Source organism: Xenopus laevis, chromosome 3S (genome assembly GCF_017654675.1).
Source record: "Xenopus laevis strain J_2021 chromosome 3S, Xenopus_laevis_v10.1, whole genome shotgun sequence".
In the NCBI taxonomy this organism is placed as follows: domain Eukaryota; kingdom Metazoa; phylum Chordata; class Amphibia; order Anura; family Pipidae; genus Xenopus; species Xenopus laevis.
In genome coordinates this window covers 49,959,506-50,031,594 of record NC_054376.1, presented here as the reverse complement: position 1 = coordinate 50,031,594, position 72,089 = coordinate 49,959,506, and the positions used below count along the sequence as shown (strand labels likewise).

General features: G+C 37.8%; 1 protein-coding gene across 1 annotated transcript; it reads left to right on the top strand.

The window, feature by feature from the left end:
- Positions 1-36,520: 36,520 nt before the first annotated feature.
- fgf7.S (fibroblast growth factor 7 S homeolog) lies at positions 36,521-70,764 on the top strand. Its single transcript, XM_018255409.2, has 4 exons — positions 36,521-36,801; positions 37,321-37,892; positions 67,529-67,632; positions 69,817-70,764. The coding sequence occupies exons 2-4, from the start codon at positions 37,607-37,609 to the stop codon at positions 70,009-70,011; spliced, it is 585 nt and encodes a 194-aa protein (XP_018110898.1). The 5' UTR covers positions 36,521-36,801; positions 37,321-37,606; the 3' UTR covers positions 70,012-70,764.
- Positions 70,765-72,089: the final 1,325 nt, after the last annotated feature.

The following is a 72,089-nucleotide window of genomic DNA, read 5'->3' as shown; positions in this document are numbered from 1 at the left end:
TACTTTTTTAAAGGAAAACTATACCCCCAAAATGAACACTTAAGCAACAGATAGTTCATATCATATTAAGTGGCATATTAAAGAATCTTACCAAACTGGAATATATATTTAAGTAAATCTTGCCCTTTTACATCTCTTGCCTTGAGCCCCCATTTCGTGATGGTCTGTGTGCTGCCTCAGAGATCACCTGACCAGAAATACTTCAACTCTAACTGTAACAGGAAGAAGTGTGGAAGCAAAAGACACAACTCTGTCTGTTAATTGGCTCGTGTGACCTAACATGTATGGTTTGTTTGGTTTGTTTGTGAGTGCAGTGAATCCTACGAGCCCAGGGGGCGGCCCTTATTTTTTAAAATGGCAATTTTCTATTTATGATTACCCAATGGCACATACTACTAGAAAAGTATATTATTATGAAAATGGTTTATTTACATGAAGCAGGGTTTTACACATGAGCTGTTTTATGCAATATCTTTTTATAGAGACCTACATTGTTTGGGGGGTATAGTTTTCCTTTAAAGCAGATTCACAGAGATAACAAGAGGCAGATGGGACACATGCTCGGCAAACTACCATGGGATATGGAGCTCTCACATCTGGGAAGCCCAGATGTTGGCTTGAAGTAAATGGGGTTACCATGGTAACCCATAACATTCTCTTCCAAGTCCTCCAGCAAGAAGCCTGAAAGATTCTTCATCCTGCATCTGCATCATTTTGGCGGCTGCTACCTTTCTCCAAAAATGTCTTATCATACCTAATTAAAAAGGTGAAATAATTAGGTACAGCACTGGTCCATGTGTATACATATTGCTGACTTTCATTTGCCTGGGCATTATCAGTGCCCAATTTAACAGATTTTCTTTCAATAAAACAATATCACCCCAAATACAGTTCATTATACATTTGCTTTAATAAGAGTACCTACTCATGATTTTCAGCCGCAGCTTCTTCCATTCCAATCAGAGGCATGCACCTCCTACAATTTATATAGAAGCCTAATGGTGGCCATAGACGCACAGATCGAGGATTCGTACGATTTTCAGATCGTGTCTGGTGAGTGCCGACTTCTTTCGTCCAGCGGAGATCAGTCGTTTGGTCGATCAGACAGATTTGATTTTGACCCGACCCATCCCGCCGGAGCCCATTACGCAGCGTAATCGGATTGTTCGGCCGTATGGCCGAACGTTCAGATTACCCCCGATATAGCCATTCTCGTTGGCATATCAGAGAATATGGCATATCAGGGAAAGATCTTTGCGTTTATGGCCACCTTAACAGAACACAGCAACCAATTGTTTATCTTTGGGTCTTGTGAATTAATGATGATAAAGGATACTTAAAGAGATAGTAAGCAGATTGGGCCAGTGGCATCTGTTCTGCAGGGTACAAGGCAAGTGTATGTCCCCCATGCTTACCTATAGTCATGCATGCAGTCCCCAAATGTATTAAGTCATGTAAGAAGCTGATGAAATAAAGTTTATTTGTTGGATTGCTAGGTCTCTTTCTGACATTTGGTGTGTAGTTCAATCATAGAGGAAGATCTATTGGTAGAGGTATTACTTCTGTAAACCAAAAAGTGCCAAGTGAGCTTGTTCTTACATTTTACAAAGATACAATAGGGCAGATTAACTAAAGGGCAAAGTGGCTGTCGCTAGTGAAAATTTGCCAAAACGACAATCTGCAGGGGCATCACCAATTTACTAAATGGCGTAGAGGACAATTCGCTAGCTCAGCGCTAACAAAGTTTCACTTTCTTCTGCCAGGAGAATTTTCATTCAGGCAAACAATCGTTACTCCGCAAATTCACAAAGTGCAAACTTTCTAGTACGTTACCCTTTTTGCCAGAGTCGGCTTCACCAGCTTATACCTGGCGAATTTATAAAATGAAGCTACATCAATCATACAAGAATCTTGTGTCAGTCACATCATCTCCTGTATGCCGAAAAGTCATTAAAATACATTTTAATGTGGGCTTATGTTTAAAAGTTATAACTGTTAAATATATTTTTCTGTGGTTTTTTTTAACCATTTGAAGCTCAGTCCACATTTGTTTTAGGGTGGGCTTATGTCTAGGACAAGAGGATCTCTTTCGTATTTATTTGATTGTAACAAAAAAGAGGGTGCCTAAAGCCAAAATGAACACTACAACAGTATATACAATGTCATAGTAGAAGTATAAATAAACAAAATGAAATATGCAGAGGAGGATATACTCACAGTTCGCATCCATAAGAAATTGTTTATTGGGAAACAATGGATAGAGGCCTAACGTATTTTGTGCATAGGCATGAGTAAGTGTCCCAATAGGCACGAAACGCGTTAGGCCTCTATCCATTATGTCCTAATAAACATTTTTGTATTGATAGATTATTTGGAGGAACTCACATTTATTGGTTTTCTTATTTATTTTGATTCATTGTACATTTAGAATAATAAGTGGCCAAAACTTCGCCAGCGTTCGTCTGCCGAGGCGTAACTTCGCATTTTGATAAATAAGCATATGCGCTGCGAATGAACGTCTGACGAAGTTGCGCAAAGAGTGGTGGAGTCTTCCAAGTAGAAAATTCGCCCTTTAGTAAATTTGCCCCCTAAAGTCAGTTCCAATTGCTGCTCCACACTACACATCCTGTGGGGTGTTCAAGACTTAATAAGATGATTATATATTGCAAATTTAAAAATAACGTCTTTTTTCACAGGCTAAGAAACAGGTTTAAAAATACTTCATAGAAAATTTGGTTAAGTATTAAAATGTCAAAGAAGTATTACCACAGTGTAATGCCGTCATCATTCTAAGTGGCCAAAATAAAGATCTCAGAGCACATTTCATCTTTACATTTATGTTACAGCTGCTCTGTGATAAAAAGTTAATATTAAATATTATCTCATCCTTGCATCTCTTGCCAGTGTTCCACATGGCCTTGCAGTTACTTCTAGTTAATTTTTCATATGTTTCAAGGAATAACTAGATGACCAGACACATGGATCAGCTGGGAACTCATTAAATGAAATAGAAATATAAATAAAATTATAATATTATACAATATAAATCTGGTCCACATAACTACATGATTATTATATACATGATAGCTTTTTCATACCTCCCAACTGTCCCATTTTTAGAGGGACAGTCCCTCTTTTGACAGCTCGTTTGTACTGGAAAGCCCCTTTTTTCTCTCAAACTTAATTGGCTTTTGGCAGTTTTACAGTATTAAGCCCCAGGTTGCATCTTCATGCTGCTATTTATGACATTATATTGCTCGCATTCTGGAATAAAGGGTTAAATGCCTGGGTGCTCTCCTTGTCCCGAGACTCCACCTGATGCTTCATTACAAACTGTCAACGTTTCCTTACTGGTTCAAGGTCTTTTTGTTAAAATATAATATGAAAACATAAAATTAAAAAATAAAAGTATATTTGAATAGCTGTTCAATTAGTGATTTGATTGGTCTCATCTCTGTGACAGATCCTCTGTGATCATCCACCGAAAAATGACGTGTCAAATTATGCATAATTCATCTCCCAAGGAAATGATCAATGATATACTTGCTTACTTAATCCTGTATCTCCCACTGGAGCAAAGGGCCTCAACAAATGTGTGCCACTGGTTTCTGTCCTGGGCAATTTTTTCTATCTCAGTCCATGATGTCCCTGCTTTCTTTATTTCCTCTTCCACACTTTGTCTCCAAGTTGTCTTTGGTCCTCCTCTTTTCCTGCTGCCTTGAGGATTCCACTTTAAGGCCTCCTTCTCAATTGATTTATCCTTGCGAAGGGTATTGCCAATCCCTTTCCACTTTCTACATTTGATCTGTAAGTCCACTTGTTGTTCTTAGGTTCTCTCCCACAGCTCTTTATTTGAAATTATATTCGGCCACCAGATGTTTAATATTCTTCGGAGGCAGCGGTTTATAAAAGTTTGGAGGCTTTTTGTTATCTCCACTGTCACCTTCCATGTCTCACATCCATACAGGAGGACAGTCTTCACGTTACTCTGGAATATTCTTAGTTTAGATTTCATGGAAATATCTTTGGATCTCCAAATTTGATACAGTTGAACAAAGGCTGCATTTGCCTTTGCATCAATCAATTATATAGTGTTAACATAATATATGGGAAACTCTGCAATTATCCTCTATGAAAATAGGATAAGAAACATTGATACTCATTATAGTTGGATTGGATACTTTCGCAGTTAATAATGTGGGTGTGTCCAACAGAGGAACTGGACACAAAGTAACATTTAAACGGCATTATACCCTCCAATTGATACCAGATAATGCTTATGTATTTATTTTATCAGAGAGGCGTTTAGCCGTTGTTAAAACAGAGCACATAATATAGGTTTCATTATCTGAACATATTCATAACAATACTTTCATTAATCCTACAGGGCTGAAAGTGTTCGTCAGGAAAATCCATTAACTCTCTTTAATTAATAAAGCTTTCTCCAGATCTCCTCCCCTGATACCTATTGATAGCTTGGAGAGACCCATAGCTTTCAGTCCCCTGCTGGATTGATTATGGCACAGTGAAATGTCGACTGACAGGTGGTAATTCTTTGCCTTAATCCACTCTGAGGCATTCTCAATACTGGAAACATGTTCTAAAATTCGTTTTTTGAAGGGACGGCTGTTCTTGCCGATATATACCTTATTGCAAGGATATGTTAGCAAATATATTATGGCTTCAGTGGTACATGAAAGCCTATATGTGATGAGATGCCGTTTGCCAAACCTATCAATTACAGACCTTTCGTTATGTATGTAGCTGCAAGCTTTCCACTTTCCACATGGATAGATGCCCATTTGCGTTGATTTCTGAATTGGTTTCGCAAAGTGGCTCCTTACCAATCTGTCCCTTAAGTTGGGTGCTCTACGGCAGCAGGTTAAAGGATGAGCACCAAGGGCTGTTGCTAATACAGGGTCAGTCCTCAAAATGTGCCACTGTTTACTGAGCACAGAATTAATTGATTGCCATTGATTACAATACGTGCCAATAAACCGTATAGGTTGATTGTCCTTCGATGGAGAACGTTTAAGGCCTGTGAGTAGAGTATCACGGGGAGTCTTGATAGCTCTGGAGTAAGCTTTGTGGATCACTGTCCGAGAGTATCCCCTTTCAATTAGTCTATTGGTGAGTTCCTGTGATCTGAGCTTAAAGGTGGTTAGATCAGAGCAGTTAAGTCGCAGACACAGAAATTCACCCACTGGGATGCCTCTTTTAGTAGCAATTGGGTGGTGGCTCTCAAAATGTAAAGTCGAATTAGTTGCCGTGGTTTTACGAAATTCTACCAATTGATTGATAATGCAACATCAAGAAAATCAATACTTTCCTTACTGATCGTCTGTGCCAATCTGATATTCAAATTATTGTCATTAAGTGCTACTAGGAACTCTTGTAAGGAGTCCTGAGGCCTGTCCACAGAAATATCAGATCATCGAAGTAACAAAACCACAGGGATATATGCTGGGTATATTGGGATAAAAGATCCCCAAATACCCAGTTTTCCTCCCACCATCCCATAAAAAGGTTAGCATAGGTCAGCGCGAATGCTGCTCCCATTGCCACACCCTTTACTTATAAGTAAAACTTATCATGAAAGACGAAAAAGTTATGATTCAAACAAAACTCAACCAAATCTGACATAAAATCTATAAACTGGCCATCCCAATCGCTCTCTGTTTCCATGAAGTACCTGATCGCTTGTAGCCCATGTTTATGTGATATGGATGAATAGGGATTCCACATCACATGCTGTCCCTGTTCGTATTAGCATGTTCCAGTTTGTACAGTAGGTCCCCTGTGTCTCTAATATATTAGGGAAGATTGATAACAAACTTTCTTAACTTAGAGTCAATAAATTGGGTGATTGCCATTGCCTCAGACAATTGGGTGCCCTGGAGGTTTGGTGAGGTTTTTGTGCACCTTTGGAAGCATGTAAAAGGTAGGTGTCATTGAGATGTCATTAAGGAGCACCCTATATTCACATTCACACAAACAAGTGTTTTTTTTATATTCAATTTTGAAATCTGACATTAGGCTATACATATTGTCAGTTTACCAGCTTCCCCAGTCATGTGACTTGTGCCTGCACTTTAGGATGGAACTACTTTCTGGCAGGCTGTTATTTCTCCTACTTAATGTAACTGAATCATTCTCTGTGGGACTTGGCTTTTACTATTGAGTGCTGTTCTAAGATCTTTCAGGGAGCTGTTATCTTGTGTTAGGGAGCTGTTATCTTGTGTTAGGGAGCTGCTATCTCATTACCTTCCCATTGTTCTGTTGTTAGGCTTTTGTGGGGGGGAGGGTGATATCACTCAAACTTTCAGTACAGCAGTAAAGTGTGAGTGAAGTTTTTCAGAGCACAAGTCACATGACTTGTGGCAGCTGGGAAACTGACAGTATGTCTAGCCCCATGTCAGATTTCAAAATTGAATATAACAAAATGTTTGCTCTTTTGAAAAATGGATTTCAGTGCAGAATTCTGCTGGAGCAGCACTATTAGCTGATGCGTTTTGAAAAAAAACATGTATCCCTATAAACTAGATACTATGTGATTTTCATTTTCCACTGTAAGATTCAGTAATTGCATAGAACATCTATATAATACTTCCTCCCACCTTCTTTTGAAATAATCAACCTGTACTTCAAACATGGGTAGAATTTTAATGCGCAGTCCCCTAGGGATGATATTATTTTCTATATATTTATTATTAGTGGACACAGTTCACCACAACTTAGTTAGTTTGACTTGTTGCTGCTGATATTCCTTCAGTAGCGACTTCCAATCTGCCCCTTATGACTGGGTGTCCCTGCCTGTGTCCACCTGAAAGACATCTGCTGACACTAAAAAACTTTTTTTTTTTAAAAAAAAAAAGATTCTTCATTTGAAGTTACCTATAGGTCATGCTGACTGTTTTTTCCTCAAAGCTTTTTTTCAGAAGTTTTTTTTGCTGTCAGCTTCCCTTTAAGTGGACCATTGTTTGAAGCGTGATTGTAAGTTGAACATGGGGGCTGCCATTATTATTCATGCAATGGAAAAATGTGTGCTAAACCACGAGTTCCTACCAAACATAGGAGTAAATCAATTTTAAAAGAGTGTGAATGTGGGAACACCAACCATCTCGAGAAGCAGTGGTGGTGTACAGGGTCTGAAATATATGATATGAAACAAAAAAGAGCATAGAGGAGCGACCCTTTTGAAACTGCACCAACCCACCTAATTGGTCATATCACTCCACTGGAATGAGAAAAGTAAGACGTAACTTTTTAACCCCCGTTCACACCTCCATGCCGCCAATCTAGTTTCAATTTTTGTCTAAGCCATTAAGGTATTACAACAATAAAGTGCACAACAGTCCTGGGTGCTGTCTACTGTGGCTCCCACACATATTGTTCCCGAAGATGCCACTGCCTATTAACCTTTTAATCTCATATAAGACTACGTTTATTTTAAGTCTCAATAAAAGTTTTCTCATTCCGGTAGAGTGATATGACCAATATGTGGGTTGGTGTAGTTTCAAAAGGGTCGCTCCTCTATGCTCTCATCAAACAGCACACACACAAATACATAGAAGAATTAACCTATCAGCATCTGTGGTTAATTGCCAGAATTACATTATTACATCTATTTCAGTGTTGCCCATTGAAAACATAGCAAATGTAAGATAAGCAGTGCACACAGGGGCGTAACTACCGGGGGAGCAGGGGGTGCAACTGGGCCAAGGCCCGCACCCCCGCAGGGCCCCCCCCGGTAGATCGCGTGTGCTGCAGCCGGCAGGATTCGGCTGCAGCCGCAGAGAAAAATCACACAGACGTGGGTGGGGGCGGACCCGGCTGCCCCCACCTAGTTCCGTTACTGAGTGCACGCATACGTACATGCAATACCTATTACAATAGAGAGTAGGAAATGACAAGCCAACAAACACCAATAACAAAACAATGTATATATTATAGGAAATCTAACGGTATGTACTTTTTTTTTTTACATAAGAGTGCCTCCATGGCTTAAACTGCTTGCAAAGCTAGGAGAGTTGTCAGCTCTTACTTATAACAGTCTGTAGAACAAAATATATGTACAGGTATGGGAACAGAATGCTTTGGACCTCCTGGGGTTTTCCGGATAAGGTGTCTTTCTGTAATTTGGATCACCATATTATAAGTCTACTAAAACATTAAATAAACCAAATGAAGTTGTTTTGCATGCAATAAGAATTCTTTAAATCTTAGTTTGGATCAGGCACAAAGTATTCTTTTATGATTACAGAAAAAAAGAGAATAACTTACATTTTTTAATTGTTGTTTAAAATCTATGGGGGCTTTCTGAATAGTTTCTGGATAACAGATCCTATAACTTTACACTTAATCAGCACATAATTGGTTTCCTTTAACACTCTTATTCCCATTTGTGACTGGCACATCATGGTTTTTTCACCATAGTGGAAAATAATGGCTGGAAATTCGGAATCTGCAGTTCTGGCATTCTTGATAGCACTTAAGGGGGTTACGCCATTTATGTCAGAATAAGGTACAGTACATGCTTGGATTATACTAGCATTCAAAATAAAAATAATGTTCCACTGAACATTGAGTATAATGCTTTCTATTTAAAAACAAATTACGACAGACTTTCGTACCAAAACAAAACACTGCAATTATTTTTTTTACATTTCAGAAATAAATATTAAATATTAGCTTTTTGTCTTGTTACCAAATTCAGTGGTGTTATATGTGTTATAACTGGATACTGAAGTAATCCTTCTTATAGGGAATATCCTTCATAGCAGTTCACCAAAGAAAGCCTGCAACCACCTTATTTTCAAAATCACAAAGGACACATGACATTTGTCAAAATATACATAATATTAAGGGACGTAAATTGTTGTTGTAGGTGTTGTTGTTAAACAGTAGTGGTTATGTCTTCACAATTCCCAAGAAACATGATAATTGAAAACGAAGCACCTAAGAAGAAAACATATATGACAACCATTAAGTACAGGGCTCTGTTGCACCCACAGTACTCAACAACTTGTTTCTGATGACGTGAGGTGCAGAACTCAAATATGCCCCAAATGCTAGTTCTCTGTAACATGCACATGCCTGCATGGTTTTAATAATGAAGCCGTACCATCTTGTGTTGGGAAACCAAGAGACCAATGAAAGCTGTAGAACTGTAATCCTCAGAATGATAGAATTTACATAGCTATAGCAGTATATTTTATTTACATGACATAGGGGCACATTTACTAAGGGTCGAATATCGAGGGTTAATAAACCCTGGAATTCGACCTTCGAAGTAAAATCCAACGAATTCGAATATCAAATTCGATCGATCGAAGGAAAAATCAAACGATTCGAAGGATTTTAATCGATCGATCGTAGGATTTTTCTTCTATCAAAAAAACCTTTGAAAACTGATGGGGAAAGTCCCATGGGCTAACATTGTACCTCGGTAGGTGTAAACTGCCAAAGTTTTTTTTAAAGAGACAGTACTTCGACTATTGAATGGTTGAATAATCGAATGATTTTTAGTTCGAATCGTTCGAATCAAAGTCAAAGTCGTAGTCGAAGTTTGTAGTAGACTATTTGATGGTCGAAGTACCCAAAAAAATACTTCGAAATTCAACTTTTTTTACTTCGAATCCTTCACTCGAGCTTAGTAAATGTGCCCCTAAGAGTTTGAAAAAAAAATCGCTTTTTTATTTTAATATTAAAAAAACTCATATCCACATTTAATAATGCATTTCTTATATACCAGAGGCATGTATCAAGTTGGAATAAAATAATCTTAAAAAAAAGATTAAAGCAAAAGATAGAAAACCATAAGACTTTCTGATGACTAAACATTATTTCTGTTTGGGGAATGTATCAGCATTGCTCACTTGAATGAAACATTGCAAATTTAAACTGCTTGTTGGAGCAGTAATAGAATTCTGTGTATATAAAATCTCTGTAAAATTATTTTTCTTTTGGGCTGACTGAAAATGTCCTGCACTTGGCTTCTGTGGGCAAATATAAACCTTAAAGCAATACTGACACGTGCTTATAAAAATCATAGAAACGTGTCAGTATATAGTAAATACTGCACCCGTAATCATTCCCTGAAAAGCCCCCACCCCGCAAAGCTGCCCCCAGCCCCGCGAACCTGTGTGCTGCAGAACCACTAACACTACTACCAGATCTTCCCGGTTGCTTCAGTGATGCTAGGCTGGGGGTGGAGCTATCCTTCCATAGGCTGAATTCCTGTTTTCATTCGTAATCAGCCTATGGAAGGATCACAGCACCCACAACCCAGCGTAACTGAAACAGCTCAGAAGGTCTTTTAGCAGTGTCGGAGGGTCAGCTGAGTGCAGGTTTGCGGGGCTGGGCACGGCTTTGCAGGGGGCTTTGACAATTACAGATGCAGCATTTACTTAAAGGGCATGTAAAGTCTAAAATAGAATAAGGCTAGAAATGCTGTATTTTGTATGCTAAATATAAACATGAACTTACTGCATCACAAGCCTAATCAAACAAATAATTTATGCTTTCAAAGTTGGTTACAGGGGGTCACCATCTTGTAACTTTGTTAAACATCTTTGCAAGACTAAGACTGTGCACATGCTCAGTGTGGTCTGGGCTGCTTAGGGATCGTCATAAACAAAGCTGCTTGAGTTCTGCATGGCTGGGAAGTTAGGCGGGGGCTCCCCCTGCTGTCCATAAGTATGATTATTTCCCTGCAGAGCAGTTAGGGACCGTCTGACAATTACTATCCACAGCAGTAAATGAAGGGAGAATTTCACTGCATGCAGTCAGGTTTCTTATAAAAATGGTACACATTTTATAATTAAAGTATATTGGAGATAGGTTTCTTTTTCATTAAAGAAAGTAAAAATGGGATTTTATTTTTTTGCCTTTACATGCCCTTTAATACTAACATGTTCCTATGATTTTTATAGGAACATGTCAGTATTGCTTTAATTTTTAGCATTGATTTCACCACTCCTGGGGCTCCACCTGTGTCTTCTCTGTGTGCGTTATATATAATGTGTGCTCATAATATAATATGCAGTAAATGTGTTCATTAACAACGTGACTTTTATTTGTTTATTTTTTATTACAACAGAATTCACTATGACTTCTCCAAACTATGACTTCACCTGTAAATGAACAACCTAGGTGTAATCTACTGTATGTGTTTTCTGACACAGATAATCAGCCTGGGTTTGTCAAGTATTACTATATTAAATCCAGTTTTGAAGCAGATTGTTATGGCTATTCTAATAATGCTTTTGATTCAGGCTTAAAATCATTATACACCAAACATGCTTTGTATAATGCTACACTCTATATACCTCCAACCCGGATCCATATCAGCCATCCTTAACTGCTTAACTAGTCAGGTAGTAACCATGCTCTAGGTGTCTCTGTTTTCACAGCCTGGAAGTGTAGCATCTATGCTTTACGGCTCTCTAAAAGGGATATGGTGATGATTGACTCGCTACATGATAGTGAAGCATAAATTATTCCAAACAACATCATTTAGCAGCCACATTTCTTTAATGGCTGATTACTAGGGATGCACCGAATCCAAGATTCTGCCTTTTTTCAGCAGGATTCAGATTCGGCCGAATCCTTCTGTAAATTAGGGGTGGGGAGGGAAATTGCATGCCTTTTTGTCACAAAACAAGGAAGTATTTTTTTTCCTTTTCCCACCCCTAATTTGCAAATGCAAATTAGGATTCGGATTCGGTTCGGTATTCGGCCGAACCTTTCACAAAGGATTCGGGGGGTTTGGCCGAATCCAAAATAGTGGATTCGGTGCATCCCTACTGATTAGAGTATCCACTGTGGAAACACTACAAACACAGGGGTCTTGTCAAACGGCACTTTAAATGTCAATGCCGTGTGTTCAGCATCTTAGCAGTGAAACTCCAGAGTTCCTTGTGATGAAAATTCCATCCAGTCCATCCAAACGATTGTCTCTTTGAAACCTTAAATACAAAGGGAACCAATGGCTCAGCAAAAAGGAGCAAACGCACGCATCCATGTAAATGTGTCCCACACAGTATTTGAACCCAGGACTCCCAGCCCATAAACCAGTCACCTTACCACAGGGTCTACTCTATAAGGAACTGCCTCCAGATGACCATTACAACCGATTGTCTCTTTGAAACCTCAAACACAAAGAGAACTAATGGCTCAGTAAAGATGGATCTAAAGCACACATTCAGGCATATGGGTCCAACACAGGATTTGAACCCAAACCTCCCAGACCACAAACCCTTACATGCTGCGCCACAGGGTTTTCGCTTTATAAACCTGCCTCCAGATGACCTTTACAACCGAATGACTCTTTGAAACCAATGGCTCAGCAAAAAGGAAAAAAATCAGGCATCTCTGTGAAAGTGTCCCAACCAGGATTTGAACCAAGGACTACCAGTCCATAAACTGGTCACCTAACAACCTGCGCCACAGTGTCTACTCTCCATGGTTCTGCCCTCCTATGACTCATCCATCTAATGGGTCCCATCCTGTCCAATCCAATCGTACCCCCATCCTTCGTCAGTGCCCCATGCGATGGATGGGTACCCCCATCCTTCGTCAGTGCCCCATGCGATGGATGGGTACCCCCATCCTTCGTCAGTGCCCCATGCGATGGATGGGTACCCCCATCCTTCGTCAGTGCCCCATGCGATGGATGGGTACCCCCATCCTTCGTCAGATGGGTCACGGGTCTGAGGGAGAACAGACAATTCTGTGGACCGGCAGAGGAAGTGGACTACCGGAACCTTTTATATCCTTTTTATTGTGCAAGTTCTCCTAACTAACCAAGAGTAGGCGTACTGCCTGTCTCCTCAAACCAAATGAAAAGGTAATACAAACAAAGTTCCAACCTTGGAGGGGTTCCAAAAATCTCTCTGTGCTCACACAGGCTGCTTCCCTGTTTATTTCTGTCTCAGACTGCAGGTCTCTCCACTCTGGCTTGAGCTGCCTTTTTAATTTTTCACCTGAGATGCCTCAGGATAATACAAAAAACCCTGGCTGGATTAACAGTCCCGGAACCACTCTGTTAGGAACCTGGGGCATAAATAAGCTCCTCCTGGACTTTCCCAGGTATCCTAGTGGTGGCCTCACCATATATATATATATTATGATAAGCTCATTGGTTGGGGATCCATTATCCAGAAAGCTCCAAATTACGGAATGACCATGTCCCATAGCCTCAATTTTATCCAAATAATCCAATTTTTTTAAAATGATTTCCTTTTTCTCTGTGATAATCAAACAGTACTTTGTACTTGATCCAAACTATGATTTAATAAATCCTTTTTGGAAGCAAAACCAGCCTATTGGATGGATGTTTACATGATTTCTAGTAGATGACAGTAACCCCCAAAAAATTAAAGTGTTTTAAAGTAACTGTACTATTGCTCTGCACTGGTAAAACTAAGCTATTTGCTTCAGAAGTACTACTATAGTTCATATAAACAAGCTGCTGTGTAGCAATAGTGGTAATTGAAAAAACACTACATGGCACAGGTTAAATAGTGGATAACAGATAACATTATGTTCTGCAGAGCTTATCTGCTGTCTGCTGTGTAACCTGAACCTTTTCTCCTTTGAATGGCTGCCCCATTGCTACACAGCAGCTTATTTATATAAACTATTGTAGTGTTTCTGAAGCAAACACAGCAGCTTTACCAGTGTAGGGCAACACTGCTTTATATTTTTATTGTTTTAAAACACTTTAATTGTTTGGTGTTACTTTTCCTTTAAGGTATGAAGATCCAAATTACAGAATGATCCATTATCTGGAAACCCCCAGGTCCCGAGCATTCTGGATAACAGGTCCTCTACCTGTACACGCAATTATCAATAGTAAGCATAGGATCAGAAGCATAAAGACAGCGACACTGGATATTCAGACAAGAACACAGCTTTATTTTGGCAAACTCTTCCCAACATAAAAGTAACAGTAAAACATTGTATAAGTGTTTCAACAGCATACATTGACAACTCTTCCCCACTCTGGGGCTATCACCATACAGGGCGGCTTCCACACTCTTGGAATATTCTGGACTTTTCACTAAAGTCCTTCTGTCTTTCCCTTCCAAGGACACAGATTTGCCAGCTTCTGGTCTGGCTCATTTCCTGGCTATCCTCAATTACTTTCGAATTTCAGTCACTTGGTCATGACTCCTTCTGCTCCTTGCAGTGGCAGGCAGCACCCCCTGCCCTGGGGTAGCTGGAAGCTGAAACACATACAAAAACAGATTGTAAAAAATATTGACTTGCCTTTGGAAACTATAGTTAAAGAAGACAGTTATCATTTAATGTGATTTTCTGTTTATTTAAATAATATGTGCATACTCTGGGGATTTATTAATACACATTGCTGACCACCAAACACAAAGAATATAGATAATGTTAGGTCATATCACTAGCCAAAAAGCTATGGACACAGGTAGCCAAAATAGCAAATACAGGACCTGATCCAATAGTTCAGGCAGCTCTAATATGTTGAGATCATATGGGTTGCCTGTTTAGCCAATAATCATACAGGCATCAATATGATATCTAGCTGACTGGATTTACCAACATATTTCATCAGATTCTGAGCAATTCTGTGCAGATTCCAACTTCAGTTTATTTACAGGTACAGTGCAATCTTCTATCGTTTTAGTCTCAGGTATTTTCACAGAATTTTCAATGTCACACTCAACTGTAGCTCATTAGACCTCTGACAACTTACTGTTGGCTGGCACTAATATTATAAATGAATGCATTATTATTATTATTATTATTATTATTATTAAAAGTCTATTTTATAGATAGTATAGTATATTGGTTGAATATGTGTGCAGTATATTTATGCTAAAATGCTCCTAAAATGTAAATGAGATCAGTATATAGGTGCCTCTGCTTTGGATGAATGGGAGACTTTTTGATAAATACCTGTAAAACGTAATCATATATGTGTTTTTCGAATATCTAGCTTAAGATTTTCCTGATGCAGTATTGTAGTATCCCCCATTAATGTAGCTTTCTATTCTCTTGTGTTTGTAAGTTGTGTTAAGCTTATATATTTTACAAGGTATCCCCTCCCTAGTATATGGCAGAGTGTCTTTTTGAAGTTGCCAGAACCACATGCAACGTCTACAGTCCATTATAGTTAGGGGTGGGGTATTATCTTTTATCATTCTGTACGTCAGTGGCAGACTTTTGACAAAGCAAACATATTATTTGTTAGTAATATGAGTCTGTGCTTTCAAGTTAGGAAACTTGATGATCCGTAGTTTACTGTCTTTATACAAGTCATAGACAGATGTCAAATGGGCAGCAGGCAGTCATCCAGCTGTAATTGGACTACAACCCCAAGCAGTCTCTTATTGTCTCTGGGCACTGATTCAGCAATAGCTAGAGGACTACATATTCTTGAGCTGGATAGTAGAGTCTGTACCCATACTGATTTTAGTTGGAGGTTCAACCCTTCAACATTAGATGTATAACTGTACACTGTTATAATACATATATAATACAGTTCTGGCACCTTTGTAAGATTTAAAAAAAAAAACAAAAAAAAAACTTTTTGCCTTTACCAATTACCCTAGGACAGTTGCGTTTGATTTGGCCATTGACAGTCAATTACCTTTGGCAGATAAGAATTTTGAGCAATTAGGTGACCAAATTGAATAACAACTTATGAATAAACAAGCAATTGGTAAAATTGTGGATGGTCAGTGGAAGCAAGAAAGCTCACTAAAGGAACAAAGTGAAGAACAAATACAACAGAATTAACATAGTTAACTAAGGGGCACATTTAAAAAAGAGTAAAAATCGTAAAAAAAAGAGTAAAAATCGTTTGTTCGAAGGATTTTAATCGATTGAAGGATTTTTCTTCGATCAAAAAAAGCTTAGAAAACTGATGGGGAAGGTCCCCATAGGCTAACATTGTACCTCGGTAGGTTTAAACTGCAGAAGTATGTAGTCAAAGTATTTTTTAAAGAGACAGTACTTAGACTATAAAATGGTCGAATGATTTTTACTTTGAATCGTTCGAGTCGAAGGTCGTAGTAGCCTATTCGATGGTCGAAGTACCCAAAAAAATACTTTGAAATTCAAAGTTTTTTTCATCCAAATCCTTCACTCGAGCTTAGTAAATGTGCCCCTAAGTGTTTAGCTATAACACTAACCTGAGGGATAGATTCCACAGCTGCAAAGAAATTATGGTAAACAGGATGGTACAAATACAGAAATGCAGAGAAACAAACAGGGAAGAAAATCTGAAAATATTTAAACAAGCAAAGTGGACAGTAATATTATTACTATCCAATTTGTAGCTTTATGTAATCCACCCACTCAGACTGTAAGCTCTACAAGGCAGAGACCTCCTTCCAAATTCCTTATTCATAATGCTTGTCCTCCCCATGTATGCTTTTTTACATTGTATGACTGTACAGTGCTGCGTACCCCTGCAGTGCTTTATAAATAAAGGTATGATACAGTACACACACGGGGGGGGGGGGCAATTTATGATGGCACAAGCCTTTCCGTTTTTAGATACCAAACTTTTTCTGATTTAAGAAAGCCCCTGAAACACTTCATGAATTCCTTAACTCACACGTGGTTTCCTTAATGATTGCTTGTACCAAAAGGCTCAAGCAGTCTTACATCAGCCCTTATGTGCCTGGCCTTTATGAAGTGCTTCTAGGAGATTATGTCTCATTCACATCAGTCCCTAAACCAGTGAAGTCTATAATTGAATCAGATTTCTTCATCACGTTCACACAGCACAAATACACTGAGGCACAGTATTACAAATCATTTATCCTGCATATTTTTGGAGGGTGCGAGGAATTGCACAGACATGGGGTGAATATACTAACTACAGAGAACATGAAACAGAAGCAACAGAACAAATTGCTGTGAAAGACAGAAGCTGGATGTTGGGACAATCCAGTTACTCAAAAATGGCTGGAGGGAAGATGGACATACAGCAAGACCTAATATGCTTACTATCTGTCAGGGGGGTCATTACAGCCAACAGGTTAAACAAATCAATCAGAAAAAATACATAGCTCCAAGATTAAAGATATTCTATTATTCCAACACAGTTTTATTTACACTTCAAAATAATATATTTATATATTTATAAAAAGATGGATCCACATGTTTAAGTTAATTGAACTGATTTCTGTCTACCCCTTTTTTAAGAATTCTAGCTGTCTTTATAGACATGATGAACGGCCCTTTATACTTTAAACATATACGTTTGTTTGCTTATCTCGTTCTATTTTACTGTGCCAACAAATCATGAAACCAACGGCTCCTGCTGCATTTTTACTACTTCAAGCTTGCATGAAGAGCCACAGGGGCAGATTGATCATAATGGGAAATTAGAGCTCACCACAAAAAATTCACTCACTTCCAATTAATTCCTATGGGATTATTTATCAAATGGTAAATTCTGTCACCCATTGATAAATACGCTTCTAAAAATTCCATAGGACTTAATAGAAAGAGGGGGACTGTCACACTTAAATCTCCCAAACTATGTTTAAAATGATTTTGATTGTCTTTATAGAGCTATTCCTTAGTTGCCATTTTTACCATCAAAGTAATTCCAAGGAGAAACCTCTAAATATTCCCAAGGCAGCATGCTTGTTGTCATAGGCGGAGGGTGATTTTGTTTGCTTGGGTCGGCTAAGTTTAATGTTACATCAACAGTTTCTTCACCAGTGATTTTCCATTGGTGGAGAAACAGCTGATTCAGTCGCATATTATAAGCATTAGCAAAAGTTGTAATTCACCTGTCTGAGTACAAAGGCAGGGTTTTTGTCTAAAAATGCCCTACAATCTGAAATCTGAAATCGCATACAGGGGTTGACTATATGACTGTATGAAAAATCGCCGGCGCTAATCACACACGGCGATTAGTTTTCCGAAGTCACCCGAAGTTTCCTCGTGAGGCAACTTCGGACGACTTCGGAAAATGAATCACCACGTGTGATTAGTGCTGGTGATTTTTCTTTTAGCCTGCGCATAGTGAGGGAAAGGGTTTGGGGAGATTGGTCGCCGCAAAGATGAGGCGATTAGTCGCCATGTGTCTAAATCTCCCCAAAACGCCCAGTGTGACCTTACCCTAAGAGAGAGAGATTGCACAAACCAACGCCCATATTTAAAAGCATAGGACCACCATTAGTTTAAAGGGGTGGGCATGGGGTGAAATTACAAAAAAAAAACACATGACGCTATGCCACAGCTTCTGGCTAATGCAATATACAAAATTCAGGGGGTTGTGGAAGCACTCTAAAGGCTAAATTAAAATGTATTTAAGTATAATGGAAGTGCTACTTACAATGCACTCCCCTGGTCCCTAATGATTGGGCTGTTTAACATCATGTTTATCATCTGTTTAACATCTACTTTCACATAAAACAGAAGGGATATGCTAACGGTTTTATTTGTGGGACATCTTATATACAGAAAGTATAATGCAGATATATTTTGGTCCCCTTGCAAAAAACAGTAGTTGCTTTGTAATTGCAGTTTCAAAGTAATACAGTACAATAATAGACGAGGTTGAAAAAAACTTGCATCCAACCATCAGCACAAACTTTGTGTGTAAGTGAAAGTAGCTTAACTGATCTGCTAACTGACCCAGAGGAAGGGGGAAATACATTAAAGGCATGTATGCTGCAGTCTAAGCTGTGATACAAATGAAGGCAGCACTACAGTAAGAAGGAATGGCAAATGGATTATTTGCTAGGATACAAGGCCTTTAACCTTGAAACTCATTAATATCCATTCACAATGGTTCCACAGAACTATTCTGGTAGGTGTTGGCTAAAACTCACATAGGTTTGAAAGTGTGATCTAGTCACAATGGTAGACTACCATTGGCCACTGATGATATTTATTTTTTGTGCTAATAATCCCTTGCAACAAATACTTCCAAAACCTCCTATCCATGACTGGAATCACCAGGTAGGGATTTTTTTTAAAGACACTAGTCAGCAGCACCCTCTGCCCCTCTTCCAGATAAACTTAAAAGACACACTGGTCAGTCAGAGGATTTTCTTTTTTTTTTTTTAGTTGAATTTTTTAGGAAAACAGGTCCGGGGAGGCTTAGCCTCTCCAAGGCTTAATGAAAATCTGCCTATGCTGGTTGTACAAGAGAAAAGGGGAGATTTAGGACACTGGCTCTTTTTTAAACAAGACTGTGCTCTCTTTCACTTTGTATGTTTTGATTGGCATGCAAATAATTAATAAATTATATAAAACCATGAAGATATTATGGATCAAATGAATGTTGGAAAATTGTAAGTCTGTTATGGACCAGAGTGAGTAAAATACTAATAACCTCTGCTAAACAGCTCACCCTGTATCCTTAAGACATGGCATGCATATGGAATAAAATAAATAAGTAGAAAGAAACAGTTCTGAATGACAACCAATGCGTGTATCTGGTATTTTTTTAAACAATTTTTTTTTCTAATTGGCACCACTCAAAAACTAACACAATGGATCTGTTTAGTGTGAAAGTCCTGGAGTTGCATCTGTCCACAGTTCAGAGGTAATGCTTCTTACAACACGCACTACGGGGCCACACAATTCTTTGATCAGCTGAGACATCAGGCCACATAAAAAAGGGGGGTTGTGGGTGAACCCCTAGGGCTAAGTTTAAATGTGTTTAAATACAATGGAAGTGCTACTGATTTGGCTAATTAATCAATGCACATTCCTTGGCCCAGTGTAATTAATTCAGTATACAGTATATGCAAGTGCATGTGTTTACAAAAACAGGGGATTTTAGTTACAAAGTTATGATCATAAAGTTGATACGCCACCATACTACATCAAGGTAAACCCCACACGGTGGTCCTTAACTTATTTACCTCTGGTCATAGTATAAAAGGTCTTGTATCTCTCTGCATAGTAGCATTAGTAAATGCCTCCTGAACCTTGGTTTAAGTCTGAGGGCTAAATCCTCCCCCCACCACTAGCTTGTGGCTTTTAAGAGAGAAAGATTACCCAAACTAATGCTCATTTTATAAAAAACAATGAAATAATGGAAAAACAATAGTGAAGGCAAAGTAAAGTTGTATGTATAGGTGCATGTTTGTGAGTATAGGTAAGAGTGTAGGTGCGAGCAAAAACAAGTAAAGAAGACAAGCCAAATAAAGGTGTGTAATAAGTTTAAACAGGTGCAAAAGTGTTACCTGGTGGCAGGCGCAGCAGATATCACAGTTAAAAACATAGGACCACCATTAGTTAAAAGGGGTAGGTATGGGGGTGAACAAACCACATGAAGCTCAGCCACAGCTTCCGGCTACATTTCAAATAGATATCCACACACAGAGGCAATTGGTAACCTCTTGTCATGTTCAAATGCCTCCCACTCTACTGCGCATGTGCACTGGCCTGGGGCTGCAGAAATTAATGAAGATGTGGAAGAGGATTTTGATGTTGAGCTCCCACAAATATACCTTGGGCCGGTGCCATTTTTAGTAAACAGGAGCACTGGCCTAGGGTATTAGGTAAGTAACTATATCCTTTTTATTAGCGATTACATCCTTTGTTTTGTTGAACTGAACTTTTTTTGTGTTTTCTGTACTTCATAGTCACAATCCTACCACATACTATATGATATCTTTAGGTCACCCTAAGTCTGATCCTTGAACTACTGCTTGTCCACATTTCATCCATCATTTTTCAACTTTCTTCCTCATCATTCATCATTTGTGACAAAGCGGAACAAGATATTATTTATGTCATCTGCTTGATGAACTTACTAATTATGAGTATTGCGGTGTGACCTTGCTTTTTTTAATGCCCTTTGGCAAGCTGGTCTTTTCAGTTTTATAGTTTTTTTTTATTCTAAACATTTTCTAGACGGTACACTCAGTCTGCTTTATCTACATTTATATATTTACTTTACTCCATTTACTTTACTCCATTCTGCAGTGGTAAAATAGAAAAAAGGCTTAGATATGTGGTATAGGCAAATGCTCACCTCAATTCCTCTGCTTAAAAAAAACAACTAGATTTTGGGTATGGACACCATACAGTTATGCAAATATCCTCCATGGATGATGTGGTAGGAAGGAATTTCATCATTTTGTAATAAGGACAATGAAGTAGAGATTTGAGACATTTTCAATCATAATCTTCACACCAACACCATCAATAGCTGGCATCTATAGTATGCTAGTTTATGAAATTAGAGTTTTGATAAAGCATGTGCACTTAATCAACATTTAATCAAAGGGTGTAAAACACTGCTGCCATCAGACAAAAAAAAGCGTTGTCTGTTATTAGTAGGTAATAATAATGTCAACATTCATCACAATGGGTGCGTGGGAAGGGCATGACTTTGTTAACTTTATTGCCCCTTCTAGAAACAAGGCTGAGGACAAGAGGGAGATGACTGGGAGAAGGATAAAAGTTGAAATACAGAATGCAAAACAGTAAAGAGCTACTTATATAACATACAATAAACCATATGGGGGCTTAATTAGTATACACTGCTTGTTTTGCATTTAACAGTGCCGCCATCTTCCCTCCCCTTCCACTTCTTTCCGCTTCCTTCTGTTTCCCCTCTCCTATGGCGCATGTGCCTAGGGCTCCCGGGCTTTTCGGCCCGGCCCTGTTCCTGGTGTTTCAGTGTGGCACACTCTCAAACTGCATATTTTTTAATTATTAATTTATTTTGCTAACATTGTATCAGTTTACAAAAGAAGCCAAATGCCTTGTGGTGTATTAACATTTCTTACAATGAGGACCATTAAAAAAAGTCATGCTCAATGAAAAATTATTTTCTGCCAGTCAAATCAGAATAACTATTACATGTGTTACTAAAGAGATCATAAGACATCAGAGGACATTGCAGTGGCAAACCCTATTTGTTGGATGGTAGGAAAGAGAGGAGATATAAATGTGATACAGCAATATTTCATAGGATTCTTATGTCAAAACTATGCAACAGTGTAAGATGCCAACAGATTTATGTACCTGCTGTGGATTAGGTGTGTATTATATAGTACCCATGCTCACATAATCTAGCCATACCAAGAACAAATGAAACACCTCAATTTATAAACAGAATAAGGTTTCCTTTCTCCCAAAACTGACAAGGAGGTAACTCAGGTATGCCCAGTACCAGCAGTTAAGCACCTAAAGAGCATCATTTTGCACAGCTTAGAGATAGTTATACTAACCTATAGTAAATAAGCCATTGTGTTAGGTTCTGCAGTACATATAGTATTCCTATATGTCTTTTCCTGCAATCGGTTTTATTCCATCCTGATATTTTCTCTGCATTGTTTGCAAATAATCCAACAGGGACATGCCGTGTCTAATCAAAAATACTGCAACCGTTTATTGCGCTTCTTTGCTGCAGTTTAAATAGCACTGAAGTGTAACAATGCTTTCTTATATCTTGATAAAGAAAAGTTGTGATCATGAACTTCAATCAGGCGCAGAAAACTGCTGCAAAAGTTGTGCTGTTTATTAAACACTACATGTTTCTACATGTAGCTCTTTGTCAAGTGTAACAAAATACAGAAACCACACAGAAATTTAACAGATGTACAGATGTACTACTTCCCCTTTAATACTTGATGAACAGCAGATACAATTCAAACAAGGGAAAGTTCCTTTTTTAGGTTGTCCTTGAAATAAAGACTGAAACTTGTTCACCTTGTGTGGTTCTGCTGGACACAATTTGTCTCGTAGCGTCTGTCCTCTCGTGTAACAAAACAATGGGGCTTCGCTACAATAGTGTTTAAGTAATTTGTCTTGTTGTAAAATAACTTGCATGGGAAAATTTGCTAACGAAGTTCATCCTTGTGTTCCTTTTGTGTGCTGGTCTCTGAGAGACTAAATCCCCTCTAGGTATGTCAACCACATCATTAGCCGTTTTGTGTAAGATTTTACTATTATATCCCTTCTCTTTAAACCTTTTAATAAGGGAATCTGCGGCTTTCCATTATTTAGCATCATCGGAAGAAATTCTTCTTGCCCTCAAATATTGTTCCCTAGGGATTGCCGAGATGCATCTGGGGTTATGGAAACTAGAAAAATGTAGTAAGCTGGTGCAGTCTATTGCCTTACGTTACAGTTCTGCTTCAATGCTACCTCCCTCTAACGTGAGTTTCACATCGAGAAAGTTCAATGAGTGGGCTGAAACCTCGGTGGTGAATTTTACAGTGGGATGTTGAATTGCCAGTTGAATTGCATGCATTAATCTGGTCCAACAAACAACCGCTTTAATCAAAAGGGCATGTGCCTCAAAAAGGCATTGATTCTTGGGAAGAAGAAGAAAGGAGCTAGAGAAACATTGTTTTGTTACTTGTTATTTGTTTTTTCTTTTTGAGATCATAGACATTTTAATCAAATTTATTGTTTCTCGAAATTTTTAGATGAACCATTTATATTTCCTAACTTTATGCTACATGTTTACAGATACATGAAGGGTGCAGCGTTGATTCTGCACCTTTCCCTTTTGCCCCAAACACATACCTTCCATCCCCAAATAAAACATACACACACCACTGGTTTGGAAAGAGATGGCCGCAGTTGTTTATTTTAACACAGTAATATGAATTAATAACATGTATAACATGTTAACCTTTTACTAACAGTTTGTATAACAAACCTTTAACCTTTATAACATTATTACATTATTCCCCCACCCGGGGGAAGGGGAATGGGGGGTGGGTTGGCTGTACCCCAACTGTCAAGATAAGTTCCTGTTCCATTTCTCCCAAGCCCTAAACCGGGCTGCCTACATTCCCATGAGGACCCAGGCCTACCTTGCTACTTCCACTCACTTTGAAATACCCCCTTTTAACTTCCCCTGGGGGTCCTTGTAAAGGTACCCTCCGCCAACTGCGACTTAAACCACCCATCTATAGGGAGGGAGGGTGGGATGTTGCGTCCTGCTGCCTCCACGTCCAGGCGTCGAATGGTAAGTGTTACTGCTTCTCCTACAGTAACCATGAGCCCAGGGTCCCTCCAGCCAATCACCGCCTGCAAGGAAAAAAGGGGACGGGCCGGCGCACTCCTACGCACCGTTAAGGCCCTGCTACCCCTATTTGGGTCATGGGGTCCCATCAGAAAATAGTAAATGCCACAGACATCTGCCCACATTATTTTACAAGTTTAAATAACTATTAACATACAAAAATGTATTTTCTTAAGCTCAGAATATTGTGGCTGCGTACATTGAATCATGGATTTAGCACTGAAACTATATCCTTTTAATAAGATTGTAATATGTCTTATCCTTATTTAACGTAGCTAAAGCACTATATTAAGCAATAACACCACTTCAAGTTTTTTTTTGGTAGAATATGTGTTTTATTATTAACGCCTATCTACTTATAATTAGGAAGTAAATTACACAGTTTCCAAGAATAATATTTGGAACAACAGAAGAGACAAAAGACTCCTGACGTTATAGGTAACTGGGAAATGTTCTACAAAATACCCTATTATATAAACAGCAAGACTGGAATTTTGCTTATCAGCTTATTAGTTCATTGCAGAAATTTCTGGCAGACATGTCAAACCTTAGATTAATGCACGACAGTGCAGAACATTACATTTACATATACTACATGAAGAAGCCAGACTGCATAAGAAAAAAGTATACGAAGGCAGAAAATAACACAAATGCTGTGACATTTTCAGATACCCCCTATGATATAAAAACAAGCATCAATCATTTTTTCTACAGTCAATGCATATTCATGGGTGTACCATAACAGTTTTATTACACCCAATCTAACAATAACATTTGAGTGTGGAGAAGCTCGTTAGCCCTTTATGAGCCTTGCTCTTTCCAGTATGCATCTCTGGCACCAGTGCGCTGCTTTGGAAGGCCAAACAAAAGGCCGCTCTGTATTAAAGGAAAACTATACTCCCAAAAATAATTCAGCATTTGAATTTATCCTATTAAGTGGCATATTGAATAATCTTACCAAACTAGTATATATATATATATATTTAAGTTAAATAATGCCATTTTACATCTCTTGCCTTGAACCACCATTTCATGATGGTCTGTGTGCTGCCTCAGAGATCACCTGAACAGAAATACTGCAGCTCTAACTGTAACAGGAAGAAGTGTTGAAGCAAAACACAGAACTCATTCTGTTAATTGGCTCATGTGACCTAACATGTATGGTTTCTTGGTGTTCCCTGTGAATTGTAGTATCCCAGGGGGTGGCCCTTCATTTATTTAAATGTTAATTTTCTATTTAGGATTACACAATGGCACATACTACTAAATAATGTATATTGTTATAAAAATGGTTTATTTACATGAAGCAGGGTTTTACATATGAGATGTTTTAAGCAGTCATTTTCTAAGAAACCTAGATTGTTCGGGGATATGATTTTCCTTTAAATGCATGTGCAATGGAAAACGGGTACATTTCTGTTTAAATTCTGCATTCATGGTAGTACCCAGTATATACATTATATATAATGTATGCCTATAGTAGTGTATCATTTACAGATATAAAATAGGCATTTAAGGGGGTTATATTGTGGTATTAATGCAGGAAAATAAAGAATAAAATCCAAGCACCCATGGAAATTCAATGAAATTTGTGAAACCATAAAAAAACTAAATTTATTTCCAGGAAAGGGTAAAATCCTTGAACATAAATTCATGGTTTGACCATAGTAAATTTGCCAAAAAAGAAAACAATACAAGTTTATATAACTAGCATTTTACTGGCCATCAAGTCCTGCAAAAACAAATAATGAAGCAAATTTAACATTGATTCTGATTCATTATCCTTTTCTGCCACAACATGGCAACATGGAACAGTGAATCATAACCGATTAGTGTTAATTCTACTCCACTGTTTGTTTTTACAGGACTTGATGCCCTGTTATATGTTAGCCATCTTTTGAGTGTCAGTTACCCAACAGCAGCCCAGAGCAAGCAGAGCATGTAGAGTGTAACCAAGTTTAAAGGTCATTAGAAATCATCATAACATTGGCAGAAAGTGAAGCTACATCTGTTATAGAAGCTGATGCTACAGGGCTGGCTATTGGACTGGTTTGTATGCTGCCATTGAATGAAAATCTAAAATGAATTACTATTCAGTCTTCAATCAGGAATTTTACAGTGTATATATACTGTATATTGCTGGTCTGTCTCTAAGCTCAAGTAACACAGCGACAAACAGTGTGTGCTGAGAATCAGCAGAAAATAAACATGCACCTTTTATCTTATTGTTTGTTGATCTTTAGTTCTCCTTTAAAATTAAAAGGCTTGATTTTAGAGCTCAAGGGTTTTAATATCAGTATGTTACCTGCAGCGTGCAGCATCACACCATGCTGGCAGAATTTGAAAATGAAAAAATCCCTAACTTATTTCAGTTTAGCTATTCAATACTGCAAGAATAAATATATCTGTGTAAATAAAGTCAACGTAAATCATTGAAACTTTGATTTTAATAATTTTTTTTATAATTTCCAAATATTTGATAATGGCAATAAAATTAACTTCAGGTATGCTTAATTATACAGCATCCATAAAAAAGAAAAGGGTGGGTGGGGAGGGGGGACAAACAGGGGAGAGGGAAAGGTAAGAAATATTATGCACTCTAGGTTCTGCCATATAGAACAAATGTGTTCTAAATATGTGCTAAAAAGGAGAGACCTCTTTTATTTAGTATCCAAGTGTCCCATATATTGATACAGAGTTCTATTTAATCCAATAGATCATTAATCTGTAGAGTATGTAGTGGATTTTGTCCATGACTTTGGAGACTCACATTGTAGTATATTTCCACACTGTTCAGCAATGTGTATCCTTGTGACCATACATATATGTTGTGCCAATCTTTGCAGAAGGTTATTCAGCCTTTTTAGGTTATCTCCTAATAGCATAACTTTTGGGCATGGGGAAATAGTTAGACTACAGTAGTATAGAATAGTTTAGGCCATAATTCATGGACCAGTGTGCAAGTGCACCATATGTGCTTCTTGCTTTGTATAGCAGTACAGCTCCTGAAACAGAGGGGGAGGTAGCTCGGTATTTTCAATGCAGGGTATATTCATACTGGGTATATTCAATTTAAATAATTTATACTAAAATTAATTTTAAATTGATCTGTTTATTTCATTCCTGGGATTTAAATCTGTACAAAGTTTTGCTTTCCCCAGGTGATAAATAGTATGATTTTGTAATGCTAAACAGGTTTGCCAGAATCTTCAGGGGTGGAGTGGGACAAAGGGAGGCCGCATCGCTAGTGCAATGAGCTCAATATTGCTCTCTACAGTAGGAGAGCATAATTTCCAGCTTAAAACCCAGAAATTCAGCTCTTAAAGTTACAAGAGGTGGCTTTTTGCCATCCATTATAACCAGCCACTTGCTGCTGCCTGAGGCAAGGTAAGAAAAAAAACGGGTAAGAGACAAGCCTCTCTAATAGTGGTGGGCAGAGAAGCAGGACTAGGCCTACAAAGATTATGGTTTTGGGGTATTTAATTATTAAGAAAGCAGGTTGGGAATTGTGTCATTGGGATCACTTTACCCAAACTGTTGCCAGGGTTCAGTCTGTGGTTGATCATTTAGACCAATTATTGTGGGGCTTGGCATCATCCTATATTAGTAATATAGATAAAATTAATGGTAGATAGAGGGCCTTAAAGTGTGAGTTTAGATATCTAGGATCTAAGAAAAGTCTTCCAATTATTGTTTTAAACTTTTATCTGTGCCATGTGCAATTTCATGAACATAGTGAGAGCTTGGGGAGCTAAATGTGAAGCTAAGTCTTGGTGTATGAAAGACAAGTTTGGGTGCCTCAAGCACTGGGATGATTTTTGCTTGGGGTACAATCTATATATCTTTAATACATTTCACCTCAATGTAAGGGGGTCTGCTGTGCTAGGGGAGAGAAATAAGAGAACCCTGGGAGTTCAGGATGGGGAATGGTGTGTGCACAGCTAAAACAGTGTGAAACCTCTATCCTATCTGTGAACCTGAAAGGTTAGCTTGAACCTTGAGCGGGAAACAATGTATTTGATGTTTGCTGTAAATGAAAACTGACTTTACTTTATGCTGAAGAAAGACTGTGTTAAAGTTATGATTTTGTCTGGCTGTAGCTAAAGCCTGTTTGATCTAGAAATACATGGACAATTATTCTACTGCTGTGTTGTTACTGTGCTGTTAAGAATATCCCACTGTTACACAGAAGTCTGTCTAATAGTATCTACAGATCTAAGTTTCCAATGAATAATGTGCATATCTGAATGAAAAGTAGTCATCTTGTCTGTCTGATTGCAAAGGCATGGAGTTGGTCAGGCAAAATAGTAGATCTAGAATGAACTGCATGTACCAAAAATTATCTACATTTGCACCTTACATACCGTATACAGGTATGAGACCTGTTATCCAGAATGCTTGGGACCTGGGGTTTTCTGGATAACAGATGTTTGTGTTATTTGGATCTTCATACCTTAAGTCTACTAGAAAATCATGTAAACATTAAATAAACCCAATAGGCTGGCTTTGCTTCCAATAAGAATTAATTGGATCTTAGTTTGGATCAAGTACAAGCTACTGTTTTATATTACAGAGAAAAAGCAAATCATTTTTAAACATTTCCCTTAATTCTAAGCTTTCTGGATAACGGGTTTCTGAATAATAGATCCCAAACCCATACATGGTGTGATCTATGTACATTATAGGCCAAAAGTTACACTAGGGTGAAGATACACGTCTAGCCACTGTCCCTAGATTTTATGGAATTTCCCTGGGCTTTCCCTTTTGAGATAAATTAGTTGTTCTTATTTACATGTTTCAATCATTCGGTTTTCCCAGCTTGTTCCTGTTTTCCAGTTTTGTGTTTTAAGGGTTTTTTTGTATTTTTTTTAGGAAGGATCAGTCTTTCATGGTTGATACTGGTGTTCCTGAGATTTCTGAGGAACAAACTTTGGGAGTTATACTCAAAGTGATTTGTACCATAGTATTTATTGTGAACCAGTAAGGTTTTATATCAGAGCATTCCCATAAAATATGTACCAGGGTACCCTTTTTCAGACTGCATCTCATACATGTGTCAGGTACAGCAGGGTTCATTAACTGCAGTCTGATCGGGGTATTGTAGACTCTATACAATACATACAATTGGATCATTTCGAACCTGTAACACAGATAGAGCATTGAGGGAATTCATGTGCATTTTGCCATTCTTTATCTAAATAGTATTAACTGCTAGTTCCTGAAGGCCACCTACAGGGCCATTTACAGCCTTACTTTTCTGTAGAAGCAACGTGTACAGTATGGATAGTAGACCATTAGTGGAAGACGTGTTAAGGTAGAATAGCAGCCTATTGTCAGGAACAGTTAAGTCCTCTTTTCTATGTGCAGTCCTAAAGACAGTTTCGATTCTTATCTATTGAAGCCACTAGCTAGCAGGTAAACCCTTTGTTGTAGCTCCTTAAATGGACAGATCCCAACCCCTGTCCAAATATCCCCTATAGTGTTGATGTATTTTTCAGACCACAGTTTTATGCAGCTGATACCTGCAACTAGGAGTAGTAGTCAGGTTGTCCCAGAGGGGGGGGGTTTCGGGGGTCCGCTATTTGTGAGGCCACCCTCCATATCGGCTTCCATTATCCTGTTTAGCTGATTTCCATAGTAGCCACCAAATAAGGTGATCTTTAAGCCCTGAAAATTGGGCCCAAATATTTTTCAGGGGGAAGTGGTGCAAATTTTCCAGCCAGGTAACTAGATGGGATAGTTTTGCCACAAGGTACTATAGATACATGTCAGGAAATGAAACCCCTACATTTAGAGGCAGATTTATTAAGGGTCAAATTTTAGAATTTGAAAAACTTCGAAATTCGAATTCAAAAAGACCAACTGAAATTAAATCAAAGTTTTTTTTGGATTGATCGAATAGGTCCATTTTCGATTGTATGAATCGAAGTAATAGCGCATTAGAAATGTACGATTCAATTTTTTTTTCTCAAAAAACCTTTGATTTTTCAAAGTCCACCAATTGACTCCAAATAGGTTCTAGGAGGTACCCTATAGGCTAAAACAGCAATTCGGCAGGTTTTAGATGGCGAATGGTCGAAGTCAAATTTTTAAAGAGACAGTACATGATTAATTTCGAAATTCAAATTTTCTAATTTTTTTCAAATTCGAATCGAATTTGGAATATTCTCTAGTCGAAGTACACAAAAATTAGCTCGAAATTCGAATTTGACCTTTGATATACCACTTAATTTAAAGCATATTAGTGTGTGCAGTTTTAGCCTACATGAGTAGGCCCATTTATCACGATTCTAAATTGTGTAGTTTTAGAGGTTTTTGAAACCATGAATAAACTCATTCTCTTTAAAAGCAAAAATGCCATGAAAGTTAATAAAATATCAGATTAGAAAAACCACAAAAGAAAAAAATAGTAAGCTAGCAAAAAAAAACCAAAATCCACAAACCTCTAAAAGTCCAAATGGATTAAAATGGTACAATCGGATCAGTGCAACTCCCATTGACTTCTATAGGACCTCCGTTGCTTTTACTTGCTAAAGTTTTGTCTTAGAGTTTTTTGTGGTTTTTACACTTTATAAAACTCTAATTTTTAGAGAAACAGAGAGAAATAGAAATGTAAAAAAAAAAGATCTAAAATATCAGAGTGAGATCAGATATGTTGAGCGAAGAGCTCCATGGCTAGGACAAAATCAGGAGCAAAAGCTTGCCTGGTGCCCCTTGCCAGTTAAAGGAGCAGTTTATTTACCATTAACTCATATAGAGGCTTCAGGGGATCTATATAGTAGCTTTATTATGTCAATACATTTGTGACAAATTCCAAAGTTCTACAGCACTAGCCAGATATAGGGCCACTCGATGGTGTCAAATGCCTTGAGTTTGAAATATTTTATTTGATTTTCACATTAAACAAATAGAATCAATAGACAGCAAATATTATGCAGAAGAAGAGAGAACGGTACAGTCGACTAAATAGTATGTTATTGGTGTCAAATGCCTTGATACCACCACAGATCTTTGTCCTGGGTTGTCATGTGAGTGGGCCAAATAAGCATCCAGTTGTCTAATGTTCAGTGCCATAGAATTACCTGGTACAAATACCGTTTGGTCCTGTTGGGCCAGATTTAAAGGAAGAGTAACACCAAAAAATGTTGTGCATTGTGGTGCCGCACTGATAAAACCAGTGTCGGGCTGGGGGGGGGGTCAGGGCCCACCGGCGTTGCCACATCAGGGCCCCTGCACCCCCATAGGCCCTCCTCCCCAGTCGCAACATACCTCCCCAGTTGTAACCCCTCCTGTCCCTTTCCTGGCCCCTTGCCAGCCAGCGCCGGATTTCACTTTTGGGCGCCCCTAGGCCGCGCGGTCTGACCAAGCGGCCGCGCGGTCCTAGCGCCCGCCTTCCCAGTGCGCCGGCGAAAAAACGCCGGCGCAGCTGGTGCAGTTGAACGGCGGCTGGGCGGCATGCCGCCCCTATTTCTTTGCCGCCCTAGGCCCGGGCCTATGCGGCCTTGCCGCAAATCCGGGCCTGTCGCTGGCGCATACCTACTTCATGCTCATTATCGCTAAGCGATCAGACGGGGCAGGGAAGGTCAGGAGCACTGGCTCCGTGGAGTAAGTCTGTGCCTTCGGGACCCACCGGATTTTTTCCCTGGCATCCTGCCAGCCCAGTCAGATGCTGGGTAAAACTGGTGCAATTGCTTCAGAAACTTTACAATAGTTTATAACAAGCTGCTGTGTAACCATGGGGGCAGCAATTCAAAGCTTAAAAAGGAGAAAGGGCACAGGATACACAGTAGATAACACATAAGTTCTGTAGTATACAACGGGATTCTTCAGAAAGTATCTGTTATCTACTGGGTATCCTGTGCTTGAAAGGCTGCCCCCATGGCTACACAGCAGCTTGTTTATATAAACTATAATTGCATTTATGAAGCAAACACACCAGTTTTACCAGTGCAAGGCAACACTAAATTATATTGTCATTCCTTTAAAACACTTTAATTTTTTGGTGTTACTGTTCTTTTAAGATGACTCACCCTACCCTTGTTGCCAGAACCTTAGCAAAAATGTTAATGCCAGTAGTATGCAATGAAATGGGCATGTACACATCTCAGTGCTTTGAGTCTTTGACCTGTTTGACTATAGTACTACTGTAACATTGGAAAGAGAAAGGGGAGAAAATAAACCGTTATTAAGGCACTATTAAACAGTTGAATTTGATATGGGACTAGTCCCTTATGAAGCCTTTTGCAGATTTATATAGGGAGCCCATCAGAACCCACTGCTTTACAGGAGGGAAATACAGTGATCACTTCATAAACTACCACATCTGTGATGTCCTGAATTGGGGTGTGGTTTAGTTCCTGGGATAGATGTCGGAGCTGCATTTTCATCTCTAAAAATACATAATAATAATCACGAATGATATTCAGTCAAATAGCTTTAAATGACCATGGTTTATGTCAGTGTCCGTCCTGAAGTGTCACGTACTGTCTAGATCAGTTGTGTAGTGGCTAGGGTTGCCACCTTATCTGGAAAAAAATACCGGCCTTCCTATATATATTTATCTTTTTTCCCTATTAATAACACTGGGATCAACCATCATTTTTACAGTACAGTAAAATATCGGCCAGGTGGCAACCCTAGTAGTGGCACATGATCTGGACAGGGCCCAATTGGAGATATTTAGCAGACTGGATATTAGTGAGCAACTCTTTCGATAGAAACAACCTATCGATTCTAGATAAAACCACATGTGAAGTATTAAAACTCCTCATTTTGGGGTAGGTAGGTCTCCAGGTCTCAGTTAACCCTACAGTATATTGTCCATTTGTGCCTAAAAGTTAGAGGGTTTGGTGGGTTATAGCATACCTGCAAAACCTATCCAGCCTGGTCTAGACTTTATTTAAGTTCCTTGTGCTGACTATATGTGGGTGGTCCCAGCTGGGTCACACAGGTATTGGAATAGGGTGGCAGGATATATGTGTCGGCCAGTAACATTTCCTTAGTGTTAAGATTGCACTGCATAAAAAGAAATCGGCCACGTGGTGTAAACATAGGTAAGTAATTTAAAAATAGAAGATACTTTGATCAATGTAGTTATGTTGCCAGTGTAGGCGGAAAAAGAAGAATGACAGACCTACTGTACCCAGGGTCATTTTAAGCCATCAGCAAACCACCCAATAAATGTGTCTCTGGCATTATGATCACCTTAATGTGGTCGTAAAGCCCATGGACATTCCATGTAAGGACCGAGTTTGGCTAAGCTATTATCATGCATCCATGCAGGGCTGGAACTAGGGGGAGGCAGAAGAAGCAAAAAGTCAAAGTGCTTTGCGCACGACCGCACTCGGCTGCACGCGGTTGCGCATGTGCGTCCTCGGTTGTGCTCGCGCGTCACCGGTTAAGCACGTGCGTACTTGGTTGCGCACTGCTGCGATGGGGGCCGGCCTGGCTGCCCTGGCCTTGCATCCATGGGAACAGACACTTCTGCACTCTTATGCTAGATTAATACCTCATAATTCTACCACATAAAATAACCTCAGTAACTAGTGATGGGCGAATTTGCGCCGTTTCGCTTCGCCAAAAAATGTTTCTGACGCGGGCGCCCGTTTTTGATGCTGGCGCCCGTTTTTCGAAAAAAAAAATTTTGACGCCGGCGATTTTTTTCCGCGAATTTTCGCGGACGTTTCGCGAATTTATTCGCTGGCGGCGAATCGCGAAAATTCACCGCGAATTCGCGCCAGGCGAATAAATTCGCCCATCACTATCAGTAACTATAAAACTTTAACAAACCCGCCCTTATCAATCAGTACTTGGTCCAAATGTCAAGCAGAATCTAGGGAACCAAACAATCAGCAAGTAATATGATTAGACAATGGGGTCAGCAGACCGTAGCCAACTCGCCATAGGTGGTGTAGCGAAAGGTCTAACCAAATAGTAGATAATATTAACTATAGTTTAAAAACTTGATAAAGGCTTTAGGAGATTGGCTTTGCTGCTCTGAGGCTAGAGTAAAAGAGACATATTAAACAGCAATTATTAAGCAGCTCTCACAGGAACTGCTTAGCAAGTATCATACTAGACCTAAAAAGTAGCAGGCTAGATGTCTGCTATTTCAAATAAATGTATATTTTCCATAAGTGGGGAAATATAAAATATGGAAAGAAATGGATGGAGCGTACAAATAATCAGCAAGTCATCTGGGAAGCCATATAATAATCTGGGAGAAGTGCTCATTATGAACATGCAGCCTAATGCTTGCAGGAGACAGTTATTTCAAGAAAAACGATGGTTTCCACCAACCAGAGTGCTATTCGCTAATAGCTAGTATTAAAGAATAACACATAACTAAAACACAAACCTTAAGCCTAAAACAGCCAGCCTAATTTTATTGTAGACATTAAATAGGATAAAACCCCTCTTTATAAACTTAATTCTTTAGATGGCTATGATTAGAAATTGTAAATGTGAATCACAAGTGAAATTACTGGATTGGAACAATACTTTGATATATACACGTAAAGCCTGTTCTGTGCACAGTCTACTGTTTCGGGAGGTTATTTGGCATTTTTACAAGACCTTAAATAAACAAACTACCCAGACACAAAAAATCTCTTATCTTTTGCAGCTATCTGTGTTACTTTTAGGAACACTAGAAATGAGTGTGAGAAACATGGAGGCACAGTGCCAACAGAAGATGTTCTTTTACCAAGTGGCTAATTACAGCCATATTAATGCCTGTTGTAGAGCTATGAACAAAAACAAAAATAAATACAATTACTTTAATAGCATACTGCTAACCTGTGAGAAATGGTTCTTTAGTGCTCTTACACACAAGAGTTTCTCCCTGCATTCCCCTGTGAAAAATCACAGGAGTTCACGCAGTCCTGTATATTAGTTGGTACTAGTGGCCCATACAGAACTGAGTTGGAACACAACTTGTGTTAGGCGAGTGCCTGCTCACTGAGTTCAAACTTACAAAGACCAGGGCTGTGTTAACTCCTGTGCTCCCCTGCAGGAAGAAACACTTATAGCCCTTAAAGTCATTACTGCTAGGCCCGGAGGTGAGCCCTACCCTTCAGCAGACTTAAACTTTTATAGTGAAACTCAATCAGCTCAAAAAGGGATAAAGGAAGCAACACAAAAGACAGGTAATTGTATGTTTATTATTAGATGAGTAATAAAAGATATAACCTGCTGGGTTGGTGATCCACCTTTAGTTAAATACATGGTTGCCCCTCTTACATTATGCACTACTCTCTACTTGTTTATATGGACTTTTTATGGTCTTTTTTTTATTGGTTTTGTCTACACTACACCTTTAAAATATTTTTCAGCCCCAGCTACTAAGAAACTATTTCAGTACAGGGATCCTATTATTAAAGGAGAAGGAAAGCCTGTCTATTTTTCTATATTCCTTTTTCTTTTTCTATCTACCTTTATACTAAACTCCTTTCATTTCCATGCGGATTCATTCTCTCGTTATGGCAATATTCGTCTCCATGATATGAAGCATATGTGTTGATTGAGCTAATTGAACAGTCATATTCTGTTATGCAGCAGCTACTACTGTCACTTGAATACTCTTCTGCATCATTGTTGTACCTCTTGTCTTTCTTTGGAAATGATGGTTAATAAAAAATTTTAAATTAAAAAAAAAAAAAAAGGAGAAGGAAAGGTGTTTTTACTTGGGGTTGCCAAAAGTTAGGCATTTCCCAAGTGATTGTATCTACTTACCTGACAACCTGGGCCAGTGCTCCTATCAGCAGAAAACTGCACCGGCCCAGCGTTATTCCAGTGAGCACCACGGAGCGATCGTTTTCTTGTTTATTTTCGAGGCTGTGCATGCGCAGTGGAGCGAAAAGCCAACTTTACCGAAAAAGCCGTCTATTTCGTTCTAGTGCATATGTGTTGAAGAAAGAAGAACCAGGAAGGTGATCACCCCGTGGTGCTCGTTCAAATTTCCCAGGAAAGACGCATATGCAGTAGAATGAAATAGTTCAGCTTTTCGATCGACTGTGTGCGCAGAGCTGAAAAAAGAAAGAAGCTGGAAGACGTTCTCTCTGTGGTGCTCGCTGGCAAAACCAATAATGTCAGGTAAGTAAATAGAATGCCTAACTTTTGGCACCCTCAAGAAAATGTCTTTCCTTCTCCTTTAATCTTTATTTTAAAACTAGAAAGGCCACTCTCAATTAAAAACATAACAAATTCTACTTTAAACAGATGTGGGGCCTTTAATTAACTTTTACAATTTATGGTTTGAAAAAGTGTGCAGTATATTCAGCTTATGCCTAGCAGGGCAATCCTCTCCTCTCCTGATATTTTATTAAAATGTGATTGCAAACACCAAGGATAAGAAAAGACTATGCAAAACATTTGCTTTGAAAATAGTTTCTGTGAAGGTATCTTTACATGTCACAATATATTTGTAAGTGCTCTGTAATGTCACTTCCCAGAAATGTCTCTGGTTTGGGACTAAGTATAAAACATGTTCTTAGCTCCCTCTGATGACCACTTGAAAATCACATCCCATTTTGTCCTTCCTGCATTCAGCTGCTGAGCGGTTAATTGCTTCCAAGTGAGGTCAGCAAAAGGTATTTATCGAAAACCATTGAACAACAACAGGCTCAACACACACACACAGAAAACCCCTCTTGCGTGTTGATTTATGGAAACAATTAGGATTGTGCTGGAGTTTTTCTGAGTTGAGAAATAGTTTTGTCGGTACAGAATCTCATGTTGCAAAGAGCAGGCAGGAGAAATGGAATACGAGTATATTCAGCTATCTACAGGAACAAGTAAGTTATCTTATCTTTCTTAAACAGTCCTGAAGGTTTGCAGCATCAGCCTGCTTTGTATTTTCTGAATTTTTCATAACTAAGATACCACTGACACATACCTACAGATTTTCATATACTTGCATGGATGTGATTGCTACATAACGTTGAAGCCTGTTCTGACAGCTCACCTTAGGATGTGTGCTGTTGTGCATGAGGCATGCTTTGAAAAGCAACATCTGTTGCATGAATTTTTCAAAAACGAGGGGAAAAAACGTGTAGATACACTATCAGAAAGCATTTGCAATGATGAAAGTCCTTGTTATTCGATTCCATTTTAAAAAAAAAAAGGAAAACTTACTTTTGCTTTAATATGCATCTGCATTTTGTCCTATACTTTTTCAGAGATGCATTGCTAAAAACATACCACGCTGGCAGATTTTTTTTTTCTACAACCATATGCATATGGCATCTATCAGACTGTGCGTATATGTTTTTAACTTGTGACAATAAACAATATGAATTATAATCTCTTTACAGTTCTGTTACGTTTGCATCTAACAGCGAGCCCGTGCAGTCCTGAACATTACAACTGCCGATGTCACAATATCCTGATACTCTGAAGGGAGCTGTGTTGGGAAACAATTGAGAAGTCCAGGTTTTATGGCTTACACAGAAGACGAGGATACAAGCCTGGAAGTGTCTTGAGTCAGGAATTTGGAACAACAGCACAGACTTCATTCAGGTCCTGGACCTAGAACCACAAATCCACCTGAGATTTACGTTTCATTATGATGTCCATGAACACCCAGAGCAGTGCACTATAATGCGCAAATGGATACTAACTTGGATCCTTCCAACTTTGTTCTACAGACCATATCTTCACCTTATATTCATTCTGGGCACTTTGTCTCTAGCTTGCAATGACATGACTCCAGAGCAAATGGCTATAAACGTGAATTGCTCCAGCCCAGAAAGACATACCAGAAGTTATGATTATATGGAGGGAGGGGATGTAAGAATAAGGAAACTTTTTTGTCGAACTCAGTGGTATCTGTGTATTGATAGACGAGGCAATGTGAAAGGAACACAGGATCCAAACAACAGCTTCAGTAAGTATTACTCTATTGATTTGCTATATAGGTGTTTGGGTTACAGTTCTTCCAGACCTTGTTAATGCCATTTTTGTTAAGCTGATTTTAACAGACGTATCTAGAAGTAGATCGTAAGCTATGAAGGACAGGGGATTTCCTCCAACTGATGAATTCTTAGCATTTAAGATGCTGTGACTGACTCTGCAATGTGTCTGTTGCACTTGTTTCTTTTAAAAAATATTTGACGGTCTATTGTACAAGAATTTTACAGACCCAGCATTACTTTGTTGTCTAATGCATTGCTGCTAGAGGTGTGAAGTGTGTAATACAGTGCTGGGACTGCATGACCAGGATACCTGGGCAGGTGACCCATTGATGCCTTTTAAGTACTGTGATTGTCATACAAAACCCCCTATTATTGCAACTGAGCATTAAATAGCCTGTTAGCCTGCTAGCACAATATAACAAAATGGCAGTGAGAGAGAGCCTAGAGATACACCAAACTGATTTGGTATGTGGTGATATATTTTGGATGATCTTTTTAGCAAGGTTTCTATTCAGCTTGAATTCAGTATCAGAAACAAACAGAAAACTTGAAGTCAAAGTGATATCTCTTACAGGAGTTGTCTGTCTCATAGTCATGAAAATGATGTTTACATTTTATTATATTTAGATTTTAAACTTGGCTTTTCTCCAGGAGTTGTCACACTCCTTAGTGTCCTGTTTCTTAACCTTTTCTCTCCAGATGATGCTGGACTACAACTCCCAGCATGCTATCGATATTTAAGAGTTAAAGCATGATAGTTGTAGTCTAACAAAATCTGGGGACCTATGCTTAAAGAGGAGGTTCATCTTTCAGTTGACTTTAAGTATGTTATAGAATGGCTAATTCTAAGCAACTTTTCAACTGGTCTTCGTTACTTATTTTTAATAGTTTTTTAATTATTTGCCTTTTTCTCCTAACTCTTCCCAGCTTTCAAATGGGGGTCACTAACTCCATCCAAAAACAAATGCTTTGCAAATCTGCAAATGTATTTTTGTTGTTAGTTTTTATTTCTCACACTTTTATTCTGGTCCTCTCCCATTCATATTTTGGTATCTTGTTCAAATCAGGGCATGGTTGCTAGGTTAATGTGGATACGAAAAAGCACACCGGCACACAGGATTTGAAGCTGCAGGGTGAGCCCTTGCAATTTTTTAATGCAGTGCACCTGCACTGCATTAAAAAATTGCAAGGGCTCGCCCTGCAGCTTCAAATCCTGTGTGCCGGTGTGCTTTTTCGTATCTACTTTAGAGGTTTGCCGATTCCTCCATCACCGGGCACCAGGTACTACCACATTGGACGGGTGTCGTGGGTGTGCGATTTCCTCTACAGCTACCTGCTAGGTTAATGTGGATCATAGCAACCAGGTTGCTTGAATAGCAATTTGGAGAGCTGTTGAATAAAAAGCTAAATAGCACGAAAACCACAAACGATAAAAAATGAAAACTAATTGCAAATTGTCTCAGAATATCACTCTCTACGTCATAGAGGAGAAAAAAAAAATGTGAACAACCCCTTTAAGAAATGGGACTTAAAGTGATACTGACACTAAAAATTTTCTTTTCAAAATAAAAGTCACCTATAGATCATGTTGATCGTTTTTCACTAATACTTCTGCTTTTGTAAGAAAGTGTCACTTGAAGTTCCTAAACCTGACTGTTTTGCCAACCTGACTGTCCCTTCTTAACCTGTCAGTTAGAGATTCTATTGCTAACAGACTACTTCTGCACAAATATGGCAGCCCCCCTCATAGAGGAACAGGGTAGTAAGAAAGGTAATGTAAAGGCATCAGGCAAATACTTCTATGGCAAATTGATAAATAGCATTCAAAGATAATGTTATAATAGATAATAAAAAAGGTTATTTTCTGATGTCAGTGTCACTTTAAGTCGATAATTGTGTATTTGGCTAATTCTGAAATGCATGGATCCTGGACATCCCTAAATCTGATATCCATTAGCTATGTTGAGTTGTTATTGACAAATGACAAGGGACTAAGTGAAACCATATGTATTCACATAAGAACACTACCAATGGATTTTGAGCCATTTACAGGGATGCACTTCAGACCTGTCTTGCAGACACTTGATCAGCACGTATACACACAGTTACAAACAATTTGTTTTTCTAACCTTTTTGCACTAGAGACTGACTCAGGATAGACTCAGTTCCTAGTAATAAATCATGGCAAGCTTATCTAGGTTTTAGCAATGCCTTTGACACATTCCCAGATATAAGATTGATTACCAAGCTGCAATGTTTAGGTTTGGATTGGATTATTGTTGAATGGTTGTGGAGCTGGTTGAAAGCAAAGAGTTCTGGTAAACAAACTTAAGACTGGTAGAGTTAAATAAAGAGTATTGTTTCTCTGGTGCCTAAGCAAAGAAATATAGTACTCAGGAAAGATTTATCAAATGTGAGTTAATAAATAAAAAATCACCCACTTTTTATTCAATACTATGGGATTTCTAGAATTGTATTAATCAATTGGTGAATGTTAGAACTCACCATTTGATAAGTACAATTCTAAAAATCCCATAGGAATGAATAGAATGCGGGTGCTTTTTTATTTATCACGCTCTAAAGTCACATTTTTATATCTACCTCTAAGTTTATTTACTGGTTTTCCACATTGAATAGAAAGGAATTCAAGGCTTTAGGCAGATGACAGACCTACAATAATGACATTCATATGGGTTTTAGTAGAATGATTCATATTTTGGATAAAAGGGGTATGAATGTAGTACTGAAATGTATTGCATTGAAATGTATTAAAATGCTATGCAACCAAGTAATAAATACCTAAAGACAAAGAAATGAATATATTATTATATGAATCTCCAAAGAGAAATGAGACATGAAAGATATTAGTCTGAGTCTCTCAGCATCAGCCACACACTGCAGAATATTAGATGTAAAGCTAGCAACACGTGTCTGAAGGAGGTAGTGGCATCAATAAGAGACACACCTACAGTAGCTAGGAGAACATTTATGGTAAAAAAATGCTTCATCCGTTTTACTATTAACAATGAAGTAGACTAAAACCTTGCTAAGTGCTTTATGCAGACCAAAGGAAGAACAGTGGTGGACTATGGCCTCACTATGTACTTTAAGTGACAGAGTGCATAAAACAGCCCTACGGTTATGCATACTAAAACAATTCAGATTTTAAGAACATATGCTTTAAAAGGATTAACAGTTTCAACATGGTTCTCAAAAATATTCCTGCCGATTTCTATAATGAATAAGATTACATTTTACAAAGACTGCGGGATCTATAATATTGTTCTCAATTAGACATGCAAAAAAGATGAATTTGTAAAACATTTTCAAATGTATATAATGGCCACCTCTGTATTTTTTGGGTTTGAAACTGCTGCTGTGCTTTTCACTTTCAAATAAGGGCTCTTACTGACGAGTGGTTGAAGCTGCGCTCCCCTACGTTCTGTTTTTCTGCGTTCAGCCGCAGGGGAGCGCAGGAATAGACGCATTAAGCTTTTTTCAATGGGGCTGTACTCACACAGGCGCGTGTATGTGCCGAACGCAGGAAAAATGCAGCATGTTGCGTCTCAACATCAATAAATACAACACATGTTTTTTGGGTTGCTTGTCTGATTACTTTGTAAGGTGTTTGGGCAGGAATGCCCTGCACTCTGTATGACAGAGATGGAACTTTAGTTTTTGCTTTAGCTTCTTCTTTCTCTGCTCCTAGACAGAAAACAAGCCTAAGGGTCACTAAATGAAGATATGCTAGAAAAGGCATCTTAAAACAATATGATTTGACATGATTTGACAGCATTAGAGAAAAAACTACTTGTATCCAAGGTTCATTCAAGGCTCAACCTTTAAGCTGCCTAATGAAAATGCATGAACTCTGTTTAGAGCAGATTACACTGAACTATAAGGGTAGTAACGTAACTTGGTGGGGGCGGGCCCTGGTGCGGGCCCTGGTGCAGACGGGCCCGCCCCCACCTTCGTCCGCACGATTTTTCTCTTCCGCTGCAGCCGACACCAGCCGGCTGCAGCGCGCACGATCTTCGGGGGGGGGGGCCCTGCGGGGGTGCGGGCCCTGGCCCATTTGCACCCCCTGCTCCCCCGGTAGTTACGCCCCTGGGAAAGGGCACATGCTAAGATTCGAGGAGATTTAGTCAACCCGGCAATAAATCGCCTGTTCTTTGGGGCAACTAATCTCCCCGAGCTGCCTCCTGCCAGCTAGAATCTAAGTTGCCGGCGGGATGGCACTCGGAAAGCTTCGTTTTCCGAAGTCGCTCGAAGTTTCCTTGTTAGGCAAATTCGGGCGACTTTGGAAAATGAAGCACACTGCGATTTACATTCTAGCCAGCAGGAGGCAGTTCGGGGAGATGTCACCCCGAAGTAGAGGAGATTTGGCGCTGGGCAACTATATCTCCCCGTATCTGAGCGTGTGTCTCTGCCCTAAGAACCAGAATAGAATCAGAAAAAAGACAGAGATGAACATAGGTATTGTTTTCTGAATGCAGAACAGAAGGTCTCTGTTATGTACAAATAGTGAACTCTAACTTTCACCCATTAATAATACGCTTCTAAAAATCCCATAGGAATGAATAGGAAGTGGGAGTTGTTCCTGTGGTGAGCTCTAATCTCACATTTTCATAAATCAGCCCCTGAGTATGAGAACGTTTTTTGGAGGCCACATGATCACTGCAGATATTAACTTTGTACTGAGATCAGCATCTCAACAATGTATTGTTTTGGATAATTACACATATATAATTAAGATGGTAAATCCTTACAATAAATTATGTTGATATATTCTTAAAATATAGCTGAGCATCTTTGAGGCATTATATATGTGTATGTGTGTGTGAGAGACACCCACCACCATGTACCATTTAATGTACAGTACTTAAATAATCCTTGCAGTACACATTGCAATTGTTCTCTAAGATGGGAAGTTTCCACTTTATAAGGACTGCTCTTTTTAGTAAACTCTCTAGATGAAGAACATTGGTTAATGTGGTATTATCAGTAATATTAACTACACTGTTCTTTATGCCTTTGAAAGTTAAGGTGTGCAAAGAAAATGCCTTTCAATTAATGGAATGTCTGTTAATGCATTATTTAATATCAATTATGATTATAACTAGAGTTACTGATACCTTTTGTTAGATCAAAAAGCTTCAACAGCCTCAGGCACAAAAACATTAAAACCTTAAAAGCGTGTAACTGGTAGCCTAATTACTAGCTCTAGCAGGAATCTCTTTGTAATCTATTTATAATTACTACTGTACCAATTTAGTATACCGTCATTTGAGCTATAAAAACAAAGAAGGCAGGAACCTAGTGTTTGATTGCATTTCTTGTGCTCATCTGGACAAGAATGTGTTTGAGTACATGTGGAGATAAAGATGTTCCTACAGTTAACGTAGTCTAATAAATAGTCTAAGAACTAAATATAACTTTGAGATTAGTCCATGTCATTGCTAAGGCTTGATAATACATATTTTGTTGAATTCCTGCCCTGAAGCAATTGTACTGCCAGACACAATAGTTTTAAGACATCAAGGGTTGGATAGCATGTAAGAAAAGATTAGGTTACTGGTATGGATATGTGTAGCACATATCAATACCAGCAAGGGTTGAACTTCATAGACTTGTTTTCCCCCCAACTTTCCTAGGTGTTATATTGCACCAGTGCATAGCAAAATAATTACATCTTTACTTACATTAACTTTTAAGACTGGAATGGACTGGTGAAACTACACTGACTCAATTTAGTACTTGATTAATAAATAAGCCCCTATGTGTTTTCCTAATAAGGTTAGCTGTGCTACTATACGCTTGCCATGTGTGTATATATATATATATATATGATTTTTGTGTGCTCCCTGTTTCTGTACTTTAAGGGGCCCATTTACTTAGTTCGAGTGAAGGAATAGAATAAAAAAAAACTTTGAATTTCGAATGTTTTTTTTTTTGGCTACTTCGACTACTACTTCGACTTTGAATCAAACTAAAAATCGTTCTACTATTCGACCATTCGATAGTCGAAGTACTGTCTCTTTAAAAAAAAAAACTTCGACCCCCTAGTTCGCCACCTAACACCTACCGAAGTCAATGTTAGCCTATGGGTAAGTTCCCCATGGGCTTTGCTATCTTTTTTTCGGTCGGAGAAAAATCGTTTGATCGATGGATTAAAGTCCTTCGAATTGAACGATTCAAAGGATTTAATCGTTCGATCAAACGATTTTTCGTTCGATCAAACTAATTGCGGTAAATCCTTCGACTTCAATATTCGAAGTCAAAGGATTTCAATTCGGCAGTTGAATATCGAGGGTTAATTATGTACACTTATGTACACTTTTAAACCTGCTCAGATAGCATTTCTCACTGCCATGCCTATAGCATTTTGTAAGAACACTGCACCTAGAAAATGGTTCTTTTAAATTCAGGAAACTTGCACATTCAATACTCAATAACTCTTGTTGGGTAATTTACAAATGCACTCACAAAGGAAGGTGCTCTAAAATAGAGGCAATGAAAAATGACTATTGAAACAATTCATGAATGTATGTTCACTCAAACAGAGGGCAGGGTCAGACTGGGGGGCCCGGGGCCCACCGGGGCTGCTATCTCATGGCCCCCCACCAGCGCACTGTGTTTTTGCTGTAACCAGCCCAAAGAAGGGAGGTCGCGGCAGGAAGAAGTAGTACGGGGAGCGGGGCTGGGCCGGTAGGGCCCACAAAAGCAGGGGACCCTGACAGTGGGTATGGTAGGTGCAAACAACCCAGAAACTTCATGAAAAGAAAGTCTGGTTGGTAGTGTATAATAACTAATTAATTAGCCACCGTTCAGCAGAGTCACTTGTTGTCACACATTTTTAGTAATACTCCCAATATGTTACAGATGTGCTAATCTTACAGTCATTACTATCCATTAGGATTCTTGCAAGAAACCAAATAGTAGCTATGTTAATTAATCACACATGTCCTCAGTTGCCTGCAAATTAGTTTTAGTATGTTTAACCCATTTTGGCGACAGGTTAAACATACTAAAACTAAAAACCTGAAAACCCCAGAGCAAAGAAAAATCTGTCATGCTTACCTGCTCAAATGAAATGTTTAAAAACTAGGAGGAGCAATATACCAGTAAAATACAATATCCACATTCATTATCTTACATTTAATTGAGATGTTGTCCCCATGATTTACAAGATCCAACAAGAAGTAAAGCACTCTTTTTTTTGAATCATTGATGCCAAGTTTATCATAATCTTGATTTTATTTGTAAGACAATTTACCTAGTCAGAAACTCCAAGACAATATTCCTACCATATTACAGGGATACTGTCATGGGAAAACATGTTTTTTTCAAAGCACATCAGTTACTGGTGCTGCTCGGGAAGAATTCTGCACTGAAATCCATTTTTCAAAAGAGCAAACAGATTTTTTTATATTCAATTTTGAAGTCTGACATGGGGCTAGATATATTGTCAGTTTCCCAGCTGCCCCCAGTCATGTGACTTGTGCTGTGATAAACTTCTGTCACTCTTTACTGCTGTACTGCAAGTTGGAGTGATATCAACAGCTACCTTTCCCCACCCAGCATCCTAACAACATAACAAAGGAAAGGTAACCTGATAGCAGCTCCCTAACACAAGATAACAGCTCCCTGGTAGATCTAAGAACAACACCCAATAGTAAATGCCAAGTCCCACTGAGACTGATTAGAAATAACAGCCTGCCAGATTTTAAAATTGAATATAAAAAAATCTGTTTGCTCTTTTGAGAAATGGATTCCAGTGCAGAATTTTGCTGGAGCAGCACTATTAACTGATGCGTTTTGAAAAAAACATGTTTTCCCAAGACAGTATCCCTTTAAGGTACAAGCCTTAATTCTTTTAACAGTCCAAAATATCGCAAACTTTAGTTTAGAAACAATCAGTCACAGGTTTGGTATTTGTAGTCTAGCCTAATAAATCAAACCACTTAGTAATGCATAATGATTAGGTCTGTTTAACAGAAAATGCTCCTTATTGTCATCCTCCTAATACTACAGAATGAAAAGTGCCCCATCTCATGCACACAGAGCAGTCACAGGTGATCTCTTCATAAACACTCCCTTGAGCAAGCTCTACCTGTCACCACTCTGTGTGTGTTTTATTATACGGAAATGCTTAAAGGGATACTGTCACGGGGAAAAAAAAAATTCAAAATGAATCAGTTAATAGTGCTGCTCCAGCAGAATTCTGCACTGAAATGCATTTCTCAAAAGAGCAAACAGATTTTTTTATATTCAATTTTGAAATCTGACATGGGGCTAGACATATTGTCAATTTACCAGCTGCCCCAAGTCATGTGACTTGTGCTCTGATAAACTTCAATCACTCTTTACTGCTGTACTGCAAGTTGGAGTGATATCACCCCCCTCCCCTTCCCCCCCCCCCCAGCAGCCAAACAAAAGAACAATGGGAAGGTAACCAGATAGCAGCTCCCTAACACAAGATAACAGCTGCCTGGTAGATATAAGAACAACACTCAATAGTAAAAACCCATGTCCCACTGAGACACATTCAGTTACATTGAGAAGGAAAAACAGCAGCCTGCCAGAAAGCATTTCTCTCCTAAAGTGCAGGCACAAGTCACATGACCAGGGGCAGCTGGGAAATTGACAAAATGTCTAGCACCATGTCAGATTTCAAAATTGAATATAAAAAAATCTGTTTGCTCTTTTGAGAAATGGATTTCAGTGCAGAATTCTGCTGGAGTAGCACTATTAACTGATGCATTTTGAAAAAAACAAGTTTTCCCATGACAGGATCCCTGTAAGAGTTCATTGATTAAATCAAGAGGCCTGCCATTTCCATTTGGTAATTTTATCAGACAAATCACAGTTAAGTGTTTTAAAATAAAGTAAAAATATTTTAGATATATTCATAAAGTCTAATATAAAATAAATATATTAGACAGCATTTTCATTTGATTGGAAAAATGGCTTGGATTAGCTAATTTATTCATAGGTCTGCAACAGAAAGTGACAGTGCTCCTGAGTAATGTAGATTTGGAACACCATGCATTTCAAGTTAAGCATTTCCTCAGAAACATCAAATCCTTTTGCTTTAATAAGTTATAAAATGAATAAAATAATCTAATAAAAATACAGCACAACCATTTAGGATAGTGTGTGAATATGAAGATTTTTCTACAAATTACAACACAATCTGATTCATTGCAGTAAAAAAAATTAGGCTGAAAACACATCTGAAATATCTCTCTAAAGTCACAAATGTTTAGTTGCACAGCATCACAATTGTTGCATCATACATAATCAAAATGTTCATGGTTACAGTTTTACAGATATATTGAATCCAGTCATTTAGATAATAGCTGGTTTCACATGAACTCCTTATTATTCAATCTCTGAACCTGGTATAAAACCTTTCCATTCACGTGAAGAAACAATAATTGAGCTATCTATTTCCCTCTAACACAATGCAATAAACCAGAAAATTGTACAGCCCATATTTTACTTCTCACGTAAACTGAAAGGTTTAAGCCAATCCCTTTGCTGCTTTTGAAAAACACACAGACTCATTATTGCTCATACATACAGAGAATGCAGGCAATGCACTGGGGTCAGCAATAAAATACTGTACATGGCATCAATAAAACTGCATGTGACCACTCAATTTAGAAAAACTCCCCAACCTTACCTAAAATTCCCAGGCATCACTGCATATATCACCTCCTTCCTAGTATGACTTGGTGTATGCAGTAATGCTACTTATCAGTGCCACAAATTACCAATTGACAGAGCAGTTATAATGAGTCAAACTCAATGCTTCCATCAGTACCAGAACTAGGGGTAGGTAAAAGAGAAATGCACCTAGGGTGCAATGACAGAGGATTGCATTTTTCCCGTTAATAAAAATGCCATGGTTTTTCCCTAAGTTCCTGGGCAATTGGGAGTGCAGCAGGCTTCATGTAAGTGGGTGGTGAAGGGGAGCCACTGTGAAGAGCGTAGGGATGGTGTGTGCTGTACAGACAAGTGGGTGGGCAAGTGAGGGGAGGATGGTGAGCAAGTGCATGAGGTACTCATCTTGGGCCACAGTACCTCTTGGCTTGGCTTTAAATTTCATAAATAATAAGTGCAGCTGTGTCACCTGTAAACAAGCAAAACCCAATACATATCAATGGACTACTCTATTTAACTGTACAGCAATAACAAAATGCTTTGCTTACACTTGCTATTCTGTAGAGGTTCTGTTCTTGCCCCTTTATACTGTATATGTACTGTGATAGCACAGATTCATGGAAGTGTGAAGGAATGATATATCTGGCTACGGGTAACTAAATGTGTACACGTATGGAATCTCTGGACATCTACTATTCAGAAAGCTCTGCCCCAATAAGACAAATAAATAATTCTATTTTGCTTTATCTCTGTAATAATACAATAGTAACCTATACTTGATGATAACTAAGCTTGTATAAATCACTACTGACGGCAACAATTGTTGGGATATTAAATGTTTATTGTTTAAGTAGACGTGGTCCTCCATAATTATTATTAATAAAGTAGGGTGCCCCCCCCATATATAAAAAAAAGTCTGGAAAATACATATCGGAATAAGATTGGATTGTGTACTGCTGCATTAACAATGTGGTTACTGAGAAGAGATCGGTCTTGAAATAATCTTTTTAAATATGTATTATTTTGTCATATGGTGAGGTATACCACCTCAATATATTTTACATACAAAGACTTCCCTTTGTTACATGCCATGACGTATAACCTAATGATAATTTCACTGCAAAACACAAAGGGGTCCCCTTAAACAATGACCATATGTAAAATCGCCCCTTAAGTTCATTCACTGGGCACTTGTTTCCAGAAAATAGATGAGCTCAGTTGCAGTGGACCTGTCACCCAGACACAGAAATCTGTATAATAAAAGTCCTTTTCAAATTAAACATGAAATCCAATTTCTATTTTTTATTAAAGCATTCATAGCTGTTGTAAGCTCATTTAAAAATCCCAGCTGTCAATCAAATATTGTCTGCCCCTCCTCTATGCTAGTGGCATAGAGGCGGGGCAGACAATTACTTTCACTTTCCATTCAGCACTTACTAGATGTCACTGCCCTCCACACATTCCCCCGTTCTCTTTTACCATTTAATTGTGTAGCCAGTAGGGATGCACCGAATCCACTATTTTGGATTCGGCCGAACCCCAGAATCCTTCGCAAAAGATTTCGGCCGAATACCGAACCGAATCCTAATTTGCATATGCAAATAAGTAGTTGAAAGGGGAAAACATTTTTTAGCTACATGTTTTTGACAAAAAGTTACGCAATTTCCCTCCCGCCCCTAATTTGCATATGCAAATTAGGATTCAGGTTCGGTTCGGCCAGGCAGAAGGATTCGGCCAAATCCAAATCCTGCTGAAAAAGGCAGAATCCTGTCCGAATCCCGAACCGAATCCTGGATTTGGTGCATCCCTAGTAGCCAGGGCACGGGAATGGACATTGGACAATGGATATAAATTCAGTTTGCCAGTACTTCCACAAGCACAGAGCTCCAAATTATTTGCTCTAAGGCTGTTCTCTTTAAAATGCTCAGAGGGTCCAGAGAAGGATATAACTGAGAGTCAGTGAAAGGGGGTTATTTACTAAAATCCGAAAATTTCTAGTTATTTTTTATAAAACCACTTCTGATGCGTGAAAAAATCAGAAATGTACAATTTTTTGGGATTATCGTCCAAAAACCACAAATTATTCGGATTGTTGTACAAACCCATCGCAGATCAGGATATTTTCCAACAGTAAATCTGCCATTGACTATATAACCTCAGCAGGTTTGAGATGGAGCACTTTTTTTATTCTGAGTATTAGCAGCCTCTGGGTTTAATGCATCATGAAAAATTCACGTTTTTTCTACCAAAAAATTGTGTTTTTCCCTTTAAAACTCCAACCAGAAAAAAATGGACTTTATTAAATAATTTTAATAATAAAGACTTGATTTATTTACCCAGGGGCGGGGTTACTAGAGGCATCAATGCAAATGGGGTTATTTATCTTAAATGGTCTTGTCCTTTAACCTGGTACTCTATGATCACATGGATCCTTCAGATGTCACAATGATTTGGCATAACGGAAGTGGTCGGGGCTTGGCTAAGCACCTGAAGCATAAAAGATGTGTGTTGAAGTCTCTGCTGAAGTGTATATCACATATATACTTTGCATTCTGGCTAAACTAATGTGCAAATATGACACCTTTTAGATCTGACCTACACCGCTACACAGTGCCGCACCCTATTCAATAACTGATTAGATATCATGAATATCAATAAATAAATAAACAGCACAAAAATCCACTTCAAAATCTAAGTAGACTGCTTGAAAAACGTCCTAGGTTTGTAAAAGCTTTAATAAAAATGCACTGCACCCCAAACTGCCTCCCGTGCCTTCCCACCGGCTAGAATGCAAATCGTGACTTCGGGCGACTTTGGAAAACGAAGCACCCCGAATGCCATCCCGTTTGAGATTTTCATTCTAGCCGGTGGGGAGGCAGGGGAGGTAGTTTGGGGAGATGAGTCGCCCCCAAGAAGAGGAGATTTGTCGCCAGGCGACTAATCTCCCTGTATTGCAGCGTCTGTCTCTGCCCTAAAAGTGATGTGCTACAAATCCATTTGTACTTACTTTACTGCAAATGTTTTTCATGGTTATCTTTGCTTAACCACAAAGAAAGAAAACTTCTTGCCATGTTTTCAGTATATACTGAATTTACTGCACCAGCCTAAAGATTCAGTATCTCTATTACAGTAATGAATCAGGCCTTCAGAATTATGCACCGGAGCTTGGATTTTGTCTTAGAAGTGTCAGTGACACGCACATGTTCAGTGTGCTCTGGGCAGCCGTTGAGAAGCTAAGCTTACAGGTTGTTGCAAAGCATCAGTAGGACTGAGCACATGCTGTAAATTAGCAGAAAAGAAGACGAGGGGTTACAAGGGGAGTTACAGTCCTCTACTGCTAAAGGGCTGCTGTTTTCTTGGGCTGGTACGGAACTCCAAATCATAACGGTGCATATATAATGGTGGAGGTTATGCAAATGGTATTGTTATCATTATGCTTTAAGTCCTAATTCAGTAGCCAGTTAAATAACAGCCCAGAGATTTGTTTTCCTTCTTTTTTAACTGGCCACACAGGGCCAAAGAGTTTTCATATAATTTGATTTTTTTTCTGAACTCGTTGATCATTTGTGTGTAACAACGTATACAAGTCAATTTGATAAAAAAAACTGGTTACACTAATGTTGATTTTTCAGAATGGAAAAGCAGGCACATATCTGGTCTTTTGCTAGTATGCAAGTGCACAAATGCAACCATCCCATACTTCCATTAGTGATTTGACATAACTAACCATGCACCAGTTGCAATTTAAACATCCGCATGTTCAGCTAAGGTACTTAATGTACTCAAGCCTTGGTGTAAAAATAATACACTATTTTTGACTTTTTTATATGTTATCTCCACATATTACAACAGCACACATTAACAACAAATGTAAATACCAAACAAACTGAAATTCCAGTAGAGTTAGGGTCACTGGATGGCAAGGCACACTTCTTAATCAATCAATAAATCAATTAATTGAGTAGTAGACAGTAGGTTATAGAGGTATGGTAAAATTACATACAATTATGTTATCATCTGGTGCCACTGTTAAGCTTTAATGGACTGGATAACTAAACCCAGTTAAGTGTATAGGTTGCGTAGTCTAATGTTATTTGTGTTTATAGTTTGTCTTGCAAAAATAATTGGTGAAAATATTAAGGGTTACAATAATTTCCAAGCAACTTCCTGCCCTAATTCTAAAGAAATTCTACTGTATGGGAGACACAAGATCTCTATGGGAGGCTACTCCCATAGTAGCCTAAAACACAATACTTAAAGGATAACCAAACCCTTTACATTAAACTCCCCTTATCCCCCCCTACCCTACATAGACCCATCTCCCTCCTTCACCCCAGCCTAGGTGGTAACCTTGGTAAATGCCCCTAACTCTACTTACCCCTCGTTGCAGATTCAGCACATCGGAGTTCACAGGCAGCCATCTTCTTCTCTTCGGTAATGTTCGTGAAGCAAGCGCCATATTGGCGCACAGTTGGAGCAGTCTGCCGCCGTCAGAAATTGCCGAAGCGCCGGAAGAAGACCGAAGATTAGCGAAGAGAAGAAGATGGCGCCCGTGAACTCCGATGCACTGAATCTGCAACAATGGGTAAGTAAAGACTTAGGGGCATTTACAGAGAGTAACACCTAGCCTGGGGGGGAGCAGGGAGGGGGGGTCTATGTAGGGTAGGTGGGTAGGGGATTTTAATATAAAGGGGTTGGTTCTACTTTAAAGAAACCAAAGTAGTCCTGTGTGCGCCATTGCCCTTAGACAAATAGATGGACAAATCTGCTTTTATTTATACACGATTATTCCCTGCATTTTCCTCTGTTTTAAGCCATACTACACTTTTAAATGTTAAAATAGCTTTTTTAAATAGGATGTTTATTTTTTATTATTAAGAATAATTTACTGCATGCATTTTTCAACTTAAATAATTTGCCATGAAAAATAGCGTTCAAGCAGGAATAACCCCACTACTGGGGCTAGGGAGCACTGCCTAGGTTGTGGTAAATACAAAGGGATGGGGAGAAACAATAGCTATATCAAAGCAATTCCATCCTGACGTGCTGGTTCCTTCTCAAAGCTCAGAATCAGGCACAATGCACTGAGATAGCAATTTATCCAACTGGCACATTTATCATTTAGCTGTTTTCAAAAGAGCTAAACTCCACAAGTGCTTAAGTTGGGTGGTGTTGGGTCGACAAAACACATCCGACAAGTTGGATGTAGTTGCATGGGTCAAAATATAATGGGACTGATTTTGTTTTTCACTGAAATATATTGGAGTAAACTCATGAAGTAAAGATATAGTAATGATTGTAGCACCTTCCATCAAGAAGAAGCATGGAGTGGTGTACAGGGTCAAGTATTTTAGCATAAATAAGAGAGAGAAAAAAGAAAAAGAATGACCCATCCAGGTTGCACCTTCTCACCCAGGTTATCCCTCATTCTCTATTGTATTAATTAAGATTTACGTTTTATTAATAACAAAATAAGATGAGGTATGTCTAGAAAGATTGATTTAATATACATATAGGCAGAAGCATGAGAGGAACAAAATTGAAGGGACCGCTAATCAACAGCTCCCAGGTCTGCTGTTGAAGAGGTCGTTATTGAGCCTGCCTGACCATAAGATTGAACGTTAAGTTATTGCACCGGTACTTGGCAATGCTGGTGGAAAGTCGCTCAAATTGTTCACTACCTTCAGTTAGAACTGATCACAACCTCCCGCTACCAGCATAATACTCTCCCCGCTGAGGAAGTAAAGATTGTATCCTATTTTATCTGATCCTACATTCTAGCCTAGGGGGGGTCAGATTTTGTACCATCCTACCAAATCTTATGATGTTGTGTGGCATTGCTTGGTGTTGCATGGAGGACGGATAAAATCTGATGAAAAGCGCTGGTGGAGTTTTACTCCTAACCAGACTTCTTTAGGCAGGCAAAAGCAATTCTTTTCAACCAGGTGGTCAGAGTTGAACTGTAACACCTGATTGATTTGTAAGTTCCTGCAAAAAAACAAGCATTGCATACATTTAAATGAGATTCACCTCTGTGGGGATGTACAACACTGGTACATATTTTTATCACTTTACTATGAATTCATAGTAACATCTGTAAGTAAATCTGCAACTACAGTTGCTGCTCTTAAAAAAATCCTCTTAATTGTAACTTGCACCTTAATGTATGATTTATTTATTGTGCTTTGTAAAGCACACTGTATGCCTTTGTGTGGATTATTCTGAAACACGAGTATAATTTAGATTATTGACAATAAAAAGATCAATAACAGAAGTATTAACACATGCTCACTTTTTTGTTGTTGTTAATAGCTTGCTTGCTATTTCTAGCATTTCGTCTTACTTGCACAATATTACTATATAATTGTTATTGACATCAGAACACTTGAAATTACTGAATAAACATGTTTTAAAGAATCCAAATCAAATATATATATATATATATATATATTCCCGCATGAGTTGAGTCAGGAAGGGAAAACATGTCTAATTCTCCCTGTTCTTTGCTAATACTTTGTACACAATGTTTAAATACAGTGCAGAGTTAATTCAGCATAACACATTTGGATGACAAATAATAAACACTAAGGTAATTAGCTATTTCTGCTTGCATTAAGTTATGTAGGGAACTTCGTTTAAAGAGAGTTGCAAAATAAAATGGAATGCACAAACTTTCCAAGACAAAGTATTTCCACTTTTAATTATGCACAAACGTCTCTCTATTAAAACAACTTATAATGCAATCTACAGTATTTGCACAACAGATAACAAGACATTTCTTTCCAATTCTAAGGGGCAGATTTACTAAAGGGTGAAGTGGCTAACGCTAGCGACATTTCGTCAGAAATCCCATCCGCAGGGACATCGCTGATTTACTAAAAGGTGTGGGCGACAATACATTAGCGAACAAGACCATCGCTAGAGTTCGTTTGCACTCTATCGCCAGGCGACTTTTTGCTCTGGCGAATGGTCGTTAGTCCGCAAATTCTCTAAGATGCAAATTTTACTGGATGTTACCCCTTTCGCCAGAGTTGACTTTGCCACCTCAGACCAAGTGAACTGATAAAATGAAGCTACATCTCTCTCAATCTTCTGTCAGTGACATCATATCCTGTCTGCCGGAAATGAATTAAAGTTTTAAAAAGCAGGCAACTTGTCCTTTATTCAAGCAGGATTGGCTGCAAAAGTCCTTGATTTTACGTCGGATATGCCTATTTGACGAATTTTGGAAATCTCACTTTCCTACATTATATACAGATCATTAAGCTGAGGTGTACTAGCACGCTCTTCTAGTATTAATGCCAAAAAGGACATACAGTACATCAGCTAATATAACTAATGATGTGAGTGGAGCTTTGAATACATGAAGCTTTAAAAGATTGTAGTTAAACATATTTACAAATTCCAGTACGCTACTGTATGCATACGTGTATTCTCCCTCTATCTGAAGATATATAAGACAATGCAATATTTTTCTCAACTCATTTGCAGCTATAGTTGTTTGGGCATAAGCATGGCCCAGATTTCATTCATTCCAGATCTCCTTTAAATAGAGAATGCATGTAGCTGCCACTGCAATGCCACCCAAAGCCAGGTTCTTGTCACACGGCTTATGTGCTGAAATGTATCAGCTCCACAATGCCTTTTGAGAGTACTTCAAATTCTACAGGGAATGCATATAATTGTAAATATAAATTGTAATAAATATACATTGTAATTAATATAAATGGTGACAAAACTGATCTATTAAAGGGGTGGTTCACCTTTAAGGTAAACTTTATAATGTTATAGAAAGGCCAATTGCAAGCAATGTTTCAATTGGTTTTCATTATTTATTTTATATAGTTATTTGCCTTTTTCTTCTGACTCTTTCAAATGGCTTTCAAATGGGCATCGCTGACTCCCTTCTAAAAAACAAATGCTCTGTAAGGCTACAAATGTATTGTTAGTGTTACTTTTTATTACTGATCCTTTTATACAGGCCCTCTCCTATCCATATTTCAGTCTCTTATTCAAATCAATGCATGGTTGCTAGGGTAATTTGTACCCTAGTAACCAGATTGGCTAAGATGCAAATTGAAGAGCTGCGGAATAAAAAGCTAAATAACTCAAAAACCACAAATAATAAAAAATGAAAACCAATTGCAAGTTGCCTTAGAATATCACTCTCTACATCATACTAAAAGTTATCTCAAAGGTGAACAACACCTTTAAGTTAACTTTTAGTATACTATAGAATGGCAAATTCTAAGAAACTTTCCAATTCATCTTCATTATTTTTTTATTTAGTTTTTGCCTTCTAACTTTTTTCAGCTTTCATATGGGGATCACTGACGCCATCTAAAAACCAAATGCTATTTATTGTTATCACTACTTTTTATTATGCATTTATCTATTCAGGTCCTCTTCTATTCATATTCCAGTCTCTTATTCAAATCATTGCATGTTTGCTAGGGTAATTTGGATCTGATGAAACTGCAAACTGGAGAGCTGCTAAATAAAAAACTAAATTACTCAAAACAATGAATAATAAATAATGAAAACCAATTGCTAATTGTCTCAGAATATCACTCTCTACATCATACTAAAAGTTAACTCAAAGGTGAACAACTCCTTTAAACATTGTAGGTAACGTAGCATTGCAAGACTGTAACACCCCACTTGTAAACACTTGTAACCTTTAGTGCTACAATGTTGCACACTTTAGGGCTGATTTACTGTGAGCAGGGGCTCAAGTGATGGGGTGCTAAAGGGTGCAACATTGCCTTTAGTGCTTGCACTGCTACTATGCTCTGCACATTGCATTGACTTACAAGTCCAGTACAAAGCATGGAACCCTGGACTTGTACTGATTTTCCCAATGCTCCTGCTTTGTGTATCCTAAATGACATTAAGACCAGAGCTATGCAAGGGACACCCACTCCTGCCCTTTGTGCTGCCTGCTCAGTATACAATACTGCATGTCAAGAGGGGTGCAAATCTTTGTGCTGGAAGAGCAAAGAGTTGTATAAAGGGGTGGTAGATGCAGTTTGGATGACAAAATGAATTGTATGCTCTTTTATTCTTTGGCACAAAATTTAATCTCACATTTTGGTAAATCAGCCCCTGAGTCTTTGTTAACCATGAAGCAGGCAGCTTACGCATTAGTGCTGGATTCTAGATTTGTGTGATATCTCTCTTTTGGTGTTATTTATCTTTTTAATGTTTGGTATTAAAACACCATGTGCACCAGATGCTAAGCTCTATATATTGGTTGATGCTGGAAAGGGGGAAGAATCAGAACTGGAATAATTTCAACAAAGACTGACATTGTTTGCAATGTTCAATGAAAATGGAATGGATTGTAGCTACTTGTACAGTACACAACTGACATAACCAACATACTGTAACACCATGTTGTAGATTGTCAAGCCCAATTCAGTAGAACGGGAAACATAATTCCAATGGCAACCTCTGAGGCTAGTGAAACATGAAATTGTGCAAGAACAATGAAGTTTGCATATTCAGTCCACACTTGTTTAATGGAAATGCAATGTTGTATGGGGATGAAAGACTCACAGGGGCTTGTCTTGATGATACCACCACAATCAAATCTTTTACTGAGCTGTGATACTGTAATATGTCACCTGTGGACTGAAGATCTGTATGTTAGGTCTGAATGGTCAGCTCAACTACATGTTACTGTACTACCACGGTACTTTATCTTATGGAAGGGAAAAACATTGCCAGATTTTTTTTATAGAAATGTAAAACAGTGCCCTGTGGCTTTTACCGAGTTTCTTCTTTAGTTTACCTGTTTTTTATTTTTTCTTCTTGAGGAATAAAGTGAAGCAGGCCTTTGCATTAGTATTATGTACCTTTGTATAAATAACCATCACGTTTACACCATCAATTTTTTTCATCTTTAGTAATTAGTGGAGGTATGTGTGTAAGGGATATAAGAAATTAACCATCCCTGCTATGAAGAAGTGTAATCCTGGTGGAGTGAAGTATTCCCAGGAGTATTAAAGGGCACCTGTTGGGTAAAAATGTTATCCCCAACCAAAGTTGCATTCTCATAGAGCCTGCATTCCGGTTGGGGATAACAGTAGTTTTTATTTATTTTTTTTTTTAAAATGCCCCTCTGCAAACGCCACGCTACCCGCACTGGAAGAGAGCTCCCTAGTCTATAAAAAAGGGTATGGTTCTGTATCTTTGGACTCCACCTGGTGCTGAATGTGGCAAAAACTCTTTCATGCTTTCAAATGCTCTATAGCACTCCACAGGGCAGATTTACTAAAGGGCGAAATAGCTAACACTAGCGTCAATTGGCTAGCGTTACCGCCTGCAGGGAGATCGCCAATTTACTAACGGGCACAGGTGCCAATTTGCTAGCGAAAGAGACAGACGCTAGTGGGCAATCACACTCTATTGCCAGGCGACTTTTCACTCTGGCGAATGGACGTTACTTGGCAAATTCACTAGAATGCAGATTTTACTGAATGTTACCTCTTTCGCCAGACTTTCCTTCACCAGCTCAGACCAGGCAAAGTACAATGGAGTACATAGATCTTCCTCAGTATTCTGTCACTTACATCATATTCTGTGAGTAGAAAATGCATCAAAGTTCAAAAAAGCGTCTTTTTCTTTTTTCATAGTGATAGCCTGCAAAAGTCCTTTTTTGTGGAACCGTTTTCCCCCATATATTTTCATAACATATGGAACATTAACTATACAGTGGGCTTATGTGTAAGGCATTTTAACAACTCTATTGTCTTTATAAAGGTTCCCTGGACATGTGTAATTAACAGTGGAAATATAATATATTTGCTGCAAAATTCAATGTATTTGCTGCAATATATTACATAAAGACGTCCATCCAACTTTAAATTCCCCATCGTATGTAAATTAACCTAAGCACAAGACAGCAAATTTGCACTAGGCCGAAATGAACGCTAGCGCATCTTCTCTTTGAATTGCTCACATTGCCAAAGTAACGCTAGTGAAAATTCGCCAGCGTTCGGCGCCCAGGATGAAACGTCGAATGTTAGTGAATTAGCGTTGTCTTGGCGAATTTTCTCCTGGCGAAGTGTTGCGATGGGAGGGAAGCAGACGCTGTTGAATTTTCGCTGGTTAGTAATCTGCCACCGCGTATTACAGGAAAACTATTTTTGGCTTCTGAAACAGCCCAAGCCAACCACAGGCTTTTAGTAGTGAAGATCTGTGCCTCTGGGGATGCTCCAAATCTCATAGCATCTGTAATTACCTGTAATTAGGGACTGATGGACAATATAAAGAAAATTATATAAAATAAAACATAAAAGTTACAATGCAACATTGATTAATAATTAGACTTACATTACATTGCAGCTCAGAAAACAGTGCAGTTTACACCAGAATTAATCAGCCCTGTATCAGCTTCTTTAACAGATGTACTTTTCTGAAGGTCTGGATTATTACTGTCATTGGGCTGCTGAACCTTTAGGCTTGTGTATTACGTTCTATCTACAAAATATAGCATTTATTTGGGGTTTAGTTCTCCTTCAAGGGAATGCCATTTAGATTACTGACTTTAGGTAATGCATGTTTAACTGAAATTCAGTGTGCTGAAGAGAATTTTGATCACTTCAAGGGTGGACTGTGAAAATCAGAAAGGTACTAGGGGATGTCAAATAAGGGCTGTGATTGGCTATTTAGTAGCCCCTATGTGGACTGGCAGCCTACAGGAGGCTCTGTTTGGCAGTACACCTGTTTTTTATGCAACTAAAACTTGCCGCCAAGCCTGGAATTAAAAAATAAGAGGTTACTGGGAGCTACATAGCTACATCCAAGGGGTTGGAGAGCAACATGTTGCTCACGAGCTACTGGTTAGGGATCACTGCTGTGGATTATATAAATTAATAATATTGTCCTGTTTATTATGAAACCATTTCTATTCAAGACAAACTTCAATAGTATTTGTCATAAATAATTATTTGTATAAATAATATTATTTATTTTTATTATTTAAAACTTCAGTGAAATTTTTTACCCCTTTTCAGCCACAGGCATCTCTAGGGAGAAGTTTGGTAAATAGTTTGCTTGATAAAGCTTGATAAAGAGCTGTGCCAGGCTCGAAACGTTGCTGTAAATGCTGCCCTGCTACTAAGAATAAAGGCTTTTTAAAGTAATTTTTGGAGTGCTGCCCTTTTCGACTGTCTACAAGTGTTTCTTAGTGTGGAAGAACACTGTGGGAGGTGCATCCATACCAATAAGGCTTGAACAAGGTGTGTGCTACTTCAATTTGATTGAAGTTGAGAAGTTTAGTAAATAGTTTTAAGCCTATTAAATATAGGGCAATTAAACCTGCTATGTCTTGTAGGACATTGGCTTTGATCTGAAACTATATATAGAGTTCAGTCAAAGCACAGTCTGTCATTTACTTTATGGGAAACCAGCTGTCACTGCTGATGACAGGCAGATTTTGGCCTGAAATTTGAGCATTTTGAAACAAAATTGACCAAATGATAGACTGTACAGCCAGATTTTACCTTTCTGGACAGCTGGAAAATGGCACCAGAGAATATGTCATGTGTGAGTTTAAATATGCAAGACAAAAATGCTGCTTTTACACACGGATTTTAGGAAAAATAAAAAAATAATTTTTACTCTGATGACAATCTTCCTTTAATTTTGGGCAACCTTTTACCTTACTTTTCCTTTAACATAAAAAGGAGAAACTAAAAGGACCCAGAAACTAAAATTGATTGTTCAAAAGACTGTTATGTCTTTTTAAAGCACCACTGAATTGCAGCTATTTTGGTTATACCTTTTCTGTGAAGGTTACCTAAAACTGTGTACTCCAGTTAGGTTGACACCTATACAGTCCCATTGTTGCACACACTCAATGGATCAGCAGACCGCAGTGTAATTTAACAAGCAGCTTTATATACCGAACAATCACGTACTCATATGCATAGGTATGTATTACAAACACTCCATTCAAAAGCATTGGGAGGAAACACGTCAGCTGTGGCACTAACTCCCAATGCTTTTTAATGGAGTGTTTGTAATATGAGTATGAGTACTGTATGTGTGGGACCAAACAAAATTTATTAGTAAGATTGTTTAATTTATTGGGAAATAAAGCTGCTTTTTAAATGTCACCACTGTCGGCTGATCCATTGAGTGTGCGCTACATTGGAAGTGTATCAGTCATGAAGTCCCCCCAAGCTGTGGGTTCGGGGCGCTGCACCCGGACCAGAGACTGGAAACGGCGAGTGACCTGCTTACATTGAATGCATTCGAAATTTAAGCGTCAGGTCCGGGCATTGGCACCTGGACCCACTCAGTCATTGGGTGAGCGTTGCATTTAAGTCTGCATGTTAATGGGTTCTTTGAGCACATCCTAATTGGTGTATTTTGTTACTTAAGGCATACACCTATAGCGGTTATTGTTAGTTTGATTGTAAAAATGTACTGTATGTTAAAAAAAACTAAGGTCAGTGTATTCACTGTGGTAAATGTCTGATCCTTTTGTGAAGAACATTTAAGAACCTCTTCCTTAGAGGTTACATAGAATCTGTTAAGATTTAATATAATACTATGTTGACTAAGACTATCGAACCTGACCTGTTTCGTTCACTGAAAATTCACGAAACTGCAAAAAATTTGCCAATGCATGGAAGTCGCATTCTGATCGCCAACAATTTTTTTCACCCATTGGAGTCTATGGATGTCTTTTTCGCTGCAAAATCAGGCAAAATATTTCGCTCATCACTGTTTGGTAGAGGATAATACGGCTCACTTATTACTGGTACACACCTTAACTTCTTGAGCTCCAGTAACTGAATATGCTCACTACATGGGGTTATTATCAAGGGTTTAATAAGTTGCTAACTACTCTATAAAGTATAAAAAAAAAAATAATGTGGCTATTTGAAGAACCCACATGTTTCTTACATAAGTGATCAAAGTGATCGTCAGGCTAATGGACTTTGAGTAATGGCAAGAGTTCCGACATAAGGTACTGTAAATTTAGTTACCAACATTGCATTGAAGTGAATTATGCCCTGAGGTGTAAAGGTTAGATAATGATCTTTCACTCAAGTTGTATAATTGTGACAAACATAAAAGATGGCTACATTCTGTCACTGCCAGAGCACAAAGAAATCAAACACATTCATTTGTTGATAATAAAACATCCAAATATTTAAAAGAACTAAAGACTCCTGGAATATAAACGTAGGATAACTAAACATGTGGTCTTTAATCTCCCAAACAGGGAGAGGAACTCTCAGTTGAGATAATGTTCCTTTGTAACCTCTGCTTTTTCAAACTCTTCACTTAGAAAATGTTAATTTGGGAATCTTTGTGAGTAAACTGAAACATTTTCATTCTTTTCATGGAATGAAATCATTTTTGTCTAATTTACAGTACTGTTACTGGTGACACTTTCTTTTTCTTACATATAAGGATGTGTTTTCTTGCCTATAATTAAATGTATCCTGCTGTGAAAACATTTTTTTTAGGTAAATTGCACAAAACATCAATGGCATAAAATTGGATGACAAAATCCACATAAAAATATTTCATACCAATCTCGACTTCAATAAATATGAAAATTATTTGCACTGGGAAAAAAAAAAAGATAGATGGAGCTGCCAAAGCACAGGCTGAGAAACCTTCACCTTAACAACTTGGTTACCAATGCATATCTTTAGTAAGTAATTGGGGAAATTTAAATTTAATTTGGAGATAGCCCATTTTTGGAGTAAAGGTGGTGGTAAACTGGAGTAAATTACTTTCTCCATATTCACAAACAGAAATCTGCCTAAATTCTGACTCAACCTCCACTTTCCATTCTTTTGTGAAAGAAAGACAGACACTTTTATGAATTTGTCTTTCAAACTACATAAAAATGGTGCAAAAACTACATTTAAAAAAAATTTTCTCCCTATATTTTAAAAATGGAGTAAAGCTCAATATAAGTCTTCCTGTTTGTCAGATCAAGTCTAAGATCATTTGCTCTGCTTTGATTCACCCAATCTTCATATCAAATTTCTTGCAGGTGCCCCATTGGGGAATTATTAGTATATTAATAGGTATTAGCATCTTATAGTCAGAGCACAAGTTTCTGTTTAAACCTATAGGTGTAAAAGCCTCATTAACAAAACAAGTAAAACACTGATTAAATAAAATATAGTAAGGGGCAGATTTATCAGGGGTCGAAGTGAATTTGAGGGAATTTTCAAAGTAAAAAAATTAAAAATTCAAAGTAATTTTTTGGATACTTCGATCATCGAATAGGATACTACGATTTTGAATTTACTTCGAATTCGATTCAAAATAAAATAGTTTGAATATTCGACCATTCGTTAATCGAAGTACTGTCTCTTTAAAAAAACTTCAAATTCAATATTTAGTCAAATTAAACCTGCTGAAGTGCTATGTTAGCCTATGGGGACCTTCTACAGCATTTCTAAGTTTTTTTTAAGTCGAAGTAAAATCGTTCTATCGAACAATAAAATCGTTCGAATCATTCAATTCGAAGGATTTAATCATTCGATCGAACCATTTTAATTCGACCGCAGAATGACGAAATTCGATTAAAGAACTTCAAATTCGATATTCGAAGTATTTCAATTCGACTTAAATCTGCCCCTAAGTGTATTTTATACAATTTGATGTAAAAAAGATTTAACTTACGCTTGCGTTATTTTACTAGTTTTAGCTTAATGAATGAATGAAGCAATATTACATATTTGAGCGAAAATATTATCTAAAGGAAAAGTAAAGCCTCCCATCCATTTTTTTTTAATTTTAGCAGCATTTCGACACTTGACCTAAAATAATAAAACATATTTCTGAGAAAAGAAATAGCATTTCTTGTATTTAGACCATTATATCCTGTTACAGAATTGGAATTACACAAACATGTAGGTAGATTTAGAAAGCCCAGGTTATCCTGAAAAAAAATGATGTATAATTTTCCTAGGTAAAATAAACCCCCTGCATCATATTATTAAATCATCCAAAGTAATATAAACGGCAGTGTGAAAAGTCATCTTCTATTCTTAACAGCACTGGAGTGAATTTATACCTATGTTTGTAAATACTTTCTACTGGCATGGGGGGCTTATTTATCATAATATGAATTATTATTTCAATTAAAAAAGTCAGATAAAACTAGAATCCACAATTGGACCTTATTTATTATTAAAAAAAGCACGGTTTAATCAGATAGGGTAAAAACTTGATAAAATCTAGTAAAAATCTGAATCGTATGATTTTTTCCAGATTTTTTCTTGACTTTTTTCTAAATTTTTCCCAAAAAGTCAACATTTTTGGATTTTTTCCCAAAAAAGACAGAAATAGTCGGATTTTCCAGCTAATTACAGCACAGACCACAGAAACTTCCAAATAGGATAGTAACCTCGCCCATATACTTTTTCCATCCTCGGGGTATAATAAATCTTGAGAAATTTGAGCTTTTTTCACACTAAAAATTCTGATTTTATGGATTACAAAAACTTTTTTCGAATTTTTTGGATTCTGACTTTAATAAATAACCCCCTTCATGTAGCATAAAGGCCTACATATGCCAGTGGCATTATGGTACATGCCTTTAGTTGCACTACATCAAGAGGTTTAACTGCAACATCATCTTATAAATGCACAAAGAATTTACTAGAATGAAATTTATATTTCGAAAAGTGTATTGAAGGCTGAGGATTTGGTCCAAGGATTTGCAGGCTAACCCAAAGTTATATGTCCCCAACTTTCATCAGAATTATATAGATACTTCATGCAGTACAACTTGTCTATGAGAGTGTTTTTTTACACCTAACTAGGGATGTAAAGACTGGAGTCTGTGAAGCCATTCAGTATAAAAGTCTCATTATCTACTTAAGAAACAAAACCAGTAAAAATGTAGATTGCTATACTTTGTAAACACATGAAAGTATCAATGCTTCATGCTGAATTCTCAAGTATGTTTTGTTTGCCTTTAGGATACAGTTTTCATCCATGCATTAAAATCTAGAATGCTGAACCTTAACACGCATACAGAATAAAGCAGTGGAATATTGTAATCCATTTCCACTTGTTTGATGTTTTAACTTAATACATTTTGCTAGAAGCCCTCACTTGGGACATCCTATATAGTAAATATTTGTATAAAATAACATTGAAAAACAGGAACATTAAAACTAACCCAGAAAAGCAAACTAATATCATCTATCAACACATGTATAAATCAGTGTAAAGCTTATCAGTTTCCAATGCCCAAAGGTCAAACAGACGCTTGATCTTCCTGAAAGCCGGTACAATCGGTGGTCTGCTTTGCTTCAGATACACATTTAAGGTATCTGCAGTTTTGCAGTATTCTTTGAATATTCTATCAGGCACATTTAAAAGGAAGCTTCAACTGCATTGCAACTGCACTCTGTGCTGCACATATGAAGCTGCACTTTTAATCACTTTACCAATTATCATATGAGATACAATATGAAGCAGCCCTTCACTACAGCATTCATCTGAACAACTGGTAAGTGAAGCTCCACTGTATAGCCGTATAGAAAATGTTTAAGGTAAAGTGTGCAGCAGGTAAAGTAGCCCAAGAAATGGTATCATGCTTGAACACGTTGTGGCACATTTACTGAGGGCTGAATATCAAGGGTTAATAAATCCTCAAATTCGACCCTCGACGTAAAATCCTTCAAATTCGAATATCGAATTCGAAGGATTTACCGCAAATACTACGATCGAAGGAAAAATGAAATCCTTCGAATCGAACGATTCAAAGGATTTTAATCTATCGATCGAAGGATTTTCCTTTGATCAAGAAAACCTTAGAAAAGTAATGGGGAAGGTCCCCATAGGATAACATTGTACCTCGGTAGGTTTAAACTACCGAAGTATGTAGTCAAAGTATTTTTTAAAGAGACAGTACTTCGACTATCAAATGGTCGAATAGTCTAACTATTTTTAGTTCGAATCATTCGTATCAAAGTCATAGTCGAAGGTCGTAGTAGCCTGTTCGATGGTCAAAGTACCTAAAAAAATACTTCGGAATTCAACGTTTTTTTTACTTCGAATCCTTCACTCGAGCTTAGTAAACGTGCCCCTAAGAGGCAGATTTATCAAAGGTCAAATTTCAAATTAATAATTTTTTTTACTCTAATAAATTTGAATGTACTCAAAAAACAAATGTTAACTTATTTAAGAAAAAACTGAAATGTCTAGAATTCGAATTAAACTCGATTCGAGTTTTTCTCTGAAAAAAAACTTGAATGTGGGGAAGGCTATTAACATCTTCAAATGGGTCAACAGACATCTGTCATCGACTTGTAAATGAATTTCGGCAGGTTTTTGGTGGTGAATATTCGAATTAGAACTCCATGGTCGAGGTGTGATAAATCTCACATTTACATTCGAGTTGGTGCTTTTAAATTTTGACACAAAAATTGTTTTGAAAATTCGAATTCACCATGTGAACCTTAATAAATCTGCCCCAATTAATGCATATGCAGGTAGCAGGCCTGGATCAAACCATGATATACTCTTGATATGCAATTACTTTGCGGAATTACACAGTACCTTGTCTCATGCACAGCCACACTAACACGTCACATGCCTGAAAAAATGCAAATATGGACATCTGGGGAAAGCATGGTGGACAACGCGAAAGTGAGATTTCTGTATTACTTTTAGCACTTTAGCTGAACACCTTTTTCTGACAAGGCTGCACTTGGTACTAGTTGTCTACTTGTTTAATATAGGTGTCTACTTCCTTTCTGCAACAAGCATGCCTTGTGATTGAAATGTCACCTTCCTTATTACAGAGTATACTATAAGAGATACTGACACCAGAAATTAAACTCCTTTTTTACATCTATCATACTATTGGCTTTGAAAGCTACTTATAACTTTGCCATAAAGTATTTGCACAATGCAAATACATTACCTGTCTGAAGCCCAATGTTCCTGTATAAGGAGGCTGCCATATTTGTGCAGTAGGAGTCCGTTAGCATTAGAAACTTTAACTGATAGACTGAGATGGGACAGTCAGGTTGGCAAAACAGTCAGGTTTAGGAACTTCAACTAACAATTACTTACAAAAACAAACCTCTAAGCAAAAAACAATTGACCTATAGGTAACTTTTGGGGGCCCATTTACTTAGCTCGAGTGAAGGAATAGAATAAAAAAAACTTCGAATTTCGAATGTTTTTTTTGGCTACTTCGACCTTCGAATTCGAATTCGAATCGAACTAAAAATCGTTCAACTATTCGACCATTCGATAGTCGAAGTACTGTCTCTTTAAAAAAAACTTTGACCCCCTAGTTCGCCACCTAAAACCTACTGAAGTCAATATTAGCCTATGGGGAAGGTCCCCATAGGCTTTGCTATCTTTTTTTGGTCGAAGAAAAATCGTTCGATCGATGGATTAAAATCCTTCGAATCGAACGATTTTTCGTTCGAATGTTCGATCGAACGAATTGCGGTAAATCCGTCGACTTCGATATTCGAAGTCAAAGGATTTAGCTTCAACAGTCGAATATCGAGGATTAATTAACCCTCGATATTCGACCATAAGTAAATTTGCCCCTTAATGTACATTCATATTTTAAAATGTAATTTTTTAGTGTCAGTATCACTTTTAGCTAAGATTAAAAAAGAACTAAGCACAGACAGAGAAACCATGGATGTTTTAAAACATCTACAGTATATTGATCAACAGTGGATATCTAAAGTAACAGGAGATGGTAAAGCTGTTTTATATTGTATATGAAATGGAATTCTAAAAATCACACTAATAAAAACTAAGTTAAGCAACAAAGACTTTGAATATATGTGAGTATGAAACAAATTTGTTTCACCCATATTTAGAGGTCATTAGTGCATCACACTCACAGCAAATCTTGGTGTAACAAATGTATAGGTTTTTACTTTAACAATGAAAATCTGTTTCCATGCAGGTATCTTGGAAATTAGAACAGTGGCAGTTGGAATCGTGGCAATAAAATGCATTGAAAGTGAATATTTTTTAGCTATGAATAAATCTGGAAGGCTTTATGGAAAGGTAATATATTCTTAAATCTACTTGCCCTTATAAGATATATAATTGAAAGTCATAATGTAATTTCATAAGAAATGTGTTTAATTCAATATTTGCTGATATTTTTTGAAGACTAATGTAACTGAAATACAAATAGTACATATTATGAATGGGGACTTGAATATATATTCTAGCAAAGGGAGGCCGGGCTTTAATTCCCAAATCAGCTTGTGATATGATGAGCCCTTGTATCCTTTTTTCAAACACAAAACTTATACTGATGTGTTTCATTTTTGGTAGAATAACAAAGGTCGTGTAATGAAGACAAATCTTAGTAATTCAAACAGACACTTGCAAAGTTTTTGATCGAGGGGTGTTCATTCAGGAGGGCAGCATCTTTTTTAAATTAATTCTTTGGTGTCCCTTTAATGCAGGATGCCATTTCTGTACACATTTTACAAGACATTTTATATAATATAAGATCCTTCTAGCATCTGAATGCATTTACTTTTTAGCATTAATATAGCACAAACCTAGAACCATAAGATCCTCAGGGTCTCCTTTACTATAACCAATGACCCTTGGTGTGGCTTAAAATGAAATGTGTGGTTGACCATTTAGAAAATGTTTATGTAGTCTTCATATCAAATTAAACAAATATTCCCATCAGGTTTTCCTTTATTTATTTTAATAAATGAATTTGAAAGATGCATCCAGGGCCTTTATAATTAGCTCCAAAATACTCCTGTGACTTATGCAAGCTAGGTTGGAGACCTAGCAAACTATTAAATTGTTTTATGGTGTGACCTGAGTGTGATGCCAAACTCATTTAAAAGGTGTGTTGCATGCTTCAAATGATAATGTGCATGCACTGAATCTACTAGTCTATTTGGAAATATGTGTTTTGAGACATATAACATGGCAAGAGCACCCCTACTTAAGCAGTGAGCACAGCATCATACCAGAGGAGTTTAAAGGAGACATACAGGATTAGTGAAAACACCCCTGTAAGCAATAATGTATTATATATGGTGTTGGTTTTAGTTTGGGCTAAACATAAATATTATCTTTAAAAGTGGCTCCTTTATTAGAGTTCCCTATAGATCTGCTACAGTAGTTGTCAGAGTTCAAATGAGGGGTGTGCATGTCCTAACAGTCCCTACCAGAAGCACAGTAGATGGGGAGACAGACAGCCCTGCAGTCGCACAAGGAAAGACAGGCTTCAGTTCCATATCAGGTCTTCTTTCTGTATCTTTTCTTTCCATCCCGGGTTTGCATGCTTAGTAAAGTGAAAAGCCTGATTTTCACTGTATTGTGCATGTGCCACCAGTCCAGGACTGCAGAAAAGAATAAAAATAAAGAAAAAGATCACAAGATCCTAAAGATTTACACTGGTATCATTTTTAGTGAACAAAAGCACAGGCCAAGGTCTCGCTGATATAACCTTTCCTTCTCCTTTAATATTGTAACGGTATTTTATATATTGCACAATCAATTTTAAATCTTAACCATCAAAAATGATTTAAATGATTTGTCTTTATTCACTGCACAGTCTATCATACCTCCCAACTGTCCCTTTTTCGGTGGGACAGTCCCTCTTTTGACAGCTCAACCCGCAGTCCCTCATTTGTACTGGAAAGTCCCTCTTTTCTCTGCACTGAACAGCCAGAAAAAGAAACAAAGTTTCTCACTTAATTGGCTTTTAGCAGAAAGCCCAGAACCGCCACAGGTGCAAATAAGATACTTTGTAACAATTTTGAGACACAAAAACACAGTTTAGATAAGGAGAAATGTTTTCAAACTTTCATAACCTGCCAAATTTTGTAAAACAAACATGGTAATTAGGGGGTGTGGCCACATAAAGGGGTGTGGTCAAAAAGTTGCTGCGCTACATGCGGGAAAAAAATTTTTTGTCCCTCTTTTTACTTCCAAAATGTTGGGAGGTATGGTCTATCTATTTTTCAGTTTTTATTTTTATATTGAACAATCTTCCACATCCACATTATGGAAAGATCACGGGAAAAGCCCATCTCAAAAGAAGTCCGGATAATAAATAGAATACCTGTTCACTTTTATAAAAGCACTGCAACCTCTAAACAAATATAAAAATAGTACTTTAATGTATAAATATATTTATATTAGTCAGTAATGTAGGGTTGGAATTTATACTATTCACTACAAATTACACATTTCTCTTTGCTTTTCCAGAAATCATGCAATGAAGAATGCAATTTTAGAGAATTAATCCAGGAGAACAAATATAACACATATGCATCAGCAAAGTGGACAAATAACAGGAAAGAAATGTTTGTTGCCTTGAACAGCAAAGGTTCACCTATGAAAGGAAAAAAATCCAAAAAGGAACACAAAGGATCCCACTTCCTTCCACTGTCAACGTCCTAACCGTAACCCTGATACCTGTTCCAGCAGATTATTTTTATTTTATTAATAATAATGCAAATAATAAAAAAGTGGAAAAGGACACATATATAAGCTGGATCTACTACTGAAACAAACAAGCTGGACTTGCGCATTTCAAAGGACTGTGGTCAAAAAAGAAAGAAAGAATCAAAAACCTGAAAAACTAACTATGATAATAAGTACAGGTTATAAAAAATCTGAAGAGTTGTAAAAATATATCTCAGTAATAATCCAGGGGTATTATTTTTTGTTAAATGATATAACCCCAAAGAAGAAGGATTGACTTGATAATCTGAACATTTCTACTAAAAAAGAAAAAAAAAAAATCTGCTTGTCAATTAAGGCTGCTATATTTTTTCCTAAAGCAGATAATAGTGTTACCTAAACATGTTGGAGTCTAAGGCTGCTGGAATGAGGTCAGATCTTCAAGTCAATCCTGCGTGTAGACATTGAACGGTACATTAAGGAATCCCTTATTGAAGAAACTGTATGCGCACTATATTATAATAAAAACAATATTTTTTTTACGTTTGTGACTATGGCATTCGAATAAAAATTGTATTTATGGGATGAGGTTATACCACTTGTTTTTACTCCTCATTACTAAGAATGCCTAATGCTGCTCATATTTAAATCAACAGTACTGCCAATACATTACTCACTTGTCTCTGTGCAGTTTGGTCTACAATAGCACCAATCTTTTGCAAAATTAACTTAATAAAGGCTTTTCCGATACTACAATTTCTTCCTTTTTAAACACCCCCGTTGTTCTGCTAAAGCCTACTGTATTCTTTCCATAGGTGTCAAGAAAGTAAATAACTGGAATTGTTATAAGCAATTTCTAACTTACAGGGACAAAAAAGAAAATTAAGGAAAACTGCAGTAAACTCAAAAGACAAAGTGCTAGATTAACAAGGATAGATAGGAGGATAATGTACCTACAAAACACTACCAAAGATCTGGCTTCCAAAACCAAATTGTGACATCAGCCCACAATGTTTTATTACATAATTATGTTACTCAAGTTTGACTTGTGATAATTTGAAACTAGAGAAAGAGCAACCTTATGGCGCAAAAAACAATGAATGCCATCTCTTCCCAAGGTTGCCACTATACCTTTGGGAGATCCTGCTCCTTATCTCTAAAATAATTTCCCTGTATAATGTACAGAAGGCACTCAGACATGTGCACTTGTGGAACATATTGCAGACCCTCCACAAGAACTTCACAACAAGGAATGAAACTAGGCATTGTGAATACAGATGTCACACACTGCATGGGGAGTCTATATGTCCAGAAGTTCTATGGCTAAACTGCAAAGGGAAGGTGCTATACCATTTATTTAAGACCCTGATGGTTTTACTGGGCATCTTATAAATATTGTGGTTCAATGTTCTATACTGAAGTTTAGGTTAGGCTGTTATGGTTCTAGGTTCTACAGTTTTGGGATCCAACCGAAAGATAAAATTGAAGATCAGGCACTTAATCACAGCCTATGATGACGTGCCTACTGGCACGGAACACCTAAGTCTATGTATTTTATCTACTTTGTGGCCTAAATAAAGTTCTAAGTTATTTTACAAGCCTGTTTGCGGGATCTGTGAGTGCCTGCCATTTCTCTTTTGGTTAGATACTTCCACCTTGAGCTGTAGGACTGGAGCATGAGCACCCAGGTCTCACATATTACTGGTGAGATACTAACTATTCTAGTTTTTACATTGAGATCTTTTCTATAAGTATATATATAAGTCTACAGTTTTGGGAACAAACATTCACTGAAAATAAAGCTCTAGTACATTGTATGATTTAAAAATTTCACAAGTTAAATAGAACAGTGAACAGATTCTATAGCTGGTGTTTAAACAAAGACTTAATTTTAAAATAGGAAGGATAAAGGCAAATGACATTGTAAAACTAAAGCTGACCACCCATTTGTTCATTCTTAGGAAATCCAGCTACAATCTATTAATCTATCTATAAAAAGTGAATAAAGCGCAAAATCCTTATAATAGCTTTTATTTACATACAGGCAAATGGGAACACTGCACGTTTTATTCCAA

Coding starts and splice junctions, on each gene's coding strand:
- fgf7.S (XM_018255409.2), top strand. CDS start 37,607: ATGCGCAAATGGATACTAACTTGGATCCTTCCAACTTTGTTCTACAGA. Junction 37,893..67,528: donor GGATCCAAACAACAGCTTCA/GTAAGTATTACT, acceptor GTTTCCATGCAG/GTATCTTGGAAATTAGAACA. Junction 67,633..69,816: donor CTGGAAGGCTTTATGGAAAG/GTAATATATTCT, acceptor TTGCTTTTCCAG/AAATCATGCAATGAAGAATG.